At 37.2% G+C, this 72,089-nt stretch overlaps 6 protein-coding genes across 7 annotated transcripts; 4 read left to right on the top strand and 2 right to left on the bottom strand.

Moving 5' to 3' along the window:
• Window positions 1–7,483: 7,483 nt before the first annotated feature.
• LOC105090016 (olfactory receptor 4F6) lies at window positions 7,484–8,419 on the bottom strand. The gene has a single exon (XM_010981209.3). It carries the CDS (start codon window positions 8,417–8,419, stop codon window positions 7,484–7,486), a length of 936 nt encoding a protein of 311 aa, XP_010979511.2.
• An 11,055-nt stretch (window positions 8,420–19,474) lies between these two features.
• Window positions 19,475–29,821, bottom strand: LOC116153361 (thymosin beta-4, Y-chromosomal-like). The gene is made up of 2 exons (XM_064486367.1): window positions 29,768–29,821; window positions 19,475–19,654 (listed from the first exon to the last, which is right to left on the bottom strand). Exons 1-2 carry the CDS (start codon window positions 29,819–29,821, stop codon window positions 19,475–19,477), a joined length of 234 nt encoding a protein of 77 aa, XP_064342437.1.
• Window positions 29,822–30,453: 632 nt separating this feature from the next.
• On the top strand, window positions 30,454–31,479 carry LOC105090017 (olfactory receptor 4F6-like). Its single transcript, XM_010981210.2, has one exon. The coding sequence runs from the start codon at window positions 30,463–30,465 to the stop codon at window positions 31,477–31,479; it is 1,017 nt and encodes a 338-aa protein (XP_010979512.1). The 5' UTR covers window positions 30,454–30,462.
• Window positions 31,480–41,388: 9,909 nt separating this feature from the next.
• LOC105089965 (olfactory receptor 4F15) lies at window positions 41,389–42,327 on the top strand. The gene has a single exon (XM_010981148.1). It carries the CDS (start codon window positions 41,389–41,391, stop codon window positions 42,325–42,327), a length of 939 nt encoding a protein of 312 aa, XP_010979450.1.
• A 12,471-nt stretch (window positions 42,328–54,798) lies between these two features.
• On the top strand, window positions 54,799–55,844 carry LOC105089967 (olfactory receptor 4F3/4F16/4F29). The gene has a single exon (XM_010981149.3). The coding sequence runs from the start codon at window positions 54,799–54,801 to the stop codon at window positions 55,750–55,752; it is 954 nt and encodes a 317-aa protein (XP_010979451.3). The 3' UTR covers window positions 55,753–55,844.
• A 12,349-nt stretch (window positions 55,845–68,193) lies between these two features.
• On the top strand, window positions 68,194–71,786 carry LOC105090019 (olfactory receptor 4F3/4F16/4F29). 2 transcript variants are annotated; one of them, XM_064486392.1, is made up of 2 exons: window positions 68,194–68,203; window positions 70,808–71,786. In XM_064486392.1, the coding sequence occupies exons 1-2, from the start codon at window positions 68,194–68,196 to the stop codon at window positions 71,731–71,733; spliced, it is 936 nt and encodes a 311-aa protein (XP_064342462.1). In that variant the 3' UTR covers window positions 71,734–71,786. The 2 variants fall into 2 exon arrangements, with proteins under 2 accessions (XP_064342462.1, XP_010979513.3); XM_010981211.3 differs by lacking the exon at window positions 68,194–68,203 and having other exon boundaries at window positions 70,783–71,786.
• The last annotated feature ends 303 nt before the right edge of the window (window positions 71,787–72,089 follow it).

The raw sequence follows: 72,089 nt of genomic DNA, 5'->3' as shown, positions 1-72,089 counted from the left end.
AATAACAATTATTTTTGGAGCTTGGTGTAGTTATAGGAATAGTCATTTATAATCACAATTTTACCCCTTTTCCTTTCCTGTGAGCCTGGCAAATCACAGGTAATGAATATCTTACTTGAGGGTTATTTCTTCCCATTCATAATTAGTGATCTATAGAAAATTAAGACACAGTAGAGGTGCAGCCACTATGTATGACTCATGCAGATAAAACACAGAAATAAGCTAAAAAGCCAGATAATACAGACAGATCTGTATTTAAATACACTGAAAATATGGAAAGTAATTGACATGAGAGAGAACAAGAAGGAAAAATTATGTGAATCACAGGATGCTCTATGGTTGTAGTCAAACAACTGACAAAGATGGTTGGTTGTTCCAGTTCTCAGTCTTGCAAAACTGATGACTGTGCTCTGGCCAAATCAGAGGGTCAGGAAAAAAAAAAAGTAGCCTCACTCCTGACCTACACCATTGTCAGGATCTGTAGATAGCATCATTGTCACAAAAACAACAGCCTTGAGTCCAATTATGGACTGAGCTTCATGCTCCTTTTGTCAAATGATTAGTTGTTAGATCATGTGGCATGATTATACATGGCAGAGATTATACAGCAGCATTTAAAACTTTGGACATTACTTGTACTTACAAGGAACAGAAATTCAGGGGTAGGATAATGATTAAATATTGAAGATTGCTTCAGAGACATAATTTAAAATTTCCAAACTCAGGCTAAAGTGATGTATCCCTGCATCTATTTGCCTACCTTGGTAAACCATCTTCTTCAGTTTACGAATTAATTATTTCATCTGGCTCGTACATTTATCCTAGCACAACAGAAAGCATTAGCATTAGCACAGGCATAACCTACTTGGCTAGCTAACAGAAAGTCTAAAGCTATTTAGTTGTCCATTATCACATAGGCTAAAATGTTCATACGTGCCTATTGTGCCTCAAGAGTTGTCAGAGTCATTTATAACTTGGGCTAATGCTAAGTACTAATTTCTGACCATGCTTTCCAACTAATTCCCCTCTAAGAATCTCCACTTGGATGGCACCAGAAAAAGTGAATCAGTGATTCCTCTGGGAAATTCTCCAGGTTTTTAGGTCATGTAAAGGTTTCTTGGGAAGATGAGGAAAAAATGTTCATCTCTATTGATGATAATACTGAGTGTATTACATGAGTTCCTTGTAGTATTTGGCCATACCTGCTTGCAACAGAGTGGAGTCTATGATGAGATGATATTCTTGGATGCTCAGATTAGTCTGTTACTAACCCACAAGGAGAGAGACTATGAACAAGAGAAGGTCAAATATTTCTGAAAGTTTGACTAATTTTAACTTGAGAATTCCATTTGTCTTTGCAACTAGTCCAGAAAATGAGGAATGGTATGTATGGATAGTGGAGTTTCTGTGTGAGTGATAATACCTTGTAGAACTCCTTAATGAGAGCCTTGTAATTCCAAGTGGGAAACACAAAACTGGGGAAATTTTTGCCAGTATCAGAGCCATCTCTTTCACCATTGTGAAAACAAACATTTTTTTAAAAAATTCATATTTCATTGCAGGAAGTAATAGTAGGACATCAGTTTGGAAGTATTTAAATGGGTTCACACATTTTGGGGAGACTGTGGGTCCACATGTGCCCAATCTTTAGGGTTTTGTCAGGATTATTTTGTTTGAAAATGAGGCAAGTTGTTAGAGGATTTCTAGGTGATTTTTCTAAAACTTCCCTGGCAGTATTGATTTAGAATAGTGGTAAGTTTGTCCTTATAATCATGAATGAGCTCACATAGAATCAAAACAAGTTTCTACTTGAAACCATCTGGGGCTAGAAGATGGATAGCCTGGGAATGCCAGATAGGATATCCTCACGTAATTTATATCCATACCGTTCCAATATCCTTTCTTTGATGTTAGAAACTAATTTTGGCATTACATACTAAACTCTTTGAACTTCTCCAAAGTCCTATGGCGGGATGGGGGTATCACAGAAGCAAGCACTGTTGTAAGGGTTTGATACTATTGCTCCTTGCAATGGGGCATTCTCACACAAAAACTTCAGTGTTCGTGCCATCTCCAATCTCCTAGCTTAGTAAAAAAGACAAATGTAATTCCCAAATTTAAATTATTCAAACTTTCAGAAACATTTTGAATTTCTTCAGCTCCTAATCTCCCTCCTTATAACTAATTAAAACGTTTTGTTATTTAAATATGCTCTCAGAATTTCACCTGATGTGGAGACATTTAAGAAGAGAATTTGCAAATCCTTGATCAAATGGATAAGGCAGGGTTTTAAAAATGTTAGCTCATACCAGCTTAAAGCATAATAACTCATACTTCCAGGCTACAAATAGTAAGTTTAATTAAATGACTACTAAGGGATAAAAATATAGGTACCTTGGCTATATGCAGATCTAGAGATTTTCACAACATTCTTCTGTGAATTCTCATTAATGAGTTCTTCCCCTTAGCTATATCTCTGATTCTGGAAGCTGTTAATCTATCTGTTGGCACCATATAAATAGATCAAAGAGCAAAAGATCAACTTTCCATTTACTCCAGCTGTTGCTAAATTCACATGAAGGAAGCCTTTTCTTCATTTCATCATCTATCTCCCCTCCACTAACTTACAGTGAAAATAGACTATCTTTCCTTCTCCAAAGACCCAATTCCCTTGGACTATAAACTTCCAAAGCCAAGGGCAGTTTATAATAATTATATACCATCTATCCATAACTCCTGGAACACTGCTGTGTATATAATAGACAATCAGTTATCATTAGGAGACACATAGATCACACATACAAAATCTCCCATAGTTGCCCATGTAAATATTTGACTACTTTTAAAAAATGCTGAGGATTTTAACTCTCTTCTGTGTAACTGGCTTTCAGTGCTTGCCTCTAAGTTAGCCTGCAGGGCATTCTTGGTGACAACTCCAGTTGGTCTCACTCATTTTCGACAATACCCAAAGCTAAAACTGGAGTCAATAGGTCAAAAGTATATTTTATCAAGAATTATTTAGAGAATTAAGGATTTCTATTGTAATCTGCATTTTTACAGGGTTCAGCAACTGCATGTGAAAGCATCCTAGTATCCCCAGTGGTACCAAATGCAAAGGTCAACTCAAAAGCATTCAGCGAATAAAGGATCTGTGGACCACTAAGTTTTCCTATCAAAAGAGGATGATAAGATATATAATGAGCTCTAGGCTTACCAAAGATACACTAGGAGAAAGCAATGCAATTTTTGAGACTAAAACTTATGACTGTTAGAATTATTTTAGACACCAATTATGAAGACAAGTTAATTACACAGGTGATTATGATTTACATAGTCTGGCAAAATGTCTTTGTCAAGGTTCAACATCAAAAATCGGTGAAAAACACCATGGTTTAAGAGATTTTTTTTTCATATACTTGACTATTTTAGTAGCTTCTTTAATTATTACAATATTTTTGTTATAAAAAGCATACAACTTGCAGACAAGTGCAAGAGGATAGTAAAAAGAAAACAACCTAAATCCCATCCCCAGGAAGAAATATGACTACTAACATTTTGCCTTATATGCATACAGTATTTCAAAAACAGAGCAAGTTTTAAATGTTGTTTTGTTACTACTTTTTTCAATTATTAATCTATCTTGAGCAACTTTCCATATTATTAAATATTCACTGTATAATAGCTGAGCAGTATATATATAATTACACTTAATTATATAATTTATTTAATTTAGAATTGTTTTACCACCAGCAAGGAACTGACATAAAAATAGGGGAAACATAATATAGACAAATTGGCCCTAAATGAAGAGAGGTAAGCTAGGATTCTTCAGGCATCAATATTAAATCAATTTTACAAGGAAAATAAGATGATTAAAAATCCAGCCTCTCAAAGCACAATGCCTTGATTTAAGCTCAAATCTACCATTTATCAACATTAGACAAGTCATTTAATCTCTATGCATTTATCTTCCAGTCTGCAAATTGGGATGATAATAGTATCTATCTCAAGGATCATTGCTATGAGGATTAAATGAGTTAATACAGGTAAAGCTAACAGCAATCCCTGACACATAGTATGTACTCTATAATATTTGCCATTATTATTTTTACCAATGAACTGAAGAAAGAAGTAAACGATTAAATCTTTAATTTGGCAGGTGATATAAAGCAATGAAAGTACATACCACAGTACTATGAAAGACAAGATAATGGAGATATATCACAAGGTATTTGTGTGTGTGTGTGTATGAATGAGAGAGAGACAGAAAGAGAGAGGGACAGAGAGAAAGCACAAAGAGAAGGTAAGTTAATGTGTATTTCAAGATTAAAAAAAATTATTTTTAAGCTCATAGACTCCAAGCAAATGATTATATTTCAGGAAAAGAATCTAGGCTAATTTTTAAATTGAAGCCCCTTCAAACATCACCTCACTTAGTCATAACCATAAACCTGTGAGTTCTGTTGGAGCCTTTGAAGAAACTATAATTCAGAAAGGTTAAGTAATTTAGGAAAGATAAAACAACAAGTGAGTCGGTGCTGTTGGGATTATAATCTCTGAACTGTAACTGCAATGCTATACTGCCTTTCATTTTAGATTCGTTTCAAGATAAAGACTGATAGTTGAGGAAATAGCCAAATCTATGTTGGGCACCCCAAATATGGCCTGCCTCTTGTTTTTGCAAACAATTAGTGGAACTCAGCAATGCCTATTCATTTATATGTTGTTTATGGCTATTTGAATGCTACAACAGCAGAACTGAATGGCTGCAACAGACTATATGGCCAATAAATACAAAACTATTTATAATCTGGCCCTTTATAGAAAAAGTGCCAAAACCTGATCTACTTCCCTGAACATAAACTCAAGAACATTCTTCAACACATGGCACAAAGCATGAAAACAAAGTTTATAGCTGTTTTCTACTTTTTGCTCATCACCAAAAGACTGAGATATCAAAGTGGAAGAGAAAAAGGAGATAATGGGATATAAAAAGATAATGAAGCATGATGTTAACAAATGTAGCAACTACAGGGCAGAATAGCTTGAAAACTGTTACTATGCTCATCCTGAGAAACAAACTTATCTACATCATTATTTAGTATGTGTGAAATGTATTACTGGCACCATCATTTGGGAAATGAAAAGTAAGGGTTAATAAGATCTTTGATTTCTATACCTTTAGTTAAAAAAATCCCTCCTTCTATTCAGAGACGAATGTCACCCATTCTTAAGTGAGAACAGACCCATCATCTGGGTAATGAAGGTCACGAACACTCAGTGACATACAGCAGTGACAGAAGCAGCTTTTACACATTGAGGTGTGGGGAACTCGTTCTGGATTACGCATGATTTAACTGGAACTTTAGGTGAACCAAAACAGCTTATGTGTAGCCTATTAAAGATGCACTGTACATCTTTTTTTAACTATTACAGAAAAAATGCATTTAAAAATTAATATACAGTAATTATATTCCAGGCATTCCCAATAGAGCCAGGTAGTCATTGCGAACTTGGTTTCCCGGCACTTTTCCTGCATTACTGAGAACCTGAGTTCTGTGAATTTGTTTGAGTCCAGGACACCACTCGCCACTCTCAAAACCATATCTGCTAGCAGCTGCCAACTGCAGCCTTAGAACCTCAAGATCTCCCCTGGTAACTCTGCACTATTTCGGACTCCAACCAATTTTTGTTTAACAAGCACCTTACTTCTTGCCAGCCTCAATCTTAATTCTTTATAAAAATTTATATAATTCTGCAGTTTTCGCCTTTATAAGAAAAAACTTCTGTAGTCTGCAGAACACAATTGAAATGTTCTTGAATCTGTGCCTCAAGGTTATAGCCCTCAGTTTGACTCCATTAAACTCTTTTCTGTTCCTCTTATAGATTGTTTATTGATTTCCAACCACAGTAGAAAGACGGTGCTTGTTCTGGTTCAAGATGGCGACGTAAGCGGGTCCTGAACTCCCCTCCTCCCGTGAACACACCGAACCTACAGCTACACATGGAACAACTTCCTCTGAAAAAGGTCTAAAAACTGGCTAAGCAACTCCTACACATCAGCCCAAGGAGACAACTCCATAACAAAGCAGGTAAGGCGAGGCCGGGGCACAACCTCCTCCTGACCTCCCCTCCCCCACCGCCGGCGCACCGCCCCACAGTCTGAGGAGCTCCCAACCCAGAGCTTCTCCCTGAGGGGCAAAGGGTTTGAACCCCACACCAGGCACCTGAATGACAAGCCTCCAAAAGGTCTAGCTGTGCAAACCAGCGGCGCTCATTGCTACATAACACCTGAGAATCACTCTTAAAGGGCTGGAGCTCGGACTCACCTTCCTGGGGCCCAGCGTGGAACCGCAGACCCAGGGCCGCCCAGACGGTGTGGGAGAAGCTCACTTGAGTTTTGCTTGTCTTGGAGCCTCGGCCTGAGGGGCAGGCAACTGGTTGGACACACGTCTGGAGGCTGCTGGGCGCCTCCTGGACAGGGCCTGGCGCCATCTTCTCGCTCAGGCCGCGCTCCAGACGCCGGACCTACCCCCGCCCCTCCCCCAGCCCCTCCCCAGCCCCTCCCCAGCCCCTCCCCCGCCCCTCCCCCGCCTCCAGAGCACTCATTGGAGGCTGGTGCGCAGTCTGTGCACCTGCGCCCAGGGGACGCCCCTTGATCACCTGACTCTGTTGGCCTGGGGTCTTCCCGTTCCTGGGTCCCATGGGACTGTAACAACTGGACAGACAGTTCTTGGCTGGCTACCACCCCCAGGGCACCTGACAGACAGCAGACTGACTCAGCCCCAGGCTTTCTGTGATTACCTCCTCCTGGAGATTCGGCCTGAGGGGCGGCTTCAGGTGTGGCCCCCAGTGTAGGGGCCTCTGATGGACCTGCTCCAGGGAACATAGGCATCTTTGTGTTCTCTCTGCCTTACTACAGCTCACCTCTGTCTCCCAGACAGGACCATACTCCTCTGGAGCCCCAGTTTTTGCGACAGCCACTCAGGGGACCCCTCGAGATCTCTGGGCTCTGGTGGACAGTGGGGCTTATGCTGTGGCCCCTCAGGACTGTAGCTATTTGCAGACTTTAAAAGCTGCTGCCTAAGGGTCTAGCCTCCTAACAGCCTGAATCTAGGATCCTCCTCTTTGGGCGCTGACAGGTCTTGGCACAACTACTGGGGGCCATTAAATATAAAATAGGCTGCTAAGAAAATCACAAGTATTTGAAAGACAACCAAGAGCTAGGGCGGGTTTGAACCATAAGCCTCATCTCCTACGCAAGGGGCCTTCAAGACTGGGAGGGGTGGCTGTTTTAATTCATACAAAGAAATCAACACAGAGAGTCAAGAAAAAAAAAATGCAGAAACAGAGAAGTGTGTTCTAAATGAAAGAAAAAGATAAAACCTCAGAAAAAAATGGTCCCTTTTTCATGAAAACTGGCTCTTTAGGGATGGAAATTTATCAGTAGTCTCTTGGAAGTTGTGTGTTTCAATAAAGCCACTTAGTGATTTTTTCTAAACTGCATAAGCTGACAGAACATTCTCCTCATTGCCATCTTCATCTCTCTGTTCCTGAGTGTGTAGATGACTGGATTTAGAAAAGGAGTTAAAACTGCATCAAATATGGCTAGAAATTTGTCTACATGTGGTGAAGGAGAAGGCCACATATAGAAAAAAATCAATGGGCCAAAGAAGAAAACCACCACAATAATATGAGCTGACAGAGTGGAAAGAGCCTTGGGTGAACCCCCTGAGGAGTGTTTCTGAAGAGTGGCAAGGATGAAGATGTGAGAGAGGAGGAGCAAGAAGAAAGCACCCAAGGAAATGAACCCACTGTTAGCAGTGACCATGAACCCCAGTTTATAGGTATCTGTGCAAGCAAGTTTGATGAGCCGAGGCAAGTCACAGTAAAAGCTGTCTAAGACATTAGGGCCACAGAAGGGCAGGTTTACCACAAAGGCCAACTGGGCCAATGAGTGAGTGAGACCAATGGTCCAGGCAACCGCTAAAATCAAAATGCACACTCGTGGGCTCATGATGGTCAGGTAGTGGAGAGGCTTACATATGGCCACGTATCTGTCAAAGGCCATGGCGATGAGCAGCACCATCTCAGTGCCCCCAGCAGCATGGCTAAAGAAGACCTGAGCTATACAGCCCCCAAAGGAGATGATTTTTTGTTTCCTGAAAAGATCCCAGATCATCTTGGGTGCTGCAATAGAGCAAAATATCAGATCAATGATGGAGAGATTAGCTAACAGAAAATATATGGGGGAGTGTAAGTAAGGGTCAGAGGTCACAGTGACCACTATAAGGAGGTTTCCCATCATACTCGACACATAGAAAATACAAGAAAAGAAAAAAAGAAGCTGGATCTCCCAGGAATTGGAGAGCCCCAGGAACACGAACTCAGATACCACGGAGCAGTTGGCTCCACTCATTGGCGCCTTTGCTTGTTCGCTCTCCAGTTACCTAAAAGAAGAAAATTAATACAATTATATTTATGCCATCTATGGAAAAGTGTATAAATTTGGGAAATCAAATATTACCTAAGCATTTCACAAAAAATCAAATAGCATCCTTTTAGCCACTATTACTGTTGTTACATGTGACAGTAACTGAGTTGCCTGGTGTCCTTGCAAACACAAGGAATGGTGAGTGAGCTATGGACTGGTACTCACGAATGCACCTAATGGAACCACAAACAAAGGGATTCAATGTTAAATTGTTTTACCAGTATGATTATAGTTAAAACCATTATAGTTAAAACCCTGGAGGGGTTTTAGATAGGCAAAGAAGACTATTATATGACAAATAGATTTGTAACATCCTGTGACTCTGATCTCATTGCTAAAGCCAGAAATTATCCTTCCCTATTTTCTACTTCCCCAAATATTATTAATTCTTCAATACCCAGATAAAATGGTACCTCATCTATATAACCTTCCTTATGACCCCCCTTACTATACATCCACATTTACTTACTCTTTTTAGAGTTGGTCACTTGTCTATTTCCTCCATATGGTTCATAAACTGCTCGAGGTTGTAAATCATCATGCCTTTACATTTTTATCCCCATACAGTATCTTGCAAATATTAAGAGGTTAAAAAATATATGTGAATGAATAAATTATTGGACTGAAGAACTTCCTATCTACTAACTCATTCCCTTCAACAAATATTTATCAAGAACCTACTGTGTGCCAAGAAATAGTACGCGTACTAGGCATACAGCCAAGAACAAAATCCTATCCTCATGGATTTACATTTTGGCAGAGAAAGAGAGACAATTAAAAATAAATACACAGAGAATATATAGGGTGTCAGGTGGTGATGTGACTGAAGAAAGCAAGAAAGAGAGGAATAGGGCAATAGGGAGAGTGCTATTTTAAATTAGGATTGATAGGAAACCTCTTGCTGATAAGTTGACTTATCAGAAATCTTAAGAAAATGAATGAGCAAACCATGAATGTATTTGGGAAAAGAACATTCCTAGCAGAGATAACAGGAAGAGCAGGAACCCTGGTGAGTGAGCTCTTTGGCGTGTTCAAAGAACAATAAGGAGGCCAGAGAGGCTGAACCTGAAGTCTGCAGGCAAAGAGGCTGGGGAGAGAGGGCCTTTTAAGCCATTGCAAGGACTTTAGTTATTCTGAATGAGATGAGCAACTGGATTTTGAACAGGGGAATGATAAAATCTGGCTTGCATTGTCGAAGGATCACTCTGGCTGCTGCATTGTGAATACACCTCAGAATCTCAGGATAGAATCAGTAAGATTATTAGAAGCTATTGCAATAACCCAAGCAGGACATGATGGTGACTTAGATCAGTGTGATAAAGGTAGAGATTGTGAGAGGTGGTTACACTCTGAATAAACTTATGACGGTGTCAATAAATAACAATGACCACTTGGTTGCTGTGAAATAGTGCACCTGGCTGCAGAGTTCTCATAGGAAAATAAAAAAGAAGCAAGCTACAGAATTATGAAAGGTGGTGATAGAGTAAATGTGTAGTCACCAAAATTAATAAGGACTCTACGATAAAGAAGCATTTGAAGCTTTAAGAATGGAATCTGAGGGAAATAAAATTAAGTAATCTTACACAACAGGTAAAAAACTATGGAACTCAGTAGCCCAATTAGTGATACAGGCTGAGAATGTTGTCATAAGCCAGAAGGAATTTTTATATTATATATATCTTGAAGAATATATCAGCTACTTATACTACAGTAAATGACAAATGGTACCAAAAAAAAAAAAAAAAAAGTCAGCCTCTTTCTGTGTTATGTGCATTTATCCTACCAAGACATCTAGAGCAGTGGTAGAAATCTGTGTGTACTTAACTGAAGACTCCCCAGAGGTGAACACTGGAATATTACAGACAAGTGTCAGTTACATCTCTGCTTTAAAACCTTACTCTGCATCTCTAAGAAGTTAGGCAGAAAAGTTCCTCCTCCCCAGCCCCTCCTTATAGCCAGAATAAATTAAAGAGTAAGGAGTATTTAGTTCAGAAAGTATAGGGCAAATAATTATCAATACTATACTAGAACAACTCTGCTGTCAGTGAAACCTACTAATTATCAGAAACCTCAGCAAAAAGAAAATTGCAAAAACTTCTGCCCATGGCCAATAGCTAAATTCCTATGCATACTCAGTGTTCTGTAAGATCCAGTGAGCAGGGGGAAGCATTTTAAGCAATACTCAAATGACTCCTTGAATGCTAGAATTAAAAATACCTTAAGAAAGAACCATGACATTTCATCTACCCTCTCCAAAAGCTGAAGGAAGTTACGCTACAATCTAAAATATGAGAGAAAGCAGCACTGCAGTGTCAGTAAAAGAAATGATGTCAACAAAGGAAATATAATAATAGGGGATCTATATACCTGCTACATGAGCAAATCAGTGCAAACATCTCACAGCCAGTGAGATTGAATGGAATATTTATGAAGTTAGATTTACTGGAATATTATTTACTTAAACTTCAGTAGTTTGTATCACAAGTAACGGTTTATGAAGGTCTGTGCCTGATAAATTACTAATATAGAAATAATAATAATTCCAATTAAAATTAATCAAAAATTTTGTTTAAAAATAACCATAAGCCCCACAAAACTCTTATTTTGCTGAGTTGTGAATACTTGTTAAACTATTTTAAGTAGTTTAACATTTAATCACTACTTTTTTTAAAGGAGCATTTCTTTTTAGTATCTCTGCAATTATTCTGACAGAAACTCCATGATAAGAAAAGAAACAATAAAGACTAATTAGCTGTGTGGCTAAATAATTTACCTGGATGAAGATCCATCACATGGAATAATGAAAGTCACTGTAAAGGAAAAGAAGTTGATCATACGTTACGGTGAGTAATTTCCTGAAATATAAGATCTCCTTTTTAGATTGAATTAAGAACTACTTTGCAGAAGTACATATGTAATGACTATAGGTGGGAGCAAAGACAGAATATATCCAAAATACATCCCCAAAGTGTGCACCTTTATTGAAGGACTTATCAAATGCAAGGAAATTATGCCCTTTTAAATCTCTCGTTAAACTGATGTGCTCACCGAGGATGCTTTAAACTTCCCCAAAGGGGATATTTAGCAATGTCTGAAAACATTTTTGGTTGTCACAGCTGCTGTAGGATGCAGAGGGGAGGGAGAACAAGGTTGTTACAATATCTACTGGGTAGAGGCCAGGGATGCTGCTAAACATCCTACCATACACAGAATAACGAAATAGCCCCCAAGCAAAGAATTACCCAGCCCCAAATATGCCAAGGTTGAGAAACTTGCATAAACTATACATTTCATCAGGGAAAGGTCTGAGTCTTTTATATTCTTCTATTCCCCCAGGCCCCTCCAGTACCATTCCCATCACAGGCTGTGCCACCAATCAATGTTGGAGAGGTGAGCAAATGGATGGGTAGATGGGTGGATGGAGAGAGGGAAGGATGATGAATAAATGGACAGACTGGTGGAAGAGAAGCAAAGGAAGAAGGAAGGCTCTCTAAACAATTGCTGACTAGTCATTTTCAGAAAGATTGGAGCCAATAATGACCACAGTCTATATATAAAATGTAAACTTTGTGGAAGAATTCATTATCCCTTCACAAAAAACTTGGCAATATACCTCATGTATTCCCTAATTTGGTAGCTAGAATTTTCCCATGCAACCAAGCAATAAATCTGGGGAATAATATACTAATTTCCTCAAAGATCAGACAGTAAGAAATGACAAGTCTTTCACATGGTTATGTAAATGATTTTTTCTGATCACTTTTTGGGAGCAGTAGCTAACTCATATGTAACTATTTAGGCAACTGGAAGTTTTGATAGTATAAAAAGCCAAGTAAATTTGGAGCATCTGGTACTGTCCAAGCATAATGATTAAAAGGGATACATCAGAAGGGAGAATTCAAACAGGAAACAGGAAAAATAGGGAGTCTGAAAATGGGTCTGATAATGTAAAAATGAAAGGAAGCAATGCAAAGAACTAGATACCAGAAGACATTAACATGGATATGGCTTGTGTCTTCAGAGATTCAAAGACAAGAGTTGCTCCTGGTTGAACACACACACCTGGAAGAAGGCATCGAACTTCCCCTGAAAGAGTGATACTAAGCCATTTTTGCTCTAAGTTAAACTGAGCTTGTTCTAAAGGTAAACTTCAAAACCTTTTGTTCTCCAGGATTTTAATCTACCACCATACTCTGCTTAATTCAAGGCCACTAAAGTTACAGTGACCCAGTGACCCTTTAACATTTGCTCTCTAAACACCATCATTTGTTTTGAAATTTTACGTGGATTTGGTTAGTCTCTCAGAAGACCTTCTCATCCTTACTAAGTTTATAGTTAAATAAAATAGAGAGAATGAGTGTCCTACTAACAAGCCCCTGGAAATAAACCACTACATATATAAAGAGCATTTCTGGTCCAGCACACATGATATATCAGTGATATATCTAAATCACCCTGGTATACTGTTTGAGAATTCAGTATCACTTTAGTTTGACCATCCCTATGCTTTATCAATTTGACAATCCAAAACTTCTCTGCTTCCAACGGAACTTTCTAGTTCTTTAAGTCTATGACTACTTGTCTGTTGCTCTGTGAAAGTAAAGTACAGACATCATTAAGAATCTTTTTAAATAAATCCTTACTGCACTTGAATTAAGTAACCAAATTAAGTTGTCCCTTAGTTTCACTGTTCCCCATAAGATCAATTTGCATACCCCTAGATTCTTAAATGTGTTATTTTTTCTTAACATTATCTACATCTGTTTGACATCGTGGTAGCCAAAATTAGAAAGGGAGAAAAAAAAAACAACTAAATGCCCAACATAGATCATAGTAGAATGATTAATTCTCCTTTAATACCATTAAAGCAGTTTTTCTACATCACAGCTGAATATAATTGGTGTGTAATTAGACATGCAGATAGGGTCAGGGGTGTTCTAAGGAAGACAATTTACCAGTCAATCCTTCTCCAGATCCTCTGTGCATCATTTGTTTTTAGTCCCAAGAAATACCATTGAGGACTAGTCTCTAAAGGAAGTCTTCCTTTTTTAACTTGTCTGTAAATACAGAAATAAAATAGAGTAAGTGGTCTTGACTTTTAACTTATGTGGTTATTAATTTCCTTCACTCCTGTCTAGCAGGTTAATGAGAAAAAAGTAAGTAAGTTCATTTGTAAGTCATCATTTGAATCCCCAAATGCCTCGCCTTTGCTAAAAACATTGCATTCCACTGACCCTGACTCTCCTTTATGGCTTTAGTTTCACTCTGGAAGCCTAAGATACACTTCTAAACATCAGATAAAAGTCAAAGTCAGTTATTTGCCTTCCTCCACAATCTATAGCCCCTTGTACACTCCCTAATGAGATCTGTTCCTTCTTCTCTTCATTATAACCTATCTACTCACAACCAAAAATTTGATATCTGTAAATGAAGATTCTTCTACCAATAAGACTATTTTTTTGAAACTGAATTTAATAGATCAAGTTCAATTTTTTTCCTGTTGTTACCTGGACTTTGCGTCCTTTCACCTACCTGTTCCCAGACCACATTATCTTCAGAGAACTGGAGTACCTAATAACTAAGCTACTTGTGCCACGGCTATGTTATAAAAAGCCATAAGAATTTAAAATATTAAATAAGTAACAGCACTGGAGGATAGTGACCGGGCACTGCTGCAGATACTTGCATTTGGTAACTTAGCTCATGTGGTCAGGGGAATTGTCCCAAGAACATGATTGGTTTGGAAAAAACAACAGAAAGAAAGATCTTCTAATGAGTCACTGGAGAGGAAGCAAAACTGAGTGGATGTTTTAAGACCATCACTTTGGGGAATTTTATCGGTCAATTCTTAACTCACTCGTTGGTATTTTAAAATGAGGCAAAATTCCTGGAAAATGTGAAGATATTTAATCAAAATCATGTGGATTTCACTATAAATTTCAATCAACTAAAGCACCCATAATGCTGAGTAGGCAGGAGAAATTACTTGAACCTCTTTCACATTAAAAAAAAAAAATATGGTGTTGGGGAATATAAAAACATGGACCATCATTCATGTTGGCTGTTCAAAGTAGCTCAGCTCTGAAGGGTGAAGAGGAGTCAGCATGGGAGACAGAGGGGCATGGAGAATATTTCTAGCAGAAGTAACAGCAGACAAGTTCAGAGGCAGGAGTGAGTCAAAAAATCTTAAGTCAAACTATTCTAAGTCAGGGAGCTGATACAGTACAGTACTGTTAACTATAGTCACCATTCCCGTGCATTAAATTCCTCAAACATATTTATTTTCTGACTGAATTTTTGTACTTTTGGACCATCTTGACCATGTCATCCACCAGACACCACCTCTTGTAACCACCAATCTGTTCTCTGTTTCTATGAGTTCAGGGTTTTTTTTTTTTTTAGATTTCACATGTAAGTGAGATCATATTTGTCTATCTCTCTCCCACTTATTTCACTTAGCATATACCCTGCAAGTCCATCCATGTTGTCACAAATGCAGGATTTCCTTCCTTCTCATGGCTGAATAACATTCCATCTTGTGCATATACCACATCTTCTTTCTCCATTCATCTGTCAGTGCACACTTAAGTTGTTTCCATGCTCTGGCTATTGTAAATAATGCTACAGTGAACATGGGAGTTCAGATATTTCTTCAAGATGGTGATTTCTTTTCCTTCATATGTATACCAAAAAGTGGTGTTGCTGGATCATATGAAGTTCTAGTTTTAATTTTTTGAAGAAACCCTATACTGGTTTTCATAGAGCTGTACCTATTTACATTCCCACTACAGAGCACAAGGGTTTTCTTTTCTCCATATTCTCACTAGCATATGTTATCTCTCATCCTTTGATAATATCCTTTCTTATAGTCGGAGGTGATAGCTCATTGTGAATTTTGATTTGCATTTCCCTGATGACTAGTGATTTTGAGCATCTTTTCATGTATCTGTTAGTCATTTGAATATCTTCTTTGGAAAAACTTTTATTCAGGTCTTTTGTCTATTTTTTATTTGGATTATTTGGAGGTTTTTGCTATTGAGTTGCATGAGTTCCTTATATATTTTGGATATGTAGTTATCAGATATGTCGTTTGCAAATATTTTCTCCTGTTCTATAGACTGACTTTCAATTTTATTGATGGTTTCCATTGCTGTGTAGAAGCTTTTTAGTTTGATGTAGTTCCACTTTTTTATTTTTACTTTTGTTGTTTGCACTTAAGTTGTCATATCCAGAAAATCTTTTCCAAGACCAATGTCAAGAAGCTTTTTCCCCATGTTTACTTCGGGGGTTTTGTGGTTTCAGGTCTTATGTTTAAGTCTTTAATCCATTTGAAGTTAATTTCTGTGAATGATATAAGATGGGGGCCTAGCATCATTCTTTTGCATGTAAATATCCAATTTTCCTAGACTCATTTTTTAAAGACCCCATCTTTTCTCCAGTGAGTAAAATGTTAATGGAAGAATCTATGTGGTGGTTATGTAGATATTTACAATAAATTTCTTTCATCTTTGCTGTATGTTTGAAATACTTTCAAAATAAAATATGACAGGGGGAGGGAAGGAACATCTTGAAAATAACACCTAAAGACATTTTAAGGGGAAATATTTTTATTAGATTTTAAGTCCCTTGAAATATAGGATCTAGACATGGAATTTATTCATTCAAACCATTTTTGATTATTACCCATGTATCAGTCTCTAGACAAGGAGCTTAGAGCCCAGTGAGGAGACACATGCATGCAAATGAAGCATTTTAATACAGCACAGATATAGCTGTGCTAATGCATGTTCAATGCCTTGGGTAGGAACATTGGAGAAAGAACACTTAATTCTACCTGGGGTGAACTGGGCAGACTTCCTAGGGGAAGTAACATTTGAATAGAGACTTAAGAGTTTGAAAGAGGAGTTGTGGGGGAAGGCGGGCATAAGGGTGCCTGGGAAGACATTCTAGGAGGAGTTAACAACACGCAGCATGAGACATGGCATGTTTGGCATGTTTAAGAAACTATAGCCATTTAGTACTAATGCAACAATAAGTCCAGGGTGGAGAGTGGTGGGAGAAGAGACAGAGAGCTTTTTAAAAACATTGTACCCACATCAAACCAACTGAATCAAAGTCTCTGAGAAATGGGCTGAGTATTTTTTGAAAGCAAGTATTGCTCATGTGCAGTTACTGCTGAAAACCACTGCTCTACTCTGTGCTCCTCTTTCTAATTCCATAGCACCTTCTGCATACTTTTATCACTACATATACTTCATGATATTGAAACTGCTTCTCTCCACGTGCCCCACAGGATAGAAATTTCTCAGTGACAGGGATGCACCTTTATTTTTCTCTGTATTTCCATACCTTATACATTTATCGGCATATAAGTAGATAGTCTATACATATTTGAACAAAACTGAAATATGAAGGATCAAGTTAGATCAAAGCTAAAATACTGACCTCTCCCATTGTCTCCCAGTGTCTCCCCAAAGGCTATTCATGCCCAGGACCCACAAACCACCTTCCAAGTGCTGATGAAGATGGAGAGCATATGCTTTTTAAAACAAATCTATAATCAGTCAGCTCAGGGGTACATTATCCTTAACCCCCAGAATAGTCTGAAGCAGAGCAATTTCAAACAGTGTTTAATTTCTGTTTCATTTCAGGTGGGGGGAAAGAGTGTATAATATGTTAGAGTTGATTAAATTTTAATTTTTAATATAAGTAAATGATACTTTGAAATCTCAAAAATCTCAGAGTGGTTTGATTGCAGCAAAATCAACTAATGATTTTAAAACAATTTTAATTGCACAGAAATCACTTGAATATACTAATTTTAAATATTAGATCATTGCAAGTAAAGCTGATGACTATTTGATCATGACCCTTCACTGAAGGTCCCTGCTCTCTTCCCTAGGGGTAAACATCATGTAGTATGTATTAGTCCAGATCTATTTTATGCTCTGCATTTGTATTTATTTCCCTGTATAAATGCATATGGCTCTAGTTTATTTCTTTTTATCATTTTATAGATATTTCAGAGTATTAATCAAAGTCCAGACAGGAAGAGATGTCATATTTATATGGGTGATTGAAGAGAGCTGCTTGAAGGAATTATATACAAGAGTTAGGACAGAGTTACAAGAACCAGCAAAGGACAGTAAAGGAACCCAGGACTGGCAAGAGCAGTGAGCTCTTATGATCTCTGGGGCTACAGGGGGATGGAGAAGGACTGGTTTCTAGGACCACAAGTAAAAGCTGTAGGTGCAGAAGAGGGTAACCCAACAGGAGCTGTGAAGAGGAAAATAACACAGCCTGCTTCTGTAGCTTATCACAGGTTTATACTGCATGCTGTAGGACAGCACGTCACCATCCCAAGTGGTGTCCCAGCGATTGTCATTGTCACTGCACCTCAGCAGGCCATTCCACTAGTCAAGTCAGTGCTTTTAAGTGATGAAGCATATAAGTAAACTAATGAGTTCCCTGTCTGTATGAGCTCATTATTATACTTCATTTGCTGTAAAATGTGCACCGTGCTCAGACGCAATGTTGTGTAGATACCATGTTAAGGATAAGACGTTCTATAAATCTGCAAATGACTGGGCTGGCAGACATGTTTAGGATCCATCATTCAGAGTTTGAAGAGAAGAAGAACCACCATGAGTGACTTAGAACAAAGGAATACATATACTTTATGTAGTACTGGAAACTCTTAAACATTCTGTCTAAGTCTATTGCCACTGAAGCTCATGCTGAGTCTGCAGCCTGCAGAGCCAGCTGTCTGGAAGGGAAAGTGGGCAGGAAGAGAAGAAGACCAAGGATAACCTAGAACTGTGTGTCTGTCTCTCACTGCTTCCAGTTTTGATGATGCAGGTGACCTGAATAAGCTGATGCTCTTCATCATGAAGATGCACTTGCACCTGGCCCAGGACTTGGAGGCGCTGAGGTGGAAACCCAGTAGGAGCCAGAGGAGCTGCAGGCCCAAGGTGTTGTCCCACAGCGGCAAGGTGAGCCAGCAGCAGGCCTGAGCTGTAACGCACTCACCCTGTTCTGGTCTTCAGAACCAAAATGGCTACTGCTTCACTTCCTTGTTCCAAACCTCACACAAACTTTAACTGTGGTGAAGCCTACCATGGAAACATACATGGAAGGGGTTCTGGAAACATAGTTCTGGTTTAGCTAAGTTGACACAGTGTGAAGCCATGACAGCAGACAGGAAGGCAAATCCATTGTGAAATGTGCACCTATTCATGCTGGGATAAATCACTGCCTCTTCCATGATAAAAGAGGTCCAACGTAATCAATGTGCCACCAGGTAGCTAGCTAATTTCCCCAAGGAACAGTGCCAAATTTGCTTCATCCCCTGGCAGATTGGGGCTTGGTGATGGCAGTACACAGATCAGCTTGGTGGAGGAGGGGTCTGTGGTATTGAGCCCATGCTTAGCTTCCACCCCTGTCACCATGGTCACTTCGCACATGGGCCCCCTGATCAAGCCCTGAATTGATTAGGGTCAGGAGCTGACTGAAATCCAGTAAATGAGTATCTAGTCCACCTGATTATTAAGAGTCTTTTCTAAAATGATTGCCCTCTGATGAACATTTACATGAAATATCTTCATTAAGTACAGGACTTAATTAACCAATCTAGCAGGCTATTAACACCACGCCAGGTACTCATAGTAACACATTAATATCTAAGGTATCAGGTAAATACATGTATGTCGATAAATTCTGTGTGACTTAGTCTCACATTTTGCCTTTTTCAGTGTAATTCAGTAGAATTCAGTCAAATACATGTTCCCTAGACTCTGGCCGATATTGCCAGGATCCTATAATTCTTTTCATATAAAATGGCATTTATCAGAGCAGTGTTCATACTTCTCTGTCCAGATTAGGTTGGGACCTAATGCTCTTTATGGTCCTGGAGACAGCTGCTCCAGGTAAAGCCAAAAAAAGTTTTGTGTGTGTGTGTTTTAATTGGCAGCACAGGTCTCATCATGAGTCACCTACTTGCTTCCCCTGTTCAGTCATTTCTTTTGAAGAAAGCAGATTTTTCTCTTGCATTTCTGACTTCTTCAGTTTTGACATATTGGATTTCTCCATCTCAGCCATATGGAGTTTGTCAGACAGAGTTGCAAAGAAAGCAGAAGGAGGTGTGAGCCAGTGGAGTTCAGTCTACCCAGTTGCCTCCATCAAGTCATGTATTCTTTCTAAAGTGAAGATTTTATCACCCCACTGGCTGCTCTAGCCTTCAGTGCCTCCCATTGCCCTCAAGAGGAAGTTTAAACTCATAAGCATGGCTAAGAGGCCCTTCATCATCTGGTCCTTGTTTAGTCTTCAGCCTTCTCTTTTTCCCCTCCCTGTCTCATGTTTATGCTTTTTTCACTGGAGATATTACTTTCAACCTAGAAATATTCTGACTTCTGCCTGGGGAATAGATTTAAGGAGGTGAGAGCAGGAAAAAGGAAACGAGTAGAAGGCTGTTGCGTTGCCCAGGGGCAAGTCAACAGTGTCTTTGCCTAAGGTGATAGCTGTGCAGATGCTTAACTGTTGTTAAATTCGGGATGTATTTTGGAGGAAAAGACAAAGTTACTGTGAATTTGCTTTGATTATAACAATGTTCACTTATTAAGTGAACCAACGGGCAATAGGAACTAATTAGAAAATGGGCTTTTTCCTTAAGCCCCACTGACTTCTTATGGCCACAATTAATAATCATAGATGCCATATGTAATAGCAAACAATAATTGTACATCTCTGCTGTATAAGACACTACTAGGTGTAACATACAGAATCTAAAATGGGCAGATATTGGTATCCTTCTCAATTGTTGCAGGCGAATAGATTCTTGCCTCACGCAGGAAGGAATTCAAGAGCAAGTCATCGTAAAGTGAAAGCAAGTTTATTTAGAGAGATCCACACTTCACAGAGAGTGGGGTCTATCTAACTCAGAAAGGAAACAGCTTAGGAGATACGCTCTCCGTAAGCACAACATGGGATTGCAGAAAAGTGAGAGGGAGAGAAGCTGAGAGGTGTGGGGTGTTTAGTTTAAATAAAAGTATATACACACTCCACAGAGAGCAGGCTGTTTCAGAAGACAAGAGAGAGAGAGACCAAGAGGTGCAGAGTTGTTAGGTTTTATGGGCTTGGTAATTTCATATGCTAACGAGTGGCAGGATTATTCCAACTACTTTGGGGAAAAGGGCGAGGATTTCCAGGAAACACCCTCGCAGCCTACTTTTTGACCTTTTATAGTCACCCTAGGAACTATCATGGCACCTGTGGGTGTGCCTGAGGCCCAAGGTCTATTGGAAGTTGAGTCTTCCACGTGTTGATTCTAACCAGTTTGTCCTGTCCTCAATTGCTGTGTCATTCCTTCAGTGATTGTGCCCTGCCCCCTTTCCTCCCACTTTATCATGAACATTTATATGAATGATGGCCACATATATTTTCAGCTGTAAATGAAGGGTTTTGTGGGGAAAGCATTCTCTGCTTTGATTCATGTGTTTTATAAACCTAAGCTTTGACCATCTTTTGATTGGCAAAGAATTAGAATATTATTTAGGGTAAGTAAAATATTTGTCTGGCCTTTAAATAGTTTAATAAATGCATCACACACTATTTAATAAGCAGATAGAGGAATCAAGTTTAAAAAGTAAAAATAAGACAAGCAACACACCAGGCTGTGGGATCTCCTGAGTACAAAAGTTACCCAACACAAGTTCCTGGTCCCCAGTACACTGTGAGGCCAAACAAACCGAAACATCAGAGCTTGGAGCAGCATGAGGTTTATGGCAGACCCAAGCAAGGATAACTCATGGCACATGCCCTAAAACCCTGAACTCTCTGATGGTTTTCAAGGAGAAATTTTTATAGGCAAAATTTGGGGTGAGAGCTGCAGGGTGTGGGACCTTCTAATTAGTTGGTGATGAAGTAACAAGGCCTGTTCCAGGAATCTTGTGCTCAGTCTGAAGTTACCATCCTCTACCTGGGTGGGAGCCTTAGCTCCTGCAAAAGAAGTCAAAGATATTGTTATGTATATTTCTTGAGGAAAAACCAGGACCAGGCTTTAATCGCAGCACTATTGTTTCTTAATTGCTCCTGCTTTGTTTCTGCATTCCTTTACTTCCCTGATTGACAACAGTCTGAATCTGCCCCTTGGTACTCAGGGAAGATATAGGAGGTTGAAGCCTGTTTCCTACAAATAAGAAACCGGAGACCCAGATAGGATTTGTACCCAGGAGGGCTCCACAGGGTCCCGCTCAGTTTCACAAACACTTACCGCAACATTCCAAGTCTAATTTATCTGACTTGCTTGAGAAGCAGAAATTTAACCTTTTCTTGGGTTTTCTTCCCCAAGTACTCTCTATATGAGTAAAGATTCTCATATAATAGGTGTAGACCTATTATATGAGATATCATTTCATGGCCATTTGTTCTGATGGCCGTGCTGTAGCCATTCTTCTACTTCAAGGACAGAGGCCAGTCTGTGGCACATGGCTATCTCCTTGAGCCATTGCCCACCTTTTTCAAAACCGCTGATCCCTGAGTTGCCCACGTAGCACTGCCTGAAACCCTGTGGCCTTCTCTAGACTGTGGCCCTTTGCTTGCTTTATGCTTCTCACAGCCTCTTCTGGGATTCCCACAGAAGAGATTTGGACTCTAGCTGCACAGGTCTTTCCTTGTATTGAGACAGGAGGGAAGGGGGCAGGGCACAACCGTTAAAAGAACGACACAGCAATTAGCACCAAGATGGTGGAAAATTCAACTCCCATTAGACCTTGAGCTTCCATGTAGGTCATTGAAATACAATAGCTGCTAAATGGCACTCCCACAGGTGCCATGACAGTTTCGAGAGCTGACCATTACAAGTCAAAAAGTGGATGATGGCCTAATTCCTGGGAATCCTAACCCCTTCCCCAAAGTAGTTGGAATAATTCTCCAATTTGTTAGCATATAAAATTACCAATCCCATAAAAATTAACAATCCCCACACCTCATGGCTGGTCTCCCTTATAAGTGAGACAGACCACACTCTGCCTATGTAGTGTGTATCTACTTTTACTTTAAACACCCATCTGCATGCCTCGTGGCCTCTCTGGCCTTCGGAGGTGGTGTACACTCAGTCTGTGGAGTGTGCATCTCTCTGAGTAAATCTGCTTTCACTCTGCTATGGCTCGCTCTTGAATTCTTCCCTGCAGGAAGCCAAGGACCCTCACTTGATGGGGCACATCGCAGAGACTCCCTTGGGACCTAGGACATGGCCATCCTCTTGCACTCCCCATTTTTCCTGTATCAGTGTTGTGGCCCTGTTATTTCCAGAGAGCACAGATATGCAGGAGCCTGGGAGTGGTGTAGGAGGAGAGGTCAGGCACGCCCTCACTGGGTACCAGGAGTTACCGCCCACTCTAACACCAGGTCTTGCTGCTTAGTCTGCCCGACTCTGCTGGATACTTTTCACTTTCATAATGGCTTTCCCTCAGAAACACTAGGCTGCCCTCCTTTGGACACCTCAGGTTCATCAGACAGTTCTGTATATGTCCAATCTCATTTGTGGTTGGTGAGAAGTTTCTTTCCCACAGGACCTCTAGGATCCGTTCGTATCAAGTAACGTGACTATGTCTTTGCTTTAATTGATAATTAGGAGGCTGGTTGGCCTTAGACACAGAAGTCTCTATGTCAGTAGCTTAACTGAATCTCATATATAGTCTCAGGGTACAAACTCATTTAACATTTTTTAAATTAAAATTACTTTTTACATATCTGTTGACTCTAAGACAAAAGCAGGAATGGAAGAGAGCTGATGCTCCTTTGAGTTAGTAAAAGCTGGAGCAATGGCACCTTTGAGCCCTATAGGATGTATCTCAAGTTCCTATATTAAACTTATTTCTGAGACTTAGTCAATCCACACAGCTCAGAGAGGGTAGTTATGCAGTTTCTAGTTGATTGAGAAACATAAATTCAATATTTTCCACCTCATTCTGCCAAATGGTGGAGTCTATTTCCCCCTCCTTAAATCCAGCCTGGTCTGGTGCCTTGTTTTGACCAATGGAATGTGGCAGAGATGATGTGGCATGAATTCCAGTGACGCAGGAGAAACAGATGCGGGGCATGAGGAGGGCTGTGTCCTAGGCTTCAGCTGAGGCCCTGGGATGTGCCCCGCCAAGTGTGGTTCCTTGACTTAGTGCAGGAAAGAATTCAAGAGCAAGCCACAGTTGAGTAAAGGTAAATTTATTTAGAGAGACATCAAAAGGCAAAAGAAAGACCATGATGTGTGGGGGTTGGGTGCTCAGATTAAAGTAAAAGTAGGTACACACTTCATAGACAGAGTGCAGGCCGTCTCTGAAGTGGGAGAGGGGGCAGCAGCAAAGAGCCGTGTTGCCAGTTTTTATGGGCTCAGTGGCTTTGTTACGGAAATGACAGGCCAGTCAAGAAACAAGCACCACTCGGAGGGTTGGAGTACTCAGATGTATTACACCGGCGGGCTCAGAGGGGCTTCTGCTCCGAAGCTCTGAGCACCTTCAAGATGTGCACATGAGGTTTTATAGGGTAAAGTACAAGCTTGGGGTATTCGGCCAATAGGCATGGAACAACTTTAGCAGCATTATCATCACAAAAGTGGAGGCGGGGAGTCAGCAAACCAACATTCCAAAGCCAGATATGTATCTTTGAAAATCCAGCTGGCTAGCAAAAAAACATAAACAGCAAACCAACACTAATTAACTTAGATTTACAAGTTAGTCCAGCAGAACTCAGATCAGTATTCCAATACTTAGACTTTTTAGCCCAGCCCAGCCTCTCCTTCACATTCCTAGGCCTGTGAGTTATCTTGTTAGACCAGCCAAGCTTTTCCTTCACAGCTTCAAATACCAATAAGTGGAAGACCAGTCTATCTAGCCTGGGGAAGGGGCTGGGATTCCCAGGAAGTTCGCCATTTCCCACTCTTTGACCTTTTGTGGCTAGCCTTGGGACTGCCATGGTGCCTGTGGGCATGTTATTCACCATGTTAATATATTACAGTGGGATTATAATGAAGCTCAAGTTCTACTAGAAGTCAAATCTCCCACCCTCTTGAGCCTCAAGGCCTACTGGGGGTTAAATCTTTCACCATTCTAGTGTTAATTGCTGTGTTATTTCTTGAATGGCTGTGCCCTGCCATCTTCCTGTCTCACCAGAGCTTAGGTGTAGGTTGCTTTGCAGATTCTACCTTTGCCCTCTGGTAGTATTCCTTACCACCTTGTAAGGAAGCTTGGGCAAGACTACGAACGATAAAAGACCCCTTGGTGAGAAAGGCCCAGCTAATAGCCAGCATTAAGGCCCCAGAGATGTGAATGGGACTGTCCTAAACCCTTCAACCCCAATGTAGCTGCTATATAATAGATGGCCTCATGGTAGAGCCCAGGTAAGATCAGCAGAACTGCCAAGCTGAGCTTAGTCCTAATTGCAGATTCATGAGCAAGCAGAATGTTATTGATTTAAGCTACTTTGTTATAAAGCAATAGATAACTGATAGAGAGTACTCTGTAAAATTAAATTTCATCAAATGTCCCTTTCACTGACTCTTTGCATACTTTTGCATACAAAATATAACCAGAGGAGGTCTTCCATTCTGTTGATATTTTTTGAAAAGCTGATCTGTAAGAGATTAAACTATCAGTGATTTGCCTCATCGCAGCTCCACTAGCATTTTGAGTTTATCCCCTAGTGTTGCTGTTATAACACCCCTTTCATCTTTCCACATCATACACATAATATAGACCTGTCTGTTGACAAGCCATCTGTATATCTTATTACCTCGAATTTAGTTACCCTTTCTGATGGGACATAGATCACATTCTAGTGCAACATTGGAGGCCTGTTTGTCTTTCTCTTTCTTTCCCTCTCTTCCTTCCTTTGGAGGTGATGTGTTATTTCCACTTGTTTAAAGGTATATATTTTCATTCTGATGTGTTTTCTTCCTTCGCAAATAAGAAAAACAAGCAGGTAAAAAGATAAGTCTGTCATTTTTTACAAAAATATTCCTAGCCTCCCTTCCTTCTCCTTCTCAAGTGACCCATTACCAGCTTTTCCCCTTAGTTGCTGTGGCCAAATTTCTGTGGCCCTAGGAAACAATTCCCTTGGCTAAATATACTCAGGACGGCAATCCCAGGTCTCTATAACAGCATTTAAGTGAATTTTCAGCGCTGCTAATTAGTTGCTTTTCCTGCTTTGGAAATATTATGTATGGCTTTTTATGCCAGATGAAAATAACATTTTAAAGACAAGAAGTCTGCTTTCTGTGGTCCTCTAACTATGTGATAATTTCAACATAGGTTCAGGTAGGTTAGAAGGTTGGAAATTGTCTATGATGCAGATCAGAACTTCAAGTAAGAACATGCAGAGCAGTGAGAAGGGAAATCTAATCAACCAGAAGAATCAGCAGATAAACTAATAACCAAAATATAGAAGACAGCAGGATGAGTGGAATCATGACTTCATAGCCTATACTGGAGAGGTTATTCTAGTGACATTTGCACAGATGTCTTCAGTGTTGATCTCCAGGTAAAGAATAAAGTAGGATCAGAAGATTTGAGTCCAACTGGAGTAAATCATGAAGAATTTTGGACAATGCTAAAGAAACCAGCTTTGATATATTATGATTTCCTGGGCCATAGACTAGATGCAAAGGTTGGACCAACACAGCAAAAGAAGCATGGTATAGTGGAAATAACCTGGATTGACTGGAAGCTGAGGGTCAAACATATTAATTATGGATTTGCCATCAATTTCTTCCTTAGCATCAGCAATGCTCTTAATCCTCTCTGTACTTTGGTTCCTCTAAATCTAAAAGAAAAAGATTTTATAGTCACTAGCAAAGTTTCATTTGGATTTCAGCAACAACAGCCTTCTACAAGGCTTGCTGCATTATTAGCAGTAAAAATAGTCATTCTGGGGGCATGCAGCTCCAGTGCCCGTCCTGTAATCTTTCTACTAAGAACTCTTTCTGCCCACCTCAGGAAGAGCTAACTAGTAGAGAAACATCTAGGAAAATCAAATTGAGATGTTTCTCTGTGCATTTTATTATTTTCCAGCAATTCTAATTTAAACTCAACCTTGCTAGTAATTTGAGAATAAGGTTAAGAGGTAGAGGATTACAAATTTTTATCTGAATGACCCCAGACATTGATCTACTTTAAAAACACACTCTAGAATCATCAGCCTTGCTTGAACTTGTGGTAAGACCATGTTATTTATAATTTATTTCCCATTTGTGTGCCAGCACAAGGATGAGCAGGCGTGAGCAGAGAGGAGAGTCAGCTGGTCATCTGAAGATCTCTGAAGTATCTCTCATTTCTTACATTCTATGCTTAGTGGTTGGAGTGTGGGCAGTGGTCAATGCACTATGTTAAACAAAGTCGTGGGATTCAGGACACTACAAAGGCGTACTGGAACTTAGTTGCTAGTCACTGTCGACTGAAATAAATGCAAAGCCTAAAAGTTGAGAGTTATGTTTTATTTGGCAGACATTTCTGAGGACTCGAACCCCTTCGAGCCCAGGATGACAGCCTCTCAGATCGCTCTGAGGCTGCTCCGAAGAGGTAGGGGAGGAGCTAGAATATATAGGAGCTTTACAACAAAGACCAGGTAGTTGGAACATTAAAAGATTACTTGTTAACTAAAGAAAACCGGGCACCTCAAGTTAAAGAATTTAGTGCTTTTCTGTGTATGGGAGGGAGCAAACATTTGGGCTCACTGAATTCATTCCTTTGACAAGCACCTAGCTATCTAGGGCCAGTATCCTCTCCTTTCTTATTCTGAGTCCCCTCAGGGTGCACCATTGTGAGTGGCTGCAGAGGCTGGGCTGCAGGCTTGTCTTCACTAGGGGGTGGCAGCAGCCTCTCATGACTTGATGGCTTCAGCACTCTTTGTTTACTGATATGGTTGGCAGAATTTTTCCTTCACACCACAATTAATACCTGTTTTCCTTTCACAGTAGTGAGTTAAGTGGACAATTTCATTCTGTCTTCACTAACAAAATCAGATTTAAACTATTATTCTTCCCTGTTTAAAGGGAAGATGTTTAGTGGAGACTGAAACAAAGTATGGCCCTAGAGACCTCAAATTTTCAGTATACATGGAATGTGAAGACTGGGTAAGAAGCATTGCCACCAATGAATGTACGATTCTGTTTTCCAACTTTTTACCAACATTAGAAATTATCTAACTTTTTAATCTTTGCTAGTTGAATACATTAAAAAATATACTTTTTTGGAAGATAAAATAAGGTCTTGTATAAAAATTTAGAAGTGTTTGGGATTGAGTGGGAATTGGAAGCACTGACACAGTAACTTTTCAGCTTCCAGGAGTGTAATTTAAAATTCAATTATCTGCTTGATAAATTGTATCATTGAGGAGGTTGCTGGTTATGATCCCCATGAAAGGAACCAAATTGATTCAAAGCTGAGTTGCTTTTTATGAATATGAATTATCAAGAAAATGTCTTTAAAAAGATATTTTAATGAGCTATTTAAAAGACTTTATAGCAACAGAGAATTAAGGAGTGGTCTTTGTTAGAACACTGATGGAGCATTATTATTAATGTTTTTGATTTGGTCACCACAATGTAAGAAAAACTTGTCTTCACCTAGTGTGTTTAAGAGTACCAAAGAGGACTTCATTCAGGAGTGGGTTGTTGAAGAATGAGAAGAATTAGAGAGACTGTAGTGCAGGCAAGAGCATTGCAATCCGAGTGAAGAATGTGGAGAGAAGCCATGAGCCAAAATATCTGAGTGTGTGTGTGAGAAAAGAGTAAATACCATTTGAGTGTATGTCCAGGGAAGAAGAAATAATTGATCTTAAAGTACAAGGAAGTAGATGAGCTTAGAGAGGGAGGTGTGGAGTAACAAATTTAGTGACTGTCTCAGTAGTAGCTTCGATCTGTGTTTTAATTTTGAAGATACATTGTGATTATATCTTTGGAACTTTTGAATCTCTAAATATAAAAATAATGTAATTTTTCAGATCCACATACAATGACTTTTCTGTAAAAGAGAAATTGATATATGTCCTCTGTAAAAATTTCAGATAGTTGGTAAGAGCATAAAGTAAAAAATGAAAGATCCTTTTTCCTACATAATTTTCTCAATCCCACTCCTTAGAGGTAATTATAGTTAATAGGTTTTTTGTAGTGTGTGTGTGTGAGTGTGTGTGTGTGTGTGTGTGTGTGTGTGTGTGTGAACCTAAGCATTTTCTATGCATTTATTGTTTTATTTATGTAATTTTACAGGTAATTTATGTAATTTTTTAAAGCCACATGGGATGAGTGCAAAATCCTCCCTTCTTCCTTCTATGTAGCCTTCTATGTACTTTTGTTACGGAAATGACAAGCCAGCCAAGAAACAAGCACCACTTGGAGGGTTGGAGTACTCAGATTTATTACATCGGCGGGCTCAGAGGAGCCTCTGCTCCGAAGCTCTGAGCACCTCCAAGACGTGCGCATGAGGTTTTATAGGGTTAATTACAAGCTTGGGGTATTCGGCCAATAGGCATGGAACAGCTTTAGCAGCATCATTATCACAAAAGTAGAGGCAGGGAGGCAGCAAACTAACATTTCAAGGCCAGATATGTCTCTTTGAAAATCCAGCTGGCTAGCAAAGAAAACATGAACAGGGAATCAGCAAACCGACACTAATTAACTTAGATTTACGAGTTAGCCCAGCAGAACTTAGATCAGTAATCTGACATTTGTTACACTTAGATTTGTGAGTTAGCTTGTTAGCCCAGCCCAGTTCTTCCTTCACACTTTTAGGTCTACTTTAGCGTTATAAATGGCTACACAGTATTCCATGGAATGGACCTAATAGAGATGATTTAACTAGTCCCCTATTTCTACACATTTAAGTTATTTTCAGGCTCTTGCTCTTGTAAGCAACAATGCTTCTGTGAACATCTCTGTGTCTTTTCTTTGTCCACTTCATTCATGTACGTATAAACATTTATCCAGAGTTTTTTTTTCTAGAAATAGAATAGCTGAGTCAAAGTATATGAGCATATAAAATTTTGGAAGATATTGTCAAGTTGGTAAATGTTTTATCAGTTTACTTTCCTACCACCAGTTAGACTGTTTTCCTATTTCCCCTAAAATCCTGAATTTTGTCAAATGTTTAAATCTCTGCCAATCTGATAAGAAAAAAATTAGTGTCGTGCTATTTTAGTATGCATTTATTTAATTCAGAATGAGGTTCAGTGTTTTATATATATATGTATATGTATATATATTAACAGAACCTCTGATATTTTCACTCTTACTCTTTCTCTTCTACTTGGGGTTAATGACTCATCACTGTCATTCTGGTCCCACATTCTTTCCACTCTCCACCCTTGTTCAGAATCTCCTCCACAGAACCCATAATTGTGTCACTTTGTCTAGCACTTATCCTCCTGCTGTGGGATGGTGACAACCAGGCTCTGGCATCCTCAATTCCTATCTTCCCTTCATTTCTCTAAATAACTCCTTTTGTCTTCCTAATTTACAGATATGAGAAATTTCTCAGGTCTTAAAAATCGCTTCTTAGGATCTTCAAAGAACTTGCCAATATGATCATAGATATGGTATCAATATACTGAGAGAGTCCAAATTATAAAATCCACTGTCACTTAATTATTTCATGTAGTTAAATAATCTATAAAAAAATCTAATTTATAGTCATTTATGAGATTTGATTATGAAACAATGACTCTTAAAAATACAATAGAACTACCCATCCAAATAAATAAAAGGATCCTTATTTTGTGCAACCTATTTTAGCAATGAAATGTACAACAGAGGAATATGAATTGCTTTGTGACTGGAATGGTCTCCAAAGGCACACATCAGCCTTTGTCTAGTTTTCTGATGACTATTGAATTGCCCAAGATTGACATAGGTGCCATTTCTCCTAAATCAGTTTCTCTCTACTCTCCTCTTTCAGGTGGCCTGAGAGTTGTCATTGCTGACAGAGGCAATGGGTGGAGCCAACCACTCTGTGGTGTCCGAGTTTGTGTTCCTTGGGCTCTCCAGTTCCTGGGAGATCCAGCTCCTTCTCTTCCTATTTTCCTCTGTGCTCTATGTGGCAAGCCTGATGGGAAACCTCCTCATTGTGCTAACTGTGACCTCTGACCCTCGCTTACAGTCCCCTATGTACTTCTTGTTGGCCAACCTTTCCATCATCGACTTAATATTTTGCTCTTCTACAGCTCCCAAGATGATTTATGATCTTTTAAGAAAACACAAAACCATCTCTTTTGGGGGCTGTGTAGTTCAGATCTTCTTTATCCACGCAGTTGGGGGCACTGAGATGGTGCTGCTCATCACCATGGCCTTTGACAGATATGTGGCCATATGCAAGCCTCTCCACTACCTGACCATCATGAGCCTACGAAGGTGCATTTTATTTCTAGCCGCTTCCTGGATTATTGGCCTTATTCACTCAGTGACTCAATTGGCTTTTGTTGTAGACTTGCCTCTCTGTGGCCCTAATGAATTAGATAGCTTTTTTTGTGACCTTCCTCGATTTATCAAACTTGCTTGTGTAGAAACTTACATATTGGGATTCATGGTTACTGCCAATAGTGGCTTTATTTCCGTGGCCTCCTTTTTAATTCTGATCATCTCTTACATCTCTATTTTGGTGACTGTTGGGAAAAAATCTTCAGGTAGTATATCCAAGGCCTTCTCCACTCTGTCAGCTCATGTCACTGTGGTGGTTTTTTTCTTTGGGCCATTAATTTTTTTCTACATGTGGCCATTTCCCACATCACATCTGGATAAATTTCTTGCCCTCTTTGATGTAGTTATCACTTCTTTTCTAAATCCAATCATCTATACTCTTAGAAATCAAGAGATGAAGGTGGCAATGAGGAGACTATGCACTCAGTTTGTGAATTACAATAAAATCTCAAATATGCTGAGGATGTATAAAAAGGCAAAGTGTCCTAGAATTTCAGAGGAATATGAACTATGTAAGGTATGTAAAATTTAACCAGAATGTCAGCACCTACTTGTATATGTTGTGTCCTTTTTCTTCCTCCACAAATTGAATTGATGTGATTCTCCAGACTCCGCTTATCTAAGAGATTTAAGACTAAAGGTTATCTTTAGTCTCACCAATTGTTTTTCTTCTGTATAGTGCCAAATAGAGTTAATACAAATGTCAAACAATCTCTTTTGAAAATCAGTAAGTGGCTTATTGTCCACTGTCTATTTTTCCCATGTAAAGTAGACTATCTTACTTTAAAGATAAATATTAACTTTTATTTAGTCTTATTTGTCACCCTATACAGCTGATTTTTTTTTCTAGCTTTTCAGCTTATTATCTGTTAGCTTCCCTCATTGTTCTATTGCTAATCTAACTTTTTCAGGATCCAGTAAGGAGACAGAAACCATACCAGTTTTTTTGAACCGAGAAAGTTTGACATAAAGAATTGATAACTAAGTATAAAGTCGTTAACCAGTTTTTTAAAAAAAGAACAAACTCTAAAATATCACAGACATAGCATTGGTAGGAAACAGTTTTCACTCACTAGGGATAGGAAATAAAGAGAAGAGATTAGAATTATTACAGCTTAAAAACAAAATCTATTAAAAGCTTTGAGGAAGAACCTGTGAAGTTGAAACTCAAGTATCTGACAAGGGGCTGCTGCTTGGCTGGTGCTAGTGTCTCTGGGCTTAGAGGACAGCCCGTGGGACAGGGGCACAGCCACTGAGGAAGGGGCACTGCTGGCTAACACAGGTGTTCCTGAGGAAGGTGTGATTAATTCCTCTAACGTTGGAAAACAGCTGCTGCCTTGGAAAGACACCAAGATTACTGAGGGGAAGAGTATGGTTGCCTGATGCTCACAGGCACAGTGAGCAGAAAGGAAGCCCACAGGCAGCAAAGGAGTAATTAAGTCTTTCTTACAAGTAAGACTTTCAATTTCCCTCTAGTGCCCTCTCATAGCAGAGCGGGCAAAAAAAAAATCAGTTTGCAGAGCCTCGGCTCCAGCCTCATATAGAGTGCAGATAGGTGTCTTAGAACTGAAAGAGAATAGCTTATTTAGCACATGCAGTTACTTAGAAAATGATTAAAATTCATTTAGGATAATACAGTTTTTGAATTTTAAACAAAATTATACATCACCTCATAGAGTTTCCTTATTTTAGAAAGTCTCGGGTACTGGAAAACTAACTAATTAGGTCAAGATCCTAAAACGTATATGGAAGATCCAAGTCAAGAATCTAGGTTGTCAGACTCCTGGTCTTTGCTGTCTTCTGTCATTTTAGATCCTGTTTCCTCAGTTGCTACATCTCATGTCTCCATTAGACTATTAATTTTTCACTGGCATGCACGATTATATTATTCACCAGGTATCTTGAACATCTATTTGTCAAACAGCAGAGTTTCAACAATTGTTTAAGAATGATTTTCTCTTAATAAATCTATTTGGCCCATTTTACATGTCTTTTTCTGATTCTATTTTTTTAAATAAAGCTTTTGTTTTAAAATCCTTTCAGATTTACAAAGAAGTTGCGAAGGTAGTCCAGAGAGTTTTTATATACCCCTCATCCAGTTTCAGTTTCAAGGTTCCTCTAATGTTATTATCCTACAATTTCATGGTACATTTTTCAAAATTTAGAAATGGATGCTGGTGCATTACTATTAACTAAACACTAGACTTTATTCAGATTTCACCAGATTTTTCATTAAGGTCTTTTTTCTATTCCAGAGTACATTCTAGGGTACCATGTTGAGTTATTATGTCTCCTCTGCTTTGTGAATCTCTCAGTCTTACCTTGTTCATCATGGCTGTGACAGCCTTGCAGTATATTGGTCAGGTATTTCGTAGAATGTTCAATAATTTAGGTTTGTCTGAAATCTTTTGTGAAGAATACCACAGAGGTGAAGTAGCCTTCCTATTACGTCGTATCAGGGGGTACATAATATTTACATGTTATCACTAGTGATGTTAAACTTGCTCAGTTGGTTTATTATCAGATCCTAATGAAAGAGAAGTGACCTATTAGATGTTACATCTGCCATTTGCATTCTTTCTTCCAATTTAGTAGTCAATCCCTTACCCCAAGTTATCTATGGACTTGATGGTTTATTATGATTTTTGCACATGTAACATACATTTCTTTGGGGGTGTAAGTAAAAGTTTATTTTGGTTCCATCCCATCTTGGCTGGACCATAAAGGCAAGTTGTGTACATGATTGTTCACGGTCCTCTTCTCTTGCTCCTTCTTTGATTCAGTTACTTTTTTTATTCCACATAGAACTCTTGACCCCTCTCTTTTTGAGTTTTCTGATCTTATGCCTTCAGAATTAATATCTTTACCTTGAACCTCAGTCCATCAACTCTTGGTTTGCCTCTGCAGTTCTCATTGGGGTGTCTTCGGTAGTATAATCACCTTAGCCAGCCCCAACATTTTATATAGGCTCTCTTGTCTAATCATTTATTTTAGTGGGCATTTGACTCTATTGTCATGAATCTTTGACACATAACTGTTACTATAGCAACACAAATGAATTATTGACTGCTCTCTGTACCTTCCTGGGGTTCAGGACAGTGGAGAGGAAAATTTTCTTCCCCTCCCTCCCCGATATTATTTCTAGCACTGGGATTTACTCACTAATTTAGATCAGCCATTTGCTTTATTTGTATTATTTTTTCTATGCCATAAAAGAGTGGTTAATAAAATAAAGATTGCTATTTCAAAAGTCGATGATTCCTGCTACATCAAAAGGTTTGTTGGTGGGCACTGCTTATCTTCAGGGAGACACATATTAGTGTGTTCATTTCAGTGTTGCTTTTAGTACAGGGAAAGATTCAAACTATTAAATAACTGGTTGCTATAGGCACTGGCCCCTTGGAACATATGCTTACTACAGAGTTGAAAAAGGGTCCTGGAGACTCCTGATTTTCCAGGCATTAAATTTTACTAACTGATTCATAAAGAATTTTGGAGAAAGATCTTAGGTGGTAGGTGGAAACTCAAAGGATTTGGAACAATGGCTATTTTCTAACCAATGTGCACATAATTCAGAATTTTAACAAGTTTTATCAAACAACTGTATTCCAGCTTAATATTAACATAATCAAGATGTTGGGGGTTAGAGAAGTTGGAGGCAGGGTCATCCAGTACTTGTATGATCATATGCAGAGGCCCTGAGAAACCTGGAGATAATCTGGGCGTCCATCATTAGGCGATCAGACAGACAAAAAGTAGTGCATACGCACAGTGGATTATTATGTATCTGGAATTAATAGACTAGAAATACACATAACAACATGGGCTAAGTGAAAAAAAGAATTGGAATACTATGTATAACAATAATATGTATATATGCATACAAAACAATATACATGTTTTTGGATAACACATACAACACTGGCATACATTTTAAAAACACTAGAATTGTTTCCTCCAAGGGACTGGGACTGGCAATGGAGTTTAAAGCAAGAGTGGGGCCTTTGTAAACCAATGCTGATGGTGTACTGTGGACTGAGGAATATGATTACCCCAGTGTTCTGCACGTGAGGCTGAAAAAGACAGAAACAAACAAGTCCTGTTATTGCCTCTTAATATTTTGAAGTTAACCTCCTTAATCATATTATTCGTACCTCTAGATGACAGGCACAGTGAAGGACAATGGAATTATTTCAATGACTGGATTTTTTTGTTAAGTTCAACAAATAAATATTAGGCCCCCTTTATTGTGGGAAATTATACAAATTGCTTTGGAAGAAACAAATATGAGTTAGACAAATCCTGTATCTCCAAAGTGCTTATCACAATGTGGTAAATTTATTATCTATAAAAGTCACATTAAAAACTATTTTAAAATTAATTTTTATACTTTGTTCTTTTATTTGCCTAGTTTATTGATATATAGAGAAAATCTATATTTATGAGATTATTCCATATTATTCATATGAATATCTGAGAAAGTATTATCAGATTACCCAGGGAATCTTTCATCCATCATGATAGGATTTAAATCGGCAAATAAAATAACATACATTGATTTTGTTAAATATTCCAGTGTCATCCCTCCCTCCTGTGACTCATTATCAACATTTCCTCTTTGTTGCCTTGATCACAATGAATATATTTTTTAGAAGACAATTTCCTTGACTAATTTAGTTTTTCCATTCCAGGTCACTACAGCATTATTAGGTCACTATCCTCTAGTGCAGTTAATTAGCTATTTTTTCCATTTTTAGAAACATTTTATATAATTCTGTGTGCTTGAGATAATAATCTATGAACAGATACAAGGGAAGGATGGGGTGAAGTTGACAACAGGAGGAAGATACTAAACCAGATAAACTTCAGTGACAAGAAAAACTCAGGTAACAATCCACTTCTTGTATATTTCCTTTAAGCTGTGGCCTGGAGGCAGGAAGAAATAGGTAGTGGTGGTGAGATGATGAGCACAACAGGAGAATAACTATGAATGGCTGTGAATATGGAGAATAAGAATGAACCTTAATTTTTAACCAGGACTCAGAAGTGACTTGGAGATCCAAAGGTGCAACTAAAGATACTTTGCAGAGGCTAGAGTCCACAGTGTGGTCAGGACTAGGCTGCACATTGAGTTGTTAACTGTACCCAAGGATCTTCAGAGAAATGTATTAACACTGAAAGTAAAGACAGATACACTTCGTGTCTTCAAAACAGGCTTGTTGTTTGCTTTACTTCTATCTTTAAAGAACTAAGAAATAAAGAGAAGAAAGTTCATTAGATACTAATAAGTGATGTTTTAAAAAATAAAACCCCAATTTCATACAATCAAGGTGAAGAAAGAATAATTGAAAACTTACTTAGAAGAAAAGTATCTATAGTTCTAACTTGCCCTGAACTTAAATAATGTGGTGTCGGTTAAAAATTAGATTAAAAAAATAGAGGAAAAAAAAAGGAAACTAAATATATAGTGTTTAAAAGCAAGCAATCAAACCTCCTGTTTTTATGTTTTCTAAACATTTCTTAGAATTTTCCCCTAGGTCACTACAGTGAGATGTTTGGTGGTGAATTGGGGGGGAGGGGGGTTAGAGCCACAAAGATAAAGGGATAGAAAATGGATCCTGTGAGGGAAGGCTAAAGGAATTGAGATAGTTAAAACTAGAGGGCACAGATGAGTAACTTTTACTTGCTTTGACCAAGTTCAAGGATATTAAACATTTATCTGAAAGAGTTGCTGACAACTTCTTTGTATTCACAGAGAAGGAATTAAGTGGACATCGACTTAATTAAAAGGATGAGAGATTTTCTTTTGTCAGGAAGAACCTTTGGACTATTATGCTAACAAAAGGCAGGAAACCAAGGAAGAAAATGAGTTTTCAGATTTTGTAAACTGTAGAAGAACTGACATGTCCTGGATGGAGAAACAAACAAACAAAAAAGGGGAACTGGGTCAGAACCTATTTTTAGATTTCTTCCAGATGAGTGATTTTATCAATTGGGGATGATAAGCATCTCTCTCTGTTTTATTCCAAAATTTTTAAGTGTAAAATTACCATGAATCTATTCCAAGGGTTGTCCAATTCTTATTCCATATAGATCAAGGCACTTAAATGACGATTCCATCAAATGCTGCAGAATCTGGGTTTGTCACACGTCATAATCACTTAAGTAATCTAAATAAATGATGGCTATAATTTGTGTCATTATAATTCTCAAGATTAATAGCTAGACCAAAACTAGAGGACTCAAAGTGGTATATTTTCTAATGGCAATGGGCTTAGGAGAGTACATACTTTTTCCATGGAAGGTCTCGGATGGCTCAAAGTGATCAAACATCCAAAACATAGTATCTCCCACTTGAAGCCATTCAGAGGCTATATTCAGAGCCATTAGATGGATAGTCATGAAATTTGAAGCCTGGAAAACAGGAGCTAGGTAAGTTTCCAGATAGGCTGATATTTGCTGTTTGTATTATTTTGTCTTCTTTGCTCTTGAATGGAAAGGAGATACATTTTGTCTTTGACCCCACTTCTTTCCTCAGCTTCAGCCCTCATTTCTGGAGTCTCTCCATCTCCTGCTGAGCTCATCTGCTCTTTACTTGTCTTCTGCAGCTACCTACCTATTCAAGTTAATCTTTCTTGGGTAATAAATCGGAGTTAAAAGGGATTACTTATTTCTTCATCATCAAAACTCTCATATCTTGCATAAGATGTATAGGATCTCAGGTAAGGAAAGTCACCTGGTAACTTATTTGTTTTGTAATAGCTTAATAGGGCATCATTCCCTTAGTAATGTAAGTAAAACTAAGGAATGCAGTATGCTAGCCTAAAGGAAAGCAACTCTAATGAGAGGTGCTAGTGAAAAATAATTTGGGGCATTGGGGCTTTTAAGATTGCACATCTGAACAAGCTCCCGCTCTACCATTTCTTCCTCTTTATCATTACTTTCCATCTAACTGACCATCTCCTGGTCTGCTGCTGCATTCACAAATCCGATTTTGCTTTGCATTCCTTTTTCTCATCTTTTTTCTCATCTTTATATAAGTTTTATTTCTGATTTTTTTTTTAAGTATTAAGCTTCTTTTTTTTTTTTTTTTAATGTCCTTCTTGCATTCTGGCTAGACTCTGTCTTGGTGTAAAATCACACAGAATCTCATTTTTTTTCTAAGTGACCCCAAAACCCCTCTTTTAATTTTTCTAACTCTATTCCTTATAAATTCATTAACAGTCAAATTTATTGCCATTTCTTTGCTGTTTTCACTTATAATTTTTTGCTATTCAAATCTCAACTTGGAGGGAAGCACCACTTATATTTTTACTTCCTATGTATTATTGTTTTTCTTACTTCATGGAAGCCTTAAAATGCCTTGATTAGACAATTTTTCCTTTAGTGATCAGAAGAAAGTCTTTTTCAATGATTTTTCTTCCCATTCATAACAAAAATTTGATTAGTTCATAATTCACGACATGAGGTTTTGGTTAGAAGTCATAAAACTGTTTATACAACTCTTGCTTAAAATTATTTTGATAACCTTATGGTCCCACTTTATATATGTTCAATTTCTTACTTCATTGCTTTTTTCCACATGATTGATATCTATTCTTTTTTATCTTTATATTATTCTAAGGCTTAGCAGAGTACTAGGCACTTTATAGATGCTGCATAAATATTTGCTGAACGAATAAGTGAGTAAGTCAAGAAATCCGTCTAGCATTATTTGAGCTGCTTTTCAATCAGTGCAAAGGATTAGGATATATGAAACCTGCCTCCAGTGTCTTATAATATATTTGGGGAGATAAAACTCATGCATATTTATTAGAATGCCACTGAAAATTAGTGTGATAAAAATTATTTATGTGAAGACTCAGATAAAGGAAGCGGTCAGAATACTGAGAAGAGACCTTCTGAAGATGGAGACTGAGTTAAAAGGAAGCAGAATGTTTGAGAATCCCCAGGTATTTGATGAATTATAGCACTTTTTCAATTGTTCTTATCCTTTCTAGAGAAGGAAGAGCTGTATGTAACAGATCAAAATTACATTTTTTGTCATGAATATGGACTCTTCAAAGGCAGGAATTCTTGTCCATGCTACATCCCCAATGCCTGGAGTGGTGCCTGGTATTCTGAGCACTCAAAAATACTTATTGATTTAATGAACAAAAATCATTCAGAGAATAACTCAGGAGTCAATTATATACCTACTCGTCCAAGAACATTTTGGTTGGCTGATTATTTTAAGTTCCCTATCATTGTGGACATTAGTTGATCAGACTTGGTGCTGGATATAGTTGGAATCAGAAGTCACTTATGCGAAGCTTCAGGGAAAATGTCAGGTTGTGCTATTTGTCCTTCCTCCTTCAATAGCTTCTATCTTTATTACAGGCTTTCTGAAATGCCTTCTGTCAGATTTATTGCTTAATTTTAAGATTTTCCTTTTACCCCTAAGTTATTTGTTCATATGTAAGAAAGTTGTGGTATACAGAATAATGGTCCCCAAAGATGTCCATGTCTTAATCTCTGGCCCTGTGAATATGCTACCTTACGTGGTAAAAGGGATTTTCCAGGTGTAATTAAGAATTTTGAGATGATAAAATTATCCTGGATTATCTGGGTCAGCCCAATGTAATCACAAGAGTCTTTATAAGAGGAAGGCAGGAGCGTCAGAATCAGAGAGGAGATGGGATGACAGAGGCAGAGTTTGGAGTGATGTACTTTGAAGAGAAAGGAAGGAGTCATGAACCAAAAAATGCAGGTAACCTTGGAAAAGCCAGGAAGTAGATTCTCTCCTAGATCTTCCAGGTGGAATGCACCTCTGCTGACAACTTGATTTTAGCTTGGAAGACCTGTTTCGGCTTTCAAATCTCCAGAACTGTGAGATAATATATTTGTTTTTCTCTCAAACACTAATTTCCAAGTAATTTGTTACAGCAGAATTAGGAAACTAATACGAAGGCTATTAAAACACAAAGAATTTTCAACAGGAGACAGGGGTTCTTGATTCTAGTGTAAACTCTCCCACCAATTACCTTCGTGATAATAAGCAGATATACTTCCTATATCTCATTCTACAGACATTGTTTAGCTGGGAGACATGGATGTTGTACTAAATCAGGAACATCCCACGAGCAGTGGACCTCTGATGGTTTGTCTATGGCTATTCTTTATTCCTGAAGGATTGTAATTTTGTCTTTACCTCCCCATGCTGGAATCTGGCCTATATTCTTTAGTGCTTTTTCTGTACTTTATAACTCAGTCATCCTCCTCTTTCAATCACAGACACAGGCACTGTCTGGCTCTTTTCACCATGTATTTTATTTCTGTCACTCTTTATTTCAAATTTATTTTGAAAAAGAAAAGTGACTGTCCTTATTTGGCAGAGTTCTTATCTTTGGGGATCCAATGAGTGAACATCATTTACAAAATAAAATGATTTTTTTTCATTTTGAAACATATCAAAGGCCCTTTTATTTACTGTTTTAAATAAATAATTGATATCCCATATTTCTTCTGATGATAAAATTTTCTTGTGCAAATATTACTCTGGGTAGTTAAACAGCTGCAGGAACAAGGCCTGGGATCCTGTGATAATTCCAGATCAGATAAATCCAGATTCAGATAATTCCAGATCCAACTACTAATATGAACCTTACTGAACTATGATGTGCTTCCTTGATTCAACAAGTGTGAAACACTCATTAAATACCTGGTTGCGTTGGTCATTCCTGGTGATTGTAATGGAAGTGGGGGCTCCTCAGATGAACCAGACATGATTCTTGTACTCAAGAGATGTGTTTTAATTAAAAAGATGGAAACTTACATAATCATGAGCAGCAGAGTGAAGTAAATGCTAATAGTGCAGAGTGGGTATAGACACTTGGGCAGATTCGGAAGATTTCACAAGTGAGGGAGCATTTGAGCTGGGATGTTGAGAAGGATTTTGTGACTTGAAGAATAGAATGAGAGACATTTTGGAAGTGAAAGAAAGAAGGAAGTTTTAAAGGTTCCTATTGCTCTAGAAGTTGTTCTATGAGCAACATGAGTAACAGAACAGAGACTTAGAAAGCTGTATGCTGTGCATGAGGGATTGTTAGGTGGCTCATGTGAATGGCTGAAATTGTAGTCAAAAGTGTCTGATGATGCTCTTATATGCTGCTAGACAGCAGGAAATAGTACATAAAAGGAAAGAGGTCCAGAGGAAGAATAATTTAGTAATAGTAGCTTTGAAAACAATAATGTCACATGGGAACAAACTGACTCCTCTAAGCAGAAGTCAGATGTGCATTTAGTGAAGATTATTTGGTTTTTTGAGGTGTTCATGTGATAATTACTTTCATGGACTAGAGGCTTTCTTTCTTGAACACTAATACCTGCCTAGACAATGTTTTTTCATCTTCTTTCTTCCTTTAGATAACATGAAAACTGACCCTGGTGGTGTCTTAAGGCAATGGATCTAACAAATCACTCCATAGTATCAGAGTTTGTATTCCTGGGATTCACCAATTCATGGGATATCCAGCTCCTCCTTTTTGTCTTCTCCTTTTTGTTCTACTCTGCGAGCATGATGGGAAACCTTGTCATTGTGTTCACTGTAACCTTTGATTCTCATCTGCACTCCCCCATGTATTTCCTCCTGGCTAACCTCTCAGTCATTGATATGGTGTTTTGCTCAATCACAGCCCCTAAAATGATTTGTGATATTTTTAAGAAGCACAAAGCCATCTCCTTTTGTGGATGTATTACCCAGATCTTCTTTAGCCATGCTGTTGGGGGCACTGAGATGGTGCTGCTCATTGCCATGGCCTTTGACAGATACGTGGCTATATGCAAGCCTCTCCACTACCTGACCATCATGAGTCCCCGAATGTGTCTATGTTTTTTGGTCACTTCCTGGATCATTGGCCTTATCCATTCATTGGTTCAATTAGTTTTTGTAATAGATTTGCCTTTTTGTGGCCCTAATATATTAGATAGTTTTTACTGTGACCTTCCACGGCTCCTCAGACTTGCCTGCACAAACACCCAAGAACTGGAGTTCATGGTAACTGTCAATAGTGGGCTCATTTCTGTGGGCTCCTTTGTCTTGCTGGTCATGTCCTATATCTTCATTCTGTTCACTGTTTGGAAACATGCCTCTAGTGCTTCATCCAAGGCCCTTTCTACTTTGTCAGCTCATATCACTGTGGTGGTTTTGTTCTTTGGGCCACTGATGTTTTTCTACACATGGCCTTCTCCCACATCACACCTGGATAAATTTCTTGCTATTTTTGATGCATTTATCACTCCTTTTCTGAATCCAGTGATTTATACATTCAGGAACAAAGAGATGAAAGTGTCAATGAGGAGACTTTGCAGCCGTCTTGTTCATTACAAGAGTATTTCCTAAGTGAGTGGCTATGAAGATATGAAACTATAGATTCTCCTTCACGCTGGTTGCAGAAAAGACATTATGCAATTTCAAAGAAATACTCAAGACTCAGGCCATGTTATATATCTAGAAATATGCTATTTATTAAATTATGGTACCTATTTCACCATTAAATTTAAAGTGATGTCATTCCTTGACACTCTGTACATTAAAGTGTTAAAAACCAAATCATGTGTCCCTTGAAACCTACATGGTCTACAAGAGTGCCATGTAATTGAGCAAATAATAATATTTTGTCTTTTTCTTTATTGGAATAATTATTCTATTGATAGACAAACTAGGCATTCTTACTTTGTTTCATCTAGTTATTACCTACCTTGATTCTAATTCCCTTTGTTCCTACTCTATTTGATTCTTATTTCTCCAGTTTCTACATATTTTACCTCCTTATCAAGCATTTCTATCTGGCAGTCTGGGAAATTGTTAATCCTATGTTGGAATTTTAGAATTTAAAGCTAGGATAGATTACCAACACCATTAGTTCTAACCCCCTTAGTTGCACATGCTAAACCCCAGGAATTGAGAGATGACTGCTGTTTGCCAAAAAGCACACAGCCAGAAACCACCAGAGATTCCCAGGTACCAGAAACCATGCCTCTGGTTGCCAGGCCACGGCCCTTTCACTTTCAAATCAGCTTTTTGTATTTGACCCATATTCTGCTCATGTTCCACTCTTACAGCCCTTTCCTGTGGTTCTATTTGAAGGGAGAGCTTTACATCTCTCATTTGTATTTCTTCTTCTGAGCAAATTGTCATTAGCATTTAATACTTCTTTATCATTTGCAAACCTTTTCCCAATTTCTACCACTATCTTTATATTTCCCTTTTCAGATCCTACCAAAGCCAAATTTTAAATCATAGCTTTAATTATGAAAAAAATTTAAAATTCATTATTAAATAATATTCTTTTGTCTACAGTGGTATTCAGAGAGCTCTTTGATTAAATTCTATTTTGTAGGCTTGAAGTCCCACAAATGCTTAATAGTTAATGATATTCTCTCTTTGTGGGAAATAAATGTGATTGGTGAACTGTGTACTCTGCTTGAGTAAATCACACTAAGATCATTGTGTCTCTGCCAGAAAGATAAATTTAAAATACTTCAGCAAATAGAAAATGAAATATTTATAAAATCTATGTGAAGTTCCTCTTTTTTCAAGAACTTATGCTGTCTGTTGTTTTATATGGTTACTAAAGAATAGAAAGGAACCTATTAATTGAAATTTCTTTCATGAAGCAATGGAGTTGATTGTCATCATTTGTGTCCTAGAGGAGGTAATAATTGATGTGATTCACATAGTGCTTTTTACAATTTAGGTATTGTTCATAAATCTTATGAAATGGATACTCTCATTATCTCATTTCACAGAGGAAAGGTCTGAGGCATAAATATCTTAAACATTTAATACCTATTAAGCAATAAGCCTGAACATAAAGTCTTGCAGTTTTGATCCAGGATCTGTCGCCTTGACTCCTGTACTATAGTGCATCTCTGGTAATAAAAGTTATCAGAATAACACCTTTACTTGAAAATAATCCCTATTTGTGGGCCTTCCTCTGGTTACTCCATCACCCTCAAAGCCCTGTATTTATGGAGTTAATAAATTTGCAAATATTTATTGTGTATTTAAAACCAACTAGCCATCATTTCTAGGCACTTACTGCTATCAAAGAAGTTGAAATGCCAAGATTTCCCTAATATACTGTAGAGGATGGAGTCTAAAGGCTCAAGAAGATATTTGAATGGATCTATTATGTGTAACATACTAAAATAACCCCTAACCCTCTCCTTCAAGTGGGGGCTGAGGGACATGGCATCACCAAGGCTGCTTTTATAGAGCTGCCAGGAGGAAGAACTGTGCAACAGCTCAGTAAGTATACATCGCAATGATTCTCCCAGTACTTTTCCCAAAGGTGCCAGTGACCATTTACTTACATAATCTTACACCAGGAAAAAAAGGAGTATCACAACATTTTGAGGACTGTTGGACACAGTTTTTGACATTTGCATCTGGATTCCTGAAGGGTTATTGTGACCCTTTTGTTTGAATGGAGGCATGTGGGAGTAGGTATACATGGAGTCCTGGTTGAGATCTAGTGTCCACGAAGTGACAACCCCCAGTGATGATTACACCATTTCCTGGATGTATAACCTAAATGGATATACTTGCTAATTGGTACAACTCCCTCACTGCTTCCTTGCCCCGTGGGTTACAGCTGTTGTAGAGGGGAAGACACTGAAACTGTCTTATCCACAGGCCAGGACAGTATTTCAAAAAGTATATTAAGTTCTGTAGGGATAGTGATGGCAAAAAGATACCCATTGTATGCAGGAATGGTGGTCTCTATTGTTTCTCAGTTTGATTTACCACTGTGGCCCCTACAAAAGCCAGACAGATCCTGGAGAATGACAATGGACTATTGTAAACTCACCCCAATATAACCTTTATTTCAGCTGCTGTACTGAAGATAGTATCTTTGCTGCAGCAGATTAGATTAACACAGCCTCGGGTGTGATGTAATCATTGATCTAGGAAATTTTCTTCCCCATCTCTTTTAGAAAGGAGAATTGGAAGTAGTTAGCATTTACATAGAATGAAAAATAGTACATATTTGCAGTTTTACCCTTTGTCATATATAGTCTGAAGAGATTTGGACCATCTGAACATTTTATGGATCCTTACACTTGTTTATTATATTAATGACATCATGTTATCAAACCATTTAAGAAAGAAATGGCATGTGCATTGGATGCTTTAGTAATACACATGTGTTTTCAAAGGAGGGAATAAATTCTATGAAGAATGAGGAAATTGCCACATCATTAAAATTTTAGGAGGTGACAAAATGGATCAAGGACTTAAATGCAAGACCTGAAACTGTAAAATTCCTAGAATAAAACATACAGCAAAAACTTCTTGACATTGGTCTTGGCCATGATTTCTTGGATAAGACACCAAATGCACAGATAATAAAAGTTAAAATAAGCAAGTGGGAGTATATCAAACTACAAGAGCTTCTATATAGCAAAGAAAACAATCAATAAATTAAAAAGCAACTTACAGGATGGAAGAAAATATTTGCAAACCATATATCTGATAAAGGGTTAATATCCCAAATATATGAGGGACTCTTACAACTCAGTAGTGAAAAAAATCCAGTTAAAAGTGGGCAAAGGACCTGGATAGACATTTTTCCAAAGAAGACAAACAAGTGGTCAACTGACATATAAAAATGTGCTCAACATTGTTAATCATCATGGAAATGAAAATCAAAACCACAGTGAGGGTTGGAATGGCTATTATCATAAAGACAAGAGATAAATGGATATGGATATGAAAAAAGGGAACCTTTGTGTACTGTTGCAGGCAATGTAATTTGGGGCAGCCACTAATTTACCATAAACTGCATAAAATTTTACAGAGAACAGGATGGAGTTCCCCCCAAATTAAAAACAGATCTACCATATAATCCAGCAATTCTAATTCTGGCTGTATATTGAAAGGAAATGAAATCAGTAGCTTGGAGAGATATTTGCACACCCGTCTTCACTGCAGCCTTAGTCACAGTAGCTAAGGTATGTGAACAACATAAATGTCTTTCAATGGATGAATGGTAAAGAAAATGTGGTGTATATATATATACACAATGGAATATTATTATGGATCCAAGTTCACATTATGTATATAAACACAATGGAATGTTATTCAGCCATAAAAAAGGAAATAATGCCATTTGTGACAACAGGAATGAGTCTAGAGGGAATTATGCTAAGTGAAATAAGCCAGACAAAAATGCTGTATGGTATCACTTATATGTGGAATCTTTGGGAGGAAGAAAAGCCAATTTCATAGAAACAGAGAATTGAATGGTGGTTCCAGGGGCTGGGAGGAGGGAAAAATGGGAAGATATGGGTCAAAGGGTACAAACTTTCAGTCATAAGAAGAAAAAGTTCAGAGGAGCTATGTACAGGGTGGTGACTATAGTTAATAATATGGTATTGTTTACTTGAAAGTTACTAAGAATAGATTCTCACCACACACAAATACACATACACAGTTTAACTATGCGAGAGTGTGGATGTGTTAACTTTCTTTATCTTGGTCATAATTCCACATCGTATATGTATCTTAAATCATTTCATTGTATATTTTAAATGTACATAATTCTGCTTGTCAATTATTCTTCAATCAAGTTGGAAAAAAGTTTTAGGAGTTCAGTGGTCTGCAGAACATCAGAACATCCTCTTCAAAGTGAAAGAAAAAGTATCACATCTTGCAACTTCTGTCACCAATAAGGAAGCACGATGCTTGGTAGATTACTCCTGTTTCTGGAGGAAACGTATTCTGTATCAGTTATACCACCTTAACCCATATACTGGAAGATATGAAATTCTGTCACTTTTGAAAGGGATAGAGATCTGGAAAATGGTTTTTGCAGCAGTTCCAGATTGTGTGCTTAGAGCCCTTCTACTTGGACTATACTACCTGGCATACATGGTATTAGAAAAACTGGTACTGATAAGAGAAAAGATGTGAAGTTTATAGCAAGTATCACCAATTTGGTAATCACAACAAATCTTTATGGTTCTGAATCAATGATTTCCTAAGGATTACAGAGTAATTAAAATGCAGACATGAGTTGCCACAAAACATCACATCATACCATGGATTCACATTAAAGAAAAGGAGATACGGGGTTTGGCACATGACCATGGGATCTACTGGACATACTGCACCACCCAGAATCCACTGATCTGATAGAGCAATGGATGGCTTACTGCATTTGCAGCTGCGGTATCAACTTGGAGTTTATTATTTTGAGACATATATATACAAATACACACAATAAATAATCATTATTTTATACTCTGTGCCCCATTAGGTAGCATACCTCGGTCCAGGATCCAAGATACAGTTGGGAAATTTTAGCTTCCTGTCCCTGAGGCTCTGGGCACTATAAGTTTAGAAGTGCTAGTTTTAGTAACAAGAGGAAAGATTTCCACCAGAGACACAACAAGAGTTCCATTCAGTTTTGCTCTATAGCTATTTCCCAGGAAATTCAGGCTTCTTGCACCAAGAACAAACAGGGAAGATGAGGAATTACTACCCTGGCAGGGGTAATTGATCATCAGGAAGGAGTAAGGCTACTGCTACACAGTGAGAGGAGGGAGGATACAGTCTGGCACCAGCTGATCCACACAGGTGACTGTTAGAAGTCTCTTAACCAGTTTTGATGGTAAATGGACAAATGCAGCAGCCATGGCTAAGTAAGGGCATAGTATCCAGGGTCTTGGAATGCTCATACGTCAGGGCTTAAGTCACCTTATCAGGTGAGCCGTGTAGGCCAGCAGAGTTGCCAGCTAAGGAATTTAGACCACATAGTAGGAGGGATATGAGAATCAGCTGTGGTCTCAGTACCCACTTCAGGAGCAGGTATTGTAATTCATCCCATTAACTTTCCTCTTATAAGATGCCCACATGGTAAGAGGTTAAACAAAGTCCAGATGGAGCTGCTCCCAGAACTCAAAGATAACAAGTGTTATGGGTGGATGTCATGTATACTATGCTCTGCCATCCAGATCCCCCTTCAGCACAGAAAAATTTATTCCCCCAGCTGTTGGGAGGGTTGTTGTCTGACATCACACAACATCCTGCCCTTTTTGGAATGTCCTTGGCTAAAGAGAGCTGATATGCCCAGGCCATGCTCCTTTTCTGTGTAAGTTTGCATTCAATGATTGCTTAGCAGTTCACTTGGGACCATTCTGAAAGCTCTTTCCAGGTTCAGAGCTTCTTGCAAGGTTGGCTGAGACCTTGTTGTAACTGTATTGTCTTCTAACTTCTCTTCTACATTGTGCTTAATTCCCTAACTCCAAGTAAGAATTGATCCTGATAGCACTCCCTAAAAAGCATCCTATATGCTGATCTTCATCTCAGAATCTGTTTCCTTGGGAACCCAGACTTTGATACAATTTTCTTGATTCTTCTCATGTTATTGTCAGAGAGAATACTTGAAGTTTTCAGTATCATAATGGAATATTATGTTGGTCCATTACTCTAAAGACATCATGCTAATTAGACCTTGTGAGCTAGAAGTGGTAAGCACCCCGGGTGCCTTAGTAAGACTCGTGTGTGCCATATGATGACATGAATCCACCAAAATTTCAAGGGCCTTTCACATCAGTGACATCTCTAGGTGGTCTGAAGCATACCAGGGTACCTCTTTAAAAGTTTCTGCACCTTAAAATACCAGCAGAGAAAGAGGACCAAATCCTGGTGAATTTCTTTGTATTTTGGAGACAACATATACCATAATCAAGTGGATTGCTCTAATCTGTTTATTGGGTAATTCATAAAGTTGCCAGTTTTGAATTGTGGCTGGAGTAAGAAAGACTCCATAGACAGTCTGGAAGGTAAAAGTAGCCTGTGTGAATAGGAGGTTCCAATTCCCACGGGCTCCTCCTCTCTTACTACATCTCTGTCTTTGGATATTGGAAATTCTCTGTGACCAATTAACAACGGAGAAAACACAGCCTGTTTATGAATAGTTATTCATGTTATAATGGCATCAACTGTAAGTAAATGGCCATTGCATTAAAGTCTACTCAGAGATTGCCTTGAAGGACAGTGGTGAAGAAAAAACTTTCTAAAGGGAAAAACCTTTAGTTGTACACTTCCCTTGAAAAGAAAGATGGCTTGTGGTACAGATACTACTAATTGTGGGCAAGCTTAATTGTTTGTTTGATTGTTCAGGGTCTAAGAAAGAATAAACTATAAAATTATTGGCATAAAGTTCTGTGGAGAGGTATGTAGCTGGACTTCGCAGAAAAGCAGAAAGAATGGCAGTATTCATCCCCATGTAAAAGCCTGTTAGAGGTAATTCACTGTACAGGAACAAGGTGACTTGCTCCTCTGGATGTCAGTCAGCCTCTTTCCCCAGATATTCTAGAACTGCTTAATTGGCACTGAAAGTGGGCGTAACAGCTAGCTGACATCTCTGCATAAAATCAGCAGCATGCACTTCCCTTCACTAGGCTGATCTGCCTACCATCACTGCCAAGTGCCTAAGCTGCAATGCAAAAGTAAATGGTCGGCACCCTGTATGGTATCCCATCTCACCCTACTCTGAGAGGACTAGCTCTCTACCTTGTGGCAGGCTGAATAGAGTTCAAAACCCTTCTTTTATGGAATGGAAAGATGATTGTCTTTATAGAGATATTTATCTCTATCTCTGTCTTTATCTCTCTATCTCTAATCTCACTTCATAGGGAGAAATATCATATATTTATATATCTTATATATATGCATCTTATAAATATGCATTTAATATAAAATATTATAAACAGTACAGATATTATAAATTATTCTTTATAAATATATAATACATGTAATATATGTCATAGCATATACTATATTTACATAATATAAATTACCTCTCTTTTTTGGAAACTGCTTTGTCTTTCCTATCCACAGGGCTGCTGCCAGCACTACCATATATTGACTCATAGAATACCTTTAGTGCCTATCTATTGCTATGATGTCACATACAATATTACATATGGCCTTATTTTTATAGAAAGTGAATTGTGATCATGAGCTTACACCCATAGCATTCACTGGACTTTTTTATGCTGCAACACCCAGAAACAACTGGCTTGATAGAGTAGTGGAATGACCTAGAGAATGAACAGCTTTGGTGCCAACTGGGAAGTGAATGCTTTGCAAGTTTAGGATGTCTGTTTGATGCAGTACATATCTTAAACCAGTCGCGCATATATATATATATATAATTATCTGTTTTAAGGCTGGAATAGATAAACCCAAGGTGGGAAAATCTACTCTAGAAATAAGTCCAAATAATTTGCTGGGGAAATTTATGCTTCCTATTCTTTTGAACTTTGGTTTAGTAGGTTTGGAGGTTCTACTGCCCCAGGGAAGAATGTTTCCAAAGGGAGCTTGGCTGAGACTAGCCTTTGACCACTTTGGGCTCCTCGTGTCACTGAACTAGCAGACAGAAAAGGATCTACCTCTGACATTTGTGGGGACTGAGACAAGACTAAAAATGGGAATCCATAAGTTACATGTTGAAATATTTGAAAGTTATAAATCAAGTTAACAAAATATTGAGTACAGAAAATTCTAGCCTTCTATGTCAAGAAATATATATGATGTCTATGTATGTGTTTCTATAGCAAATCCTGGATAGCTAGGTTTATAGACTTAGGGAAGTTTCAAAAGAAATTCCTGGGCTTTGGGGAACAGAATCTGATCTAAAGGATGGACATTATCTCCAGGTGGACATGTCTCTTTTGTTCCTTGAAGTTGTCATACCATGCAGGGCATGACTGGGAGGGGACCAATTTAAGAACTTCTACCTGATCAGGACCAGGGCAAAGGATTCTCTCGTTTGGGTCTAAGGACAGTACTGCATGTCTGGTTGACAGATCCCAATTACAAGGGGGAAATTTGATTTCTATTCCACAACAGGGACAAGGAATATTAAGTCCAGAACTCAGGAGTTTCACTGGAGTGCACTAACAGCACTCCTCTGTCCAGCAGTTCTCATCAATGGAAAATAGTGGCATCACATTAAACAAAGTCTAGATTGCTGACCATAGAAAAATGTTTTGTCTGTCCCACCAAGTAGAATATGCTATCCAGCTTAGGTACTAGTGGAAAAGGGAATGAGGGAAATTCTGTTATCAGAATTAGTCTCATCATCAGCCATACATGGGGATTTTGACAGCTATGTTTTATGCTAATTATCTTTTTTCTTCCATCTTTTTCCCTTATGTAGTTAATATGAAGTACATATTATCTTTCCTTCCTTGTTTGTCCTCTGGATAAAAGACAAGAATGAGTACAGAGAGTAAAAGAATAGCTCCCACATGCCCCTCCACTTCCACTCAACCCTTATCTAGCTGACTTCATGCCTTTATTAAGCTCTTTTTCAGTTACCTAACTTGAGTGTGCCTTTTTTTTTTTTTTTTTTTTGTTCTGGCAAAGTCCTGATTGATAGGAATATACAAAACTGGAAGTCAAAATACTTGTTTTCCCAGCTAAAAATCTCACTGTCCTGAAGTACTTGTCAAAAAAGTTTGTCTGTTCAGATACATACATATAGATATAGATGGACAGATGCAGAAATAGATAGATATGGATATTTATTGCACAGCAATATACTACATATGCTGTTTTGCTATCCAGAGTTTGATTCAAAAATGTCTATGGTTGTCTTTAACTATATATAGAATTTGAACTTGTTTTTCAGTGGCTTCAGATAATTCAGTTGTTTCATTCACTTTTAAGCTTTATTCACTAGAATGAACTTTTGTATAGCTGTCTTTGTACACATCCATAATTACTCAATATAAGATTGTATAAACATGAAGTCTTGTGTACATGCTACTACTACACTAATAATTAAGCACATTGGCTCTTTTGGAGATGTTTAAGATGATTATAGTTAATTTTTTGAGTTAATACTTACCTATTTTTAGAGATTATTTTTAATGGGTAATTACCAATATTTATAAAATTTCCAACAAAATAGCACAGAGATATTTTAAAAAATTCTACTTTTGTTTTCCTCTTTCTCTCTAGTGTCTTATTATGAGTTTTTAGATCCTTTGGTTGCTCTGGTCAAACCAATTAGATCTCTGGGGGCAAAGTCCCCTGACCCATAAGCCTCTTATAAAGTAAAATGCTTTTGCAGTATCACTTGGTCACTGTTCTCTTGAGCTATAATTGGCTTCTTTTCTTCTCACGGCAGGATTTTATATGGCATTTTGTTTTGGAGAACATAGGAAAATCTCAGGCTCCTCGAAGATGCTGTTCTCTTTATATAGGTAAAATGGGAGAATGGAAATAAACTTAACAATACAAAGAGTGGCTTTGTAATTTTTGTTGTAATTGCTATGAATGTCAGTCATATCCTTAAGTGCATGAGTGTTACCCTAAGGTAAAGTAGATAGCACCCAGGATAAGGAACTGAATAGCACAGACGAATGATTGTAAAAAAGTTTACTGACACATTGGAAAGGTTAACTGACTTTGACTTTTAGCTAGAATCACATTGTTCCTAGGGTAATATGAAAGGTGTTACAAAAAAGTCAAAGGTTTTATAATATTCCAGATTCAGCATTTAGGTTACAATTAATCGCTGTTCCTGATGCTGATTAAATGAATGCTTCTTACCCTCTGCCACTTGATAAACAGGCAAGAAAAATTAATGACACATGAAAATATTTTCTAAAAGATAATTGTGTTTTTCTCTCCATTAACTTTGCAAAAGAAGTGTGTATAAACTGATCACCTTCTGTGAAAAAGCAAAGCAAATTTATTAGGAATTCACGTTTACAAGATGGAAAAGGATTTCATAGATATCTCAATGAAAGTAAAAGACATGGAGACCAAAAAATCCAAAGCTGAATGAGCAATTTCCAATGTAATATCACTTTAAAATACGATGTGGAAAATGTTTTTTAAAAAATACATAAAACTACCAGGAGCTTAAACTTGTGTTTGGGTCCCTTGCATGGTTAGAAATAGAGTGTTTTGTATTAATAGTATCTCTAAGCTGTAAAAATGAAGAAAGGTTTAGAGAAAGTTGACAAATGAGATTTAGAGGGGGTGGCAGTAGAAGGGAGTGAGTAAGAAAGAGATCCTAAGAGGAAATAAAGGTTTTAAGTTTGCAGAATCTTGCGAACAGAAAGTTAAAGGGATGACTATTTGTTGCATTTATGTACATAAAAAGTTGTTTGACAAGGACACAAAAGTATTTATACTTCCCATAGCTAAAAAAATAAAATTAAATGAGGTAGTCTTAAATTAGGGGAAGCAGGGTTTTACTTGGATGTAAAGAAGGTTTTGTGACAATTTGAAAGATAAAATGCAGAAAGTTTGAGCTGAAGGAGTTGTTAAACTCACAATATTCTTAAATTGAGGAAGAAATGTATATAAATGATGATTTAGGTTAGTACCTTGTTCAAACCTAACAGCTATATGTAGATCAGTTTCAACTGGATGAGTATTACTGAGAACTTCAGTTACCAATATTTCCTTCATCTACAAAGGATTAAGTGTCTGAGAATCTGTTTGGAGGATTAATCAATTCTCTATGCAACAAGGAAAAGACTAGTCACAACAGAAGGTGTAGAGTTAGGCCCTGTCTTTTGCATCATGGATATCTAATTAGCTTTAAAATATGGGTATAATTAATATGTTTAAGAAAAGTTATTTCAAAGCATCGTCAATCGATAAGGTGATTTTAGAACACCATGATTAAGGAGTTTTTCCCTATGAGTATGTGATGACTTTTAGGTGAATAAACATCATATCTTTGTGTCTCTATCTAAAAATCTCTCTCTGACTTTTGCTCTGGACTGAGATGTGGATCTTAACTCTGTCTCAAGTGACTTTAAAACTGTGATGACCCACACTTTTCAAGTTTCTAAATTCCCTGACATTCGGATAGGTCATCTAAGTTCCATATTTCTATCTTATTCTGCTTTAAACTCACTCTTCCTAAAATTCTCAGTTCTTGACTAGTTGATAGGGATTGGAGAGCCAAAAGGCAAATAAATTCACAGCTGTATTCATATAGATGATGAAAGCTTAGTTAAAAACAAAACAAAACAAACAAACAAAAACTCTCCTAAGGCCTTAGCACTTAGAAGACACCTGGAGATAAAATACTATACAATTTGTTTACAATTGTAAAATTTCTGAAGAGTGGGTCCAGAAAGTGATCGAAATCATATCTCATAAATAACTGTTTACTTAATTTAAAGTAAGATTTGTCATTCTTTCCTTTGTCATTATACACATACTTCCATAATTTCTTCATCCTTTTTAGATTTTCCTTTTATTTCTTCTTTTTCTATAAATGTTCAATTTTACTAATCCCTTATTTTCTATTTTTCTTGATCACTTAGAAGCTATGCACAGTTTCTTTATCCATCTTCCTTAATTAAATAATTAGGCATATTTCCATGTACTTTTTGGTCATCTAAATTCATCCTCATCGATCTTTCAGCAAATATTTAATTCCTGAAATATGGAAAAAATTGCAATAGTGATTAGTTTGATGTGACTAAAGTCAGATTATATCAGTTTTTAAACAAAAATCAAAAGATTTGGAGTTGAATTTCTGTTACTCATGTTGAACATGTATCTCAGGAGTAATACAGGGCATCATCCCTGGGAGGAGGCAGAGGGTATAAAAAGCAGAGACGTGTTGGTAGTAAGAACAGCTCCACGTGACAGCTACCGATTTTTCTGTGTGAACACATTTTGGAGGCCATAAGCATATTAGTCGATTTTAATGCTAATGTGGAAATAGGCTTTCATAACTTTGACCTCTCCTCTTCTAATTTATTAACATTATTATCATAATTTACATTTTATCCTGTTATCCTCCTTCAGGTAACAATGCTAACAAAGCCAATGGATGGAGCAAATCACTCTGTGGTGTCAGAGTTTGTGTTCCTGGGACTCACCGATTCCTGGGAGATCCAACTTCTCCTCTTTGTGTTCTCCTCCACATTTTACATGGCAAGCATGATGGGAAACTCCCTCATTATTCTCACTGTGACTTCTGACCCTCACTTACACTCCCCCATGTACTTTCTGTTGGCCAACCTCTCCTTCATTGACCTTGGAGTTTCTTCTGTCACTTCTCCCAAGATGATTTATGACCTTTTCAGAAAGCATAAAGTCATCTCCTTCAGTGGCTGCATCACTCAAATCTTCTTCATCCACGTCATTGGTGGTGTGGAGATGGTGCTGCTCATCGCCATGGCGTTTGATAGATATGTTGCCATATGTAAGCCTCTCCATTATCTGACCATTATGAGCCCAAGAGTGTGCATCTTCTTCTTAGTGGCTGCCTGGATGGTTGGCCTTGTCCACTCCACAGTCCAATTGGTTTTTGTGGTAAACTTACCCTTCTGTGGTCCTAATGTGTTGGACAGCTTTTACTGTGACCTTCCTCGGTTCATCAAACTTGCCTGCGTAGACACGCATCAACTAGAGTCCATGGTCACAGCCAACAGTGGATTCATCTCTGTTGGTTCCTTCTTCACTCTGATCATTTCCTATGTTGTCATCATCCTCACTGTTCAGAAACGTTCTTCAGGTGGCTCATCCAAGGCTCTGTCCACACTTTCAGCTCACATCACAGTGGTAGTCTTGTTCTTTGGTCCTTTGATATTTGTCTATACATGGCCATCTCCTTCCATACACTTAGATAAGTTCCTGGCTATATTTGATGCAGTTCTCACTCCTTTCCTGAATCCTGTTATTTACACATTTAGGAACCAAGACATGAAGGTGGCAATGAGGAGGGTGTGCAGACAGCTAATGAGATATAGAAAGATCTCTTAAGTGAGGCCTGTATTGTGAAGAGCCCTTGTTGATTACTGATGTTCATTACTGATGGTCAAACTCAGAGAGAAGCTTTTGTTTACCCTACCTAGATTTAGTTATGTACACTGATATCAAGTCTTTTTTGTCTTTAACTTAGGATGGAGGGACATTCACTTCTGAAAAGAGAGAAGTTACATATGAAGTATTTATAATCACAGATTATAGTAATCTTGAGCCTCAATTCCTAAGGAATAACATTTATATGAAGTAATTATTAGAAATACAAAACAAGCATACTTCTTTAAGGTCTTCAGAACAAAGAGAACCCTGTCTCTCTTTTTAATAGAAATCTGTCTCACAAGACAGGAATTCCTATCAGTACCCAATAAGGATTCTCTAAGGGAAGATTGAACTGAGTCTTCATATTGTATGCTGAAGCTTGCCTACATTCTACCCCTCCTTTGGGTCTCTGCCCCCCAGGCTGTGGAAGGAGGATGGGCTCTTTGAGAACACATGCACAGAATCTTTGAGAACAAAAATGTAGGAGCCCAATGCATGCACAACTCTGGATAGAAGTCACAGGAGCGGTTCTTGGAATACAATGAACTGGGAAATACGAGGACTTTTCTCTGTGACTAGCATTACACTACTCAAACCAATTAAGCTTTCATTCCTCTTTCCTTCCTATGTCTTCCTCTTCATTCTTCTTCAACCACTTACGGTCTCTGGGCAGGGAAAAAAAATTCCCTGTTTCCCTTTCCTTTCTCAGGCTTTCTTCTTTCTCTTTCTTCCCATCCCATTACTTCTCTGTCTTTCCCCACTTCCCTGCATTTGCTTCTCTGTCCCCTTCTAACTTCTCTTATTCCTGCCCCTTTTAAATTGATCTCTTGTAGTTGTTATCAATTGCCTTCTCAACGGGTTTCATTTCTTAAAAAAACTTGTTGTTTGGGTACAGGAGTTCAGCTGTCCAGTGTGAGTGGGGGGAGAATAACTAAATGGCAAGGGTAGGGTCACTTATAGAACTGGTTTTCATACTTTCAGACAGTGACCCACAGTAAGGAATATAGTACACATTGTAGTCCACACAATGCCTCATCCCCATAAGGGACTGAACCAAAGTTTAACATAATGGTATTTATTTTTTATGACATTTTTTCCTTTCCTTTCCTTTCTACTAAGAACTTCTGTTTATAACCCACTTTGTGAGTTACAGAATCTTGCTTACTAAGAAAATTACATAGAAGGTAGAGAGTTACATGCACTGCTTCTGGTTAAGAGCAGAATAAATATACAGAGATCAATTTATCATGTTATTCTAACAGAGACAAACCCAAAATTGATCTTGCCTTAATATAATATTTGATAATAAAGCATTTCTACACTTATTTAAATAAGCTTACTGAACCATGGCTGTGCAAACTTTGACAAAATTTTGACACACATCATTGCTTCAACTCAGAAATGATATATATATATAAAGTAAATACACGTGTATTTATATATATATATAGTATAATTTACTTTTTAAAAGCAATCTGTAGCTTTCTATATCTATTCAGTTTTGTCTTTTACTATCTTCTTTCAATTTCTGGAATAATATTTTATCTTAAGATAAATGTACTCTTATTCCTTGACATTTTTTGGTCATGTTACTTTTAGAATAGTCTCAGACACCTATATTAATTATGACTTTTGACCAACATAACTAATTTCTATTTCATTGAGAGTTCTTGAAGGAGAATAACTGAGAATTGTCTGTCATATACAGTCATTTCAGTAAACCAGCAAAACTCATGAGCACACTAATATAACCCCCAGCAGACACACACACTCTATTCACATCTTCTTACAGGCAGTAAATGATACTCTTAGTGTAACAAAAATGAACATATACACTAACTTGATCAAAAGATATAGACATCCTATAAAGATATAACACACACACACACACATACCCCTGACCAATGTTTCAATATTCAGTCTTCCTTAAAAACAATTCAAAGAATGTCCCCTAATTACTATGCTTAATATTAACCATGGCCTTAAAATTGTTGACAATATTAAATACTATGTTTAAGTAGACACACTACAGAACTATCAGAAGTATAACTCAAATTGACTCAACACATAATTTTATATTTTTTCTAATACTAAATGCTTCTCTTGTACTCTATACTGGTAAGATCAGGAAGAGACCTATCGCTGTTCTATTAAAAATACTATCAATTCAGTCTGAATTGTCCAAGAATTTATTTTCACTATGTGAATTTGGATTCTCATATAAAAATACTTCTAAGCTAGTAATTTTTATAAGAATTTATTTCTAAAAAAGCTAGCAATTTTAAAATAGTAGAAGGTCAGTTAAAAAATTTTTGGATTATGGGTTGTATTAGATTCATGTCAGCACTATTGATCTCTAAAAACCAATTCTTAGAGAACCTCTTTTTTTTTGGGGCTTTGAAGTTATTAATATCCCATTGAGGTACAGAAATATTTTACATTCACACAGTAAGTTTCTCAATTACAGAAGTACAGCCACACATAAAGTTCCTTTGTACAAGTTTACAACCTCATCTACAGATCAAAAGTAGATTCAGATTTACCAAGACATCGAAAGTAGAGAAACATACAGACATATCTCAAATAACCTTTCCACTTACAGTGGAAAGAAAACATTCTTACACAAACAGACAAATAGATAAACAGTTTTTAAAACTAACCAATAGAGCAAATTCTCCATCATTTCTCATTTGATAGAGAATAGGTCTTGTATTAGTTTACTAGGGCTGCTATAAGAACACACTGCAAACTAGGGGGATTATACAATAGAAATTACTGTCTCACAGTTCTGGATCCTAGAAGTTCAAAGTCAAGATATCGATAGAGTTGGTTTCTTCTGACAACAGTGAGGGAAGGATCAGTTCCAAGTCTCTTTCCTTGTCTTATAGATAGCTATCTTCTCCCCGTGTCTCTTCACATTATCTTCACTCTATATGTGTCTGTCTCTGTACCCAAATCCCCTCCCCTTTTTTATTTAGGTATAGTTGATTTAAAATATTGTGTTAGTTTCAGGTGCACAGCAAAGTGAGATTTTATATATATGTCTCAGATTATTTTCCATTATAGATTATTATAAGATATTGAATATGGTTTCTTGTGCTATACAGTAAATCCTTGTTTCTCATCTACCAAATTACCCACCTTTAAAAGGACATCAGTCAGTTTGGAGTAGGACTTACCCTGAATACCTCATCTTAACTCATTACATCTATAATGACCTTATTTCCAAATAAGATCACATTCTGAAGTACTGAGGGTTGAACATCAACATATAAATTTTGGTGGGACACAATTCAACCCATGACAGACCCTCACCGTCCCAGTAGAGATTACCAAATGATCAGATTATGAAATCAAATTCACAATCTCTGTTGCTGCCAGTGAGGAGAAACATATCAAACTTGTGTCAAACAGATTGGAACCAAACTTGGTTAAGATCCAGAAACGAACAAACCAACAAACAATAAATTACCAAAACAGAAAAACAAAACAGAGATCAGAGTGTCAGTGAAGGTAAAGTTTCACTGCTGATTGGGATTCACTATGGAAACTAAGAAGAGATATGTTTTGGCTTAAATGTTCCATGAGTGCATTGCTTTGGAAACACAGTTCATTGACTCCAGAAGATTCCACTTGGATATCCTGATGAGCCTCCAAAATGGCCAAAGTATAATTTTTAAAAAGTTAAAAATATGACTCCTATATAAGGTGATCATATGTTTAATTTAACTCACTAAAGAGAGAACAAGCAAGATGGTAACCTTTTCCGCTATGGAGTTTTTTTATATGCTTTTTTTGACAGGTGATAATAATATTGTAAAAGGAAGAGCTCTGATTTGTATGGTTGTTTGACTCCATCATGATTTATATATTGATCCAGGTAGGTTAGATGGATTGAAACTGTCTTTGATGGAGCAATTAAGCAGGGAGAGAGGAATATAAGGCCTTGATGTAACTGTACTCTAATTCCTGCCTTTGCAACATCCTGCTTAATTCCCTAACTCCAAATAGAGTTGCCCCCTGGTAGTAATCCCTAACAAACTTCCTCTGTGCTAATCTTCATCTCAGAATCTGCTTCCCTGAGAACCCAATCTTTGACACAAATCTCCTCATCCTTCTTATATTATTGTCAGAGAAGTACTTGAAGGTTTTGATATTACATGGGATATTACGTTGGTCCAATTCACTAATGATACTGTGCTAATTATTTGACCTTGTGAGCTAGAAGTAGAAAGTAAGACATATGTGTGCCAGATGACAAAGTGAATCTATCAAAATTTCAGGGATTTTCCACATCAGTGACATCTCCGTGTGGTCTGGAGCATGTCATGATATTTCTGCTAAGTTTACTGTATATTGTCCACCAAAGAAAGAGGCTCAATCCTTGGTGAATCTCTTTGTATTTCAGAGGCAACATATACCATTCTTGAGGGGGTTGCTCCAATCTATTTAGTGGGTAATTCATAAAGCTGCCAGTTTTTAATTGTGGCTGGAGCAAGAAAAGGCTCTTTAGATAGTCCAGAAGGCAAAAGCAGCCTATAGAATGCTCAAATTTCCATGTCCCCTGCCTAATTTTTCACTACATTTCTGTATTTGGACATAGGAAATCCTCCATGACCAATTAAGAGCAGAGGAGAAAACAAAGCATATTTTATGAATATTTATGCATGTCATGCTGGCACTATCTGGAAGTGAATGGCCATTTCATGAAACCCTAGTCAGAAATTGCCTAGTGAGGATCATAGTGAAGAAAAACTCTTGTAATGGAAAGAACTTTAGGTAATGTATATATTTTTAATATTTGTTTATTTATTTATTTTTAAATTAAGTTATACTTGACATACAGTATTATATTAGTTTCAAGACTACAATATAGTGTTTCAATATTTTTATACATTGTGGAACAATCACCACAAGTCCAGATACCATCTGTCACCATACAAAGTGGTTACAATGTTATTGACTATTTTCCTTGTGCATACATTACATCCACATGACTTATTTATTTTATAGCTAGATGTTTGTCCCTTTTAATCTCCTTTACCTACTTCATTCATCCCCCCAACACCTATCCTATCTGACAATTACCATTTTGTTCTCTTTTCTCTGAGTCTGATTTTTTGTTTTGTTTTGTTTGTTCATTTGTTTTAGATCCCACGTGTAAGTGCAATTATATTGTATTTGTCTTTCTCTGACAAATTTATTTCACTTAGCATAATACTCTCAAAGTCTATTCAAGTTGTTGCAAATAGCAACATTTCATTCTCTTTTATGACTGAGTAGTATTCCATTATACACACACACACACAGTATCTCTTTTTCATCCATTCATCTATCCACTGACACCTAGGGTACTTCCACAACTTGGCTATTGTAAATTGCCCTGCAATGAACACAGTGGCATATATCTTAAAAATTAGTGTTTTCATTTTCTTCAGATAAATACATAGAAGTGGAACTGTTTGACCATTGGTAGTTCTATTTTTAGTTTTTTGAGAAACTTCCAAATTGTTTTTTGTAGTGATTACTCCAATTTACCTTCCCACTAACTGAGTAGAGGGTTCATTTTTCTCCATATCCTCACCAACACTTGTTGTTTGTTGTTTTTTTTGACAATAGCTATACCAACAAGTGTGAGCTGGTATCTCACTGCAGTTTTGATTTGCATTTCCCTGACAGTTAGTGATGTTAAGTGCCTTTTCTTGTGCCTGGTGGCCATCTGTATGTCCTCTTTAGAAAAATGGCTAGTCATCACCTTTTTTTTTATCTGGATTCTTTGGGTTTTTTGTTGTTGTTGTATTGAATTGTATGAGTTCTCTATATAGTTTGGATGTTAACCTCCTATCAGATATTTGTTTTGCAAATATTTTTCCCATTCAGTAGGTGGCCTTTTCATTTTGTTGATGGTTTTCTTTGCTGTGTAGAAGGTTTTAGTGTGACGTATAATTTATTTTTGCCTTTGGGGTCAGATCTAGAAATTAATTACCAAGACCAATGTCAAGGACATAATCACCTATGTTTTTTTCTAAGAGTTTTATAGTTTCAGGTCTCACATTTAAGTCTTTAATCTTTGACTTAATTTTAGTGTATAGGGTAAGAAAGTGGTTTAATTTAATTCTTTTATAAGTAGTCATCCAGTTTTCTGAACACTAGTTATTGAAGAGACTATCTTTCCCCTTGTATATTCTTCCCTCCTTTGTTGTAGATTGACTATACAAATGTGGGTTTATTTCTGAGTTCTCTATTCTGTTCCATAGGTCTATATGTCTGTTTTTGTACCGAAAACATATTTTTTGATCACTATAGCTTTTTAGCATAGTTTCATATTGGGAGCAGGATACCTCAAGCTTTGTTCTTCCTTCTCAAGATGGTTTTGGCTATAGGGACTTTTTTGATGCCATGCACTACCTTTTCATTCCCCTCCATGGTTTTGATAGCATGTTTTATATATTTTATCTTGTGTATTCTTTAGCTCCCCATTGTAGTTATATGTGATTGTGCTACTTTTGTCTTTTAACCTTCTTACTAGCTTTTTAAGCGGCTGAACCACAGCCTTTACTATAGCTTTGCCTTTACTAGTGAGATTTTTATTTCATGTATTTTCTTATTTCTAGTTGTGGCATTTTCTTTTCCTCTTAAAGAAGGCATTAATATTTCTCATAAAGGAGGTTTAGTGGTGATGAATAAACTTTGGTTTTTGCTTGTCTGAGAAACTATGTGACTTTCAATTCTGAATGATAACTTTGTGGGATAGAGTATTCTAGTTTGTAGGGTTTTTTTTCTTTCAATGGTTTAAATATATTCTACCACTTCCTCTGGTTTATAAAGTTTATGCTGAGAAATTGGCTGATAGCCTATGGGATTTCCCTTTTATATGATTAGTTATTTCTCTTTTGCTGCCTTTAAGATTCTCTTTATCTTCAACTTTTACATTTTAATTATGATATGTCTCAATGTGGATCTCTTTGGATTTATCTTGTTTGAGACTCTGTGATTCCTATACCTGGATGTCTGTTTTCTTTCCCAGGTTAGGGACATTTTCAGCCATTATTTCTTCAAATATTTTCTAAGTCCCTTTCTCTCTCTCTTCTTCTGGGACCCCTATAATGCGAATGTTACTACTCGATGTTATCCCACATAAACCCTTCTCATTTGAAAAATTCTTTCTTTCTTTCTTTTCTTTCTTCTGTTCTGATTGGGTGATTTCTTCCAGATTGCTTATCTGTTCTTCTGCATCATCTAAATCTGTTTATTCCTTCTAATTGTTTTTTTATTTCAGTAATTGATTTCTTCAGTTGTGACTGGTTCTTTGTTATATTTTTTAAGTGTTTGTTTAAGACCTAAGAAAGAACAAGAGTATACATTTCTTGAGATGGGGTTTAGGGAGAGGAATGTGGATGGATTTTTTTAGAGAGAGCGTAGAGAATGCCCATGTAAAAGTCTATTAGAGATTATTCACTATACAGGAACAAGAAGACTTGCCTCTGTGATGCAAATCAGTCTCTTACCCTTATGCTAATACTGTTTGTTGATATCACATACTCTTCCTTCTCAAATGGTGCTGAACAGTGGCCTTAGGAGCATAGTTCATGTCTCTGTACAGACTCAACAACATGAATTTCCCCTCACTGTGGTGATCTGGCTACCATCATGGCCAAGGTGCCAATACAAAAGTAAAGCCTCAGTACCCTCTATTGTGCCACACCTCACTATACTCACTATCTACATTTTCTGGAAGAATTAGAGTCTTGTCTTCACAGTGATATAAATTTATTCTGGGTACCGATTTTTCATTCCCAACCATAGTGCTCCTGCTAGCACTACCAGTTATGGGCTTAAAACACACCTTTTCTGCCTTATCTATTCCTATGGTGTCCTGTGCAACTATGACTCTGGACACATTTTTATAGAAATTGAAGTCTGACAACAGGCTTATGCTCATAGAATTCACTAGACTTACTCATACTCAATAACCCATGGATGTCTCACTGATGGAGTGGTGGAATGGGCTGGTGGATGGTCATATTTTGTACCAACTGGAGGTGAACACCTTGCAAATTTAAGATGCTACTTGTTTGATGTAGTATATATCCTAAACCAGTGGCCACTATATTGCTATCTGTCCTATAGCCAGCATATATAAACCCAAGATGGAAAAGTTCATTTTAAAAATAGGGCCAAATTATTTACTATGGAAATTTATGCATTTTATTCTTGTGAAGTTTAGTTTAGTTGCTTCAAAGGTCCTAGTGTCCCAGGGGAAAATATTCCAGTGAACACAGCTAAAATTGGCCTCTGACAACTTCGGACTCACGGCACTGAACCAGCAGATGGAAAAGAGCTTGCCTCTGACAATTCTGGGGACTAGGGCAAGAGTAAAACTGGAAGCCCATAAGCTATATGTTGAAATATTTGAAAGTTATAAATCGAGATGACAAAATTTTGAGTATGTTCTATTCTTCTATATTGATAAATATATGTTGTTTCCCCTACTTCTCTAGTGTCTTATTATGAGTCTTTAGGACCTTTGTTCTGGTCAAACTAAATAGGTCTCTAGGGGTAAATTCCCTTGATCCATGAACTCCTTCTAAACTCCTGTCTTTGCAGTCGCACTTGGTCACTGTCCTCTAGAAGTGTTAATAACCTTCATTTCCACATATATCAAGGTTGTATGGCACTTTGTATTAGAGAACACAAGAAAATCTAAGATTCTATGAGGATGTCCTTTTCTTTGTGCAGGTAAAATAGCAAATGAGAAAAAATGTAGTAAGAAGAATAATGCTTGTGTCATACATGATTCTGTTTTGGAACTGCTGTGGATATGAGTCATGTATTCAAGTGCATGAGTGTTCTCCTGAAGCAGGTTAGCTAGCATCTGTGGTAACAAATTGACCAGTAGTAGAGAAAAATTGTGGAAAAGGGTATTGACATGTTCAAGAAGATAAACTGACCTTGACTTATAACTGGAATCACACAGTTTTAGGGTAATGTGAAAGATATTAGGAAAAGTTAAATGGATTGATAATTATTTGGGATTCAGTGCTCTGTTGCCAGTGACAATTAAATGAATGCTTTTCACCCCATGCAATTTAATAAACAGGTAAGAAAAATTGGTGACACATGAAACAGAAGGCAAGAGTTGTTGTAATCTCCATTGATTTTCCAAAAGAGATAAAGTATAAACTGATTATCTTTGTGAAAATAGAAGCGAATTTATTAAGTGCATGTAAAATTTTCAAGATGGAAAAGAATCTTATTGATAACTGGATAGAAGAGACACCTATAGAGTCAAATATGAATAAGTTATTTCTAATATAAATATTTAACTTAAAATATAATGTGCAAAATTTAAAAACAAAGTGAAAACTACCAGAAGTTAAAATTGTTTTTCCTGCTTTTTTTATGTGATTTACAATTTTTAAATGTTTTCTGTTAACTTTTTTCTCTAAATTGATTGCGGAATGCAGAAGGGTTTAGATAAGAAAGAAGTTCTAAGAGGAAATGTAATAGGGATTGGGTTTTTGAGTCTTTGAAACAGAAAACTAAGGGGTGACTTTGTTTAGTTTGTGTACCTAAAAATTAAATTGAAAGGGACACTGAAATTTGTTTATACACACACAGTTATAAAAAGTAAAAGAAACAGTCTTAAATTAAGGAAGAAGACTTTTACTTAAGTTTGAAGAAGAATTTTATGACAATTTGAAAGCTAAAATGCAGGACATTTCAGCTAAGGGTAGTTATAATATAATGAGGGAAATATAAATATTTCCATATTTTTAAATTGAGAAGGAAATTTATATGAATAATGGTTTAAAATTTCAAAACTATAAGAAGTCTGTAGGTAAATTTCAACTTGATGATTCCATTATTTGGAAACCTAGCTGCTAATATTTTCTTCATGTATAAAGTATTAAATATCTGGCAGTCTGTTTCTGGAAGACTGATCTATTCTGTATGGTTCAAGAAAAAGGATTAATACACTAAAAGACAAAGAACTGGCCCTTTTCTTTTATACCATGTATATTTAATGAGTTAAGTAATTACAGTTAATGTACTTGAGAAAAGCAATCTAAAAACTTTCCTTTTGAACAAACCAATCCGTAAGAGAAAGTAGTTTCCGAACCTAATCAACCAGGAGATTGATTGTAGGTATTTGATGACTTCCAGGTAAATAAACATCATATCCTGGTGTCTCCATCTAGAATCCTGTGACTATTGCTCAGGGTGTAAATAGGATCCTGACTATGCCCCACGTGGATTTAAACTTTGACATTTGAGTTTCACACATCAAACTATGAGTTTCTATATTCTGTAATATTTGGTTTTATATTTCTTTTCCTTTTAGTACTTTTGGAGAAGATTTATTTTTGACTTCTAACTTTCCTTTTTTCTAATACTCATTGCAGGGTAATTATAACAATCAGTTATATATTTCGGTTCCATATTTATAATTCTTTCCCCTTTAAATGAACTTTTCCTCAAATTTTGGTTTCCTATGTAATTGAAGGAATCAGGGATCCAAAAGGAAAATAAATTCACAGCTAAATAAGTATTACTGAATAGACTCATGGAGAAAGTCTTTGAAAAAAATGAGCACTTAAAAAACACCTGCAGACATTGTCCTAAAAGCTGCTATAATTAAAGAATTTCTGAAGACTGGGCCCAGAAAGTAATATAAATCATATCCCATAAACTACCACTTACTTAATTTAAAGTGGGCTTCATCTTTCTTCCCTTGTCATCATACACATACTTTCCTTATTTCCTCCTCTCTTTGCTTTTCATTTTGACCTAGGTTACTGTTTTTTTCCTCAATTCTTCTTCATTTTTATAATCTCCTGTTTTCTTTTTTCTTCTCTTCAGAACACCTCTCAGTCTTTTTATCCACCTTCCTTAGTTACAAAATCAGCCATATTTTCATAGTTTTCAATCATCCAATTATATCCTCTTCTATCTTTGTCAAATTGTGTTATTAAAAATACATGATCTGCTATACCTATTACTATTTCAATTGCAACCTGACTTTCCCATGTTGAGGCTGCCTTTATTATGTGGAGATCTAATTTTCACATCACTGAAATTTCAGGAAAGTTTTGCTGGTGGCAGTAGTTTCAATGTCTCTCTCCCTCCTTTTTTATTCTGAACATTTGTTAGCAGTTGAGATTACATGAGAGTAAAAACAGAATTCCTCCCCTCAATGCATTTACATATAAAACTAACTATAATGTAATATGATAAGTGATGATCTAGAACATAATAAAGTGTTATGAATAGGAACATAGATTAGGAAGGCATGAATCTGCTTAGACTGTGAAGAGCTGGTTTAAAAAAGGGGGGGTGGTTCTAAACAGTATAGCATGCACTTACTTTGCAGGGTGAGCAGTGAGTGGAGATGGTGGAAAGGTTTTTGAGGAAGAAGAACCAGTGTATTTAAAAGTATGGAGGGATGTATAGTGTGTGGCTTTTTCCGATAATATACAGGTGTTGCTGGATCATGGGGTGCAAGAAAGGAAGTGGGAAAAATAAGATAGGAAATGAGGTTTAAAAAAACCAGACTCCAGAGGGCTTTGAATGCTCTGTTAGGAGTTTGTGGTTCACATGAAGGCAAAAAAGGACACACTAAATTTTTAATACTATGATTGAGTCTCTTTTGAGAGCCAATGGATTTTTGTTGGAATAGTGAATACCTGAAGAAGAGAATTCTGATAAGGTTTTGTGATAGATCTGGTGAGAACTGATGACCTAGGGTCAGTGAGAAGAAAAAAGGAATGGATACAGGGAAGATGCATTAAATTAAAAAAGAAATTATGACATATTTCACCCATTTAAAAAGTACCCAAAACTGTATGGTTGGTACAGTGGACATTTGTTAATCTAACAATGTTAAAATCTAACAATGGGCATTTGTTATTTAATAATTTTTTTGATAGTAAATCATTACAAATAAAATTGAAAACACTTTTTCCATCAGATTCCTCTCTTTTTCTCTCCAGAGAAAACTGCTTTTCTGAAGTTTTTGGGTAGCCTTCTTGTTCAAATTCTAATACTTCTATTACACATGTATGTATTTATACTCAATAATATTTAATACTTTTTGAGTGTTTTGAAATTACAAAAATGATATTTATATTATTTTACAACTTGGTGTTTTTCATTCACTGTAAAATATTGGGGGTTTTTCATGATGATAAATATAAATCTGGTTCATTCAGTGTACTTTCCAAATAACTCATTTTATCTTATTAATTTACAACAATTTATTTATGTATGACCTCATTGTGGACATATATGTTATTTCCATTACCAGAGGCATTAAAGAGGAAAAATTAATTGTATTTGGTGATATATATTATCTCACATTCCCAGTTCTGTAAGACATTAATTTTCTCCATTCTACAGATGGGAAAGGGTCTCAGAAATGAAATGTTTGTTACCTAAGATCATCAAGTATTAGGTGACAGAATGTGAAATATAATTTTTCTGATATTGAACCCTATACTCACTTCATTATCCCATGCAGCTTCTTTAAAAAAATAATAAAAATAACTGCTATGTTATAAAAGCGAAAAAGAGATGACGTCAATGAATAATGGAATCATATACACAGTCTATCTTTAATATGAAGTCCCAAGTGTAGGCTAGTGTCCCTGATTCTACATTGAGATTGGTGATCAACCTCAAAATACTTTGACTCAAATGGGGCACTCAAGCTTTTTACTAAAGATACAATAATTCCTGTAGGTACTGGGTAGCTTATGAAGAAATATGACGGAAGAATAGTCCTACAATCTGAGTTAAAATAAAACACTAGAAGCAGAAAACTACTGAAATTGAAGGAATCAAGAGCGATTTCATGAAGGAGGTAGGACTTGAATACAGCCAACATTATAGAGGCTTCTAAGTGGTTAGTTCATGCTGGAAACCTGTTCAGGGGTCTCAGTTCCCTCTGGAGAAAGAAAGGTGATTGGAACTGATTAAATGGGCACTTCATATCATGAATCCATCAAAAAGCCTTCTGTTCCAAATAAGAGTACTTACTATAACAAGTAAGGTAAGAATAAGTGTTTCAGCAAATGCCAAGTTCCCCAGGACACAAAGGTACGTTAATTAGTGATAGAAAATTGTCAGGAGTGACTAATCATGGAGACCAAAGCAGCAGTTACCAGTATGTCAATAAATGACAGCTGTCAACTATTATAGGGCTTTATCGTTCTCCCAACAATTCCCATCACATGTCTTTGTTCAAGTTGTATCCTCAGGAAGTTTAAATAAAAGAAGAAATAAAGCAGAAAATCAGAGAGGGGACTGATCTTTGAGTCAGTAAACCTGGGTTCTAGTATAAGCTCTAACACTAGGTAAATTTATGGTTTTGGTCAAGTTATTTAACATATTTGGATATTTATTTCCTGATCTACAATAACTAGAGAGTTTAATAAATAAGGGATATTGAATTTATCAGTAGGTCCCAGAGTTGACCTCATTGATTTCAGTCTCTTTCATTAAATTGAAATCTTTTATTTTAGTCCTATTCTCTCTTTTGGTTTTCCTAGGGGCAAAAATTTCACTTTCCTGAATTCCCCAGACTCTTGTCTTTTCCTTCTTTCCTTACATGGTCAGTGTCTACCGGAGCAAATACATTTTATTCACTCTTTCAGCAAATATATGTTTCTGATTCTAAATTTTTGATACACTGAATTGAAGAAGATAGATATGGTTCATAAGTTTATGAGGCTTGCAGCCTAGTTGGGAAGCAGAAATTAAACAAATAATAAATTACATTTGTGGTAAGTATTACTAAGTAATACAGTATTCTTTGAGAGCAAATCAATTAAACTTACATAAGATAGTCTAATTAATATAATTAAATAATAATGAATATTATATTCATTTTTATTGAAATATATTTTCTGACATGGAAGTTTGATGTTCCCTGTTGGTCAATAGTATTTAATTTTCTTCTCCATTCACTCACTATGTCTCACGTGTTGAGTGCTATTAGGGCAAGTGAAATAAAGAGTAGACTAAACATTTACAGAATATTTATACAGCCATTTGATTATACATTAATTATTTTACTAATTACAATTTCCTAGGTAAATAAACAGACTTAAAGAGTTTAGGTAATTTGCCCAAGATCAAGTTGTCAATGGCTGAAGACTATATATATATATATATATATACACACACATATATATATATGTCTTTGTAATCGAAATTCAAAACCAGTATTCTTTTTGCAAAGCTATGATGTAGCTCTAAATATAAGTAAATAATTACAACAAAATGTGATAACTCCTTGTACAGATTTGTACAAAATGGTTTCCACTATGCTATCCATTTAATAGTTTTAAGCTTTTCAAATCATGTTCTAAGTACTCTAAGGCAATGTTTCTCAAATTACCTTTGTGGAAGGATAAGGTTTTTCTTTAACTTCTAGTGTTTCATAAACTATGGCTTTGGTAAAAAAAAAAAAAAAAAACAAAACAAAACAGAAACATGAATGTCACTGTAATGTCAAATTGCTAGAGAAGTTTCTAAATATTCATATACTCTGTATCTAATATAACACAAACTGGTAACAGACCGTTGATGGACCTACACCTCTCTGTGATTTGTTCTTTGGGATTGGGGTCAGAAGATACCAGTTTTAAGCCCAAAATTAAAAATTTTATGGTTTAATTCCTCTTACTCATGTTAAACATCTTGTATGTCATGAATAATATTGGAGCATCAATCTTTGGAGGAAGCAGAGGGTTTTAAATGCAGAGAGAAGTTGGTGATAAGGACTGCTCCACATGACAGTCACTGATTTCTCTGTGTGATCACATTTATTGGCCATAAGCATACCAGGGTCAGTTTTAATGATAAAGTAGAAATAGGCTTCATAACGTTGACTGCTCTTCTTCTAATTTATGAAAATAATTATCTAATTTATTAAAATAATTATCATAATTTACATTTTTTCTTATTATTCTCCTTCAGGTAGCAATGCCTACAAAGCCAATATATGGAGCAAATCACACTGTGGTGTCAGAGTTTGTGTTCCTAGGACTCACTGATTCTTGGGAAATACAACTTCTCCTCTTCGTGTTCTCCTCCATGTTTTATGTGGCAAGCATGATAGGAAACTCCCTCATTATTCTCACTGTGACTTCTGAGCCTCACTTACTCTCCCCCATGTACTTTCTGTTGGCCAACCTCTCCTTCATTGACCTGGGAGTTTCCTCCGTCACTTCTCCCAAGATGATTTATGACCTTTTCAGAAAGCGTAAAGTCATCTCCTTTGTAGGGTGCATTGCTCAGATCTTCATCCACATCATTGGTGGTGTGGAGATGGTGCTGCTCATCGCCATGGCCTTTGACAGATACGTTGCCATATGCAAGCCTCTCCATTATCTGACCATTATGAGCCCAAGAATGTGCATTTCCTTTTTAGCGGCTGCCTGGATGACTGGCCTTATCCACTCTATGGTTCAACTGGCTTTTGTAGTAAACTTACCCTTCTGTGGTCCTAATGTGTTGGACAGCTTCTACTGTGACCTTCCTCGGTTCATCAAACTTGCCTGCATAGACACCTACCAACTAGAGTTCATGGTCACAGCCAACAGTGGATTCATCTCTGTTGGCTCCTTCTTCATTCTGATCGTTTCCTACATCGTCATCATTCTCACTGTTCAGAAACACTCTTCATCAGGTTCATCCAAGGCTCTGTCCACACTTTCAGCTCACATCACAGTGGTAGTCTTGTTCTTTGGTCCTTTGATATTTTTCTATACATGGCCATCTCCCTCTACACACTTGGATAAGTTTCTGGGCATCTTTGATGCAGTTCTTACTCCTTTCCTGAATCCTGTTATTTATACATTTAGGAACCAAGACATGAAGGTGGCAATGAGGAGGGTGTGCAGACAGCTAATGAGATATAGAAAGATCTCTTAAGTGATGCCTGTATTGTAAAGAGCCCTTGTTGACTACTGATGTTCATAACTGATGGTCAAATTCAGAGAGAAGCTTTTCTTTGTCCTACTTAGATTTTATTATACACACTGATATTGAGTCTATTTTGTCTTTCACTTAGGAAGGAAGGACATTCACTTCTGAAAAGAGAAAAGGAATTACATATGAAATATTTTTAATCAACATTTATAGAAATCTTGAGCCTTAATTCCTAAGGAATAATATTTATATGAAGTAATTATTACAGATACAAAACTGGGCATATTTATTTAAGGCCTTCAGAACAGGGAGAACTCTGTCTCTCTTTTTAAAAGAAGCCTGTCTCACAGACAGGAATT

This window comes from Camelus dromedarius, chromosome 5, assembly GCF_036321535.1.
Source record: "Camelus dromedarius isolate mCamDro1 chromosome 5, mCamDro1.pat, whole genome shotgun sequence".
In the NCBI taxonomy this organism is placed as follows: domain Eukaryota; kingdom Metazoa; phylum Chordata; class Mammalia; order Artiodactyla; family Camelidae; genus Camelus; species Camelus dromedarius.
This window is presented reverse-complemented; position numbering and strand designations above follow the sequence as displayed.

Excerpts from the sequence above, each read along its gene's own strand:
- LOC105090016 (XM_010981209.3), bottom strand. The coding sequence starts at position 8,419 with ATGAGTGGAGCCAACTGCTCCGTGGTATCTGAGTTCGTGTTCCTGGGG.
- LOC105090019 (XM_010981211.3), top strand. The coding sequence starts at position 70,783 with ATGCCTACAAAGCCAATATATGGAGCAAATCACACTGTGGTGTCAGAG.
- LOC105090017 (XM_010981210.2), top strand. The coding sequence starts at position 30,463 with ATGGGTGGAGCCAACCACTCTGTGGTGTCCGAGTTTGTGTTCCTTGGG.
- LOC105089967 (XM_010981149.3), top strand. The coding sequence starts at position 54,799 with ATGCTAACAAAGCCAATGGATGGAGCAAATCACTCTGTGGTGTCAGAG.
- LOC116153361 (XM_064486367.1), bottom strand. The coding sequence starts at position 29,821 with ATGTGGGACCAGAATGACAGTGATGAGTCATTAACCCCAAGTAGAAGA. Across the intron at positions 19,655-29,767 it reads CCCCAAGTAGAAGAGAAAGA|ACTGAACTCCACTGGCTCAC; the intron begins GTAAGAGTGAAA and ends GCAACTGGGTAG.
- LOC105089965 (XM_010981148.1), top strand. The coding sequence starts at position 41,389 with ATGGATCTAACAAATCACTCCATAGTATCAGAGTTTGTATTCCTGGGA.